The 72,089-nt window shown below is 41.6% G+C and overlaps 2 protein-coding genes across 4 annotated transcripts in view; one reads left to right on the top strand and one right to left on the bottom strand.

The window, feature by feature from the left end:
- The first annotated feature begins 18,467 nt into the window (after positions 1 to 18,467).
- ube2q1 (ubiquitin-conjugating enzyme E2Q family member 1) lies at positions 18,468 to 44,097 on the top strand. Of its 2 annotated transcripts, none has more exons than XM_080730628.1 (13): positions 18,468 to 19,272; positions 20,189 to 20,293; positions 23,856 to 23,978; positions 24,487 to 24,543; positions 31,360 to 31,500; positions 32,205 to 32,289; positions 32,959 to 33,019; positions 33,122 to 33,212; positions 33,349 to 33,407; positions 33,628 to 33,676; positions 33,882 to 33,977; positions 36,934 to 37,000; positions 40,747 to 44,097. In XM_080730628.1, the coding sequence occupies exons 1-13, from the start codon at positions 19,114 to 19,116 to the stop codon at positions 40,776 to 40,778; spliced, it is 1,125 nt and encodes a 374-aa protein (XP_080586754.1). In that variant the 5' UTR covers positions 18,468 to 19,113; the 3' UTR covers positions 40,779 to 44,097. The 2 variants fall into 2 exon arrangements, with proteins under 2 accessions (XP_080586754.1, XP_080586753.1); XM_080730627.1 differs by having other exon boundaries at positions 31,360 to 31,515.
- A 17,468-nt stretch (positions 44,098 to 61,565) lies between these two features.
- shf (Src homology 2 domain containing F) overlaps positions 61,566 to 72,089 on the bottom strand; it is a 202,089-nt gene continuing 191,565 nt past the window's right edge. For both annotated transcript variants that reach the window (XM_080729992.1, XM_080729993.1), the window contains exon 8: positions 61,566 to 63,351. In XM_080729992.1, coding sequence (XP_080586118.1) covers positions 63,165 to 63,351 — 187 coding nt within the window. In that variant the 3' untranslated portion in view covers positions 61,566 to 63,164. The remainder of the gene's footprint in view (positions 63,352 to 72,089) is intronic.

Here is a 72,089-nt window from a genome sequence, read left to right as displayed (position 1 = left end):
ATCAAGCATGTCATGCATGTCTTCTTCTTCTTTTTTAGTATTTTACTCTCAAAAAAGCCTCTGCAATGTAGTGCATTTGAAACTACATTGCAGTGCACATCATGGGGTGATCACTGCTTGCCTCCTGTGAATTGTTTTATTTTAATTTTTGTTTATTTATTTTTTATTTTGTTGCCGAGTGAGGTCAGCAGCCACAGTGACATGAGTGAGATGAAAAAACCTGAGTGAAATGTGCCAATGTGAACCAGAGACATCGGGTATGTTGAAGACATGTGCACTGTTGTGTACTGGAACATACTGGAATGTTCTGTAGTGTACTAGAGCTAGGATTTGTGTACATGTGGATACAGGTCCTTGTAGGTGTGTGCAAGATGTGTACAGTAATACACTACATTGTACTTTATGTGTTACTCCTTAGCTTCTGTAGACTACATACTGTATAAGGTTGTAACAAAGGGCATTTCTGTCACTTGGTTGTTGCAGAGATGATCCAGCAATGGCCCTCAGCTCAGCAGCATTACATTTGTACAATGCCATGTGGCCTCATGGATACAAGCACTCATGCTTTTCATCTCCGCCCGTATACTCACCGTATCCCCCAAACTGAAAATTGGATATTGCTCCTCCTTGTTGGGGGGAATGGCGCTGTCTCCTGTGACAAACTGCCCCACTGTATGTGGTGAGTCAGCATTGGAGGCCGTAGAAATGAAGACCGAGCACTGAGGAATGGCTTTAGCTTTCCAAAGCCAGACTTCTTCACTCTTCCAAACTCAGAGTGGGCTGGTAAGAAATCTTTACAGCACGATGGTTTACAACACTTTACTACACCGAGCTCAAGCACTTTTCATTGTAAACAATGATGAAGTTGGAACACTTGTCCTAACTATTTCTTTTGAAAAATAGGATTTTGGCTAGTCCTGCATGAGAGGTTCATATTATTAATTGTACCTTTCTTGCATTAGTCAGGCCCTTTATCAAGGAAAGTGCTTGGGTTTAGTTACAAACAACAATTTGATTAATCTAAGCAGTAAGTGCAACCATACCATAAGTCAGCAGTTGTGTATTTACCTCTTACGTCTGATTCATAATTCATCGTACAATGGTGTCAAGTGCCGAGGCATTCGAGGAGAGCACAGAAAGGCCAAGACAAGACTGAGGGCCTTCGAATTGTCTTTTTTCAAGACCAGCTCAGATCGTTGTCATAAAGAAATCATAACGGTTGTAAATGCCAAGGAATGATTTGCTCACCCCTTCTGGGTTGGAATGAAGAGACAAGACTAGGTTTTAATTCACTTCTCCATCCCAGATGGAGGAGAGAGGATATGGAATAAATCATAGAAGAACCGCAGTCTGGCTCTTTATTAGCGTGGTACACAACACATGCATGCTGTGACAACACGTCACCTATTCTAAACAAATCCTTCTCTTATAGTGCAGAAAACACTGAATATTCTGGTAAAGAGTTCCTGACATATACAGTAAACAATGACAGTACTAATAACATGTGACCGCCCTGTCCAATCTTTCGCTTATAATACGTGTGCAAAGCCACACAAATCACAATGTTGACTAATGTGATGGTTTCTTTCTCCTTTTTTGTCCAAAAGGAAATGGCGATCTTCATAAAGGTCTCTCTACTCCTATGTTAACCAATGTCGGACTCATTGAAAACACACATCCCTGTTTCTGTTCTGTTGATTAATATTGTCCTTAATTTATTTATTGTTAAATATTTAAAGAACACAACACGCTGTGAGCTTGTAGATCTGCTATTTTTCCCAGTGGTCATATCAGTACAGTACATATGGCTGAAGTAATCTGTAATCATATTAAACCTTATGTTATAAAGACCATTGTGTACAGATGCAGCAAGAAATGTATTGTTTCAAGCTGGAAAACTGCCTTCCTAAATATCTTAAGACACATGGCTCCTTTCAATCTCCGTTCGATGCGAGTAATTACACAGGGACAACTGGAAGTATTGATTTAACCTACAAGCAAAACGTCAGCTGGATAACCATAGGTCAGGCTAAGTAGCTTGGAATTTCACTTGAGAAGGAGATAAAGTGAGTGGGCAAGGTAAAATTGACAATTAAAGTAAATAAGAACATGATTAACTGAGCCATCTAGGCCGATGGAAATAAATGAGCTAGTCATCAACTTAGTGAGTGCTTGAGTAACTGTGCAAGCTGAGGAAATAAATGAACATGGCTCTACACATCCACACGACCAAAGAGCTGATTGTGGACTCCAGGAAGCCAAGCAGAGAGTACACCGCAGGACAAGGGTCAGCTGTTTCAAGTCCACATCACAAAGAAACTCACCTGGGATGTACACCGTACAAGTGGTGAGGAAGGCACAGCAACGCTTCTATTTTCTCAGACAAGTCGGCGACTAAAGACGTTTCTACAGTATGGGAACTGTACTGACCTGGACCAAGAAGCAATGCAGAAGGTCATGCGAACAGCTAAGCACATCAGTGAATGCAAGCGTTGCTCCATCCAGGTCATACCAAATAGTGTGGGGGGTGCCAAATATCAGGGCACGGGGGGAGTGAGGCCTTGTCTCTTTGGATGATGTCCAAAGTTATACAAAATCATTTTTCAAGATTTAAAAAAATTAAATAAAAAAATTGTAAAAATAGCAGATCTACAAGCAATGTAGAAAATAAATGAATAAAACTAATTGATTTAATCAGTTATTAAAAAAATAATAATAATGCAATTTTTTGCCATTTTTGGTGGGTGTTTAGAAATGTGTTTTTCTTTTTAGAGGAAATTGTTGTACGATCAAGTATAAAATAGGGCTCAAGAGGGTAATCATACTAGACTTTTCCGCATCGATTTGTTGATATATCAAAGATAAGACAAATTCTCAAAACTTCGTGCTCATTCGATTAATCAAAATCAAGTATTGAATAATCATCGCTAAGAATATAATTCATTAAAGATATGGACAAAGCGAAGCCATTGGTTTCTATGCAGCGCAAATGACACAATATGGGTCCTTGGAATGGGTGTTGCCATCATAGATTGTAAAGGCACCAGAGGATGCTATTGGCTGCCAACGGTCACGTGCAACCGCAGAGATACATGGGAGAATGTGGTCTGGTCGGAGCCTCCCGAAATACAGCACACGAAGAAGAACACAGCCAGCTGGTATTAGTTTAGTTGGCCATGCCCCCCGCAACTTTATCATCAATTTTAACATAAATGGATCTTTCACAAAACGCATATAATCGTGATTGAAAGGCAATTTTTAACTAGCGATAGGAACCATAAAGTATTTATGAAAATGTTAATTAAGGTTAGAAAACGAAAGGGGAAAATGAATGGGGTCCAATGGAGAACAATTCTTTTTGCGATCGGCCGGGGGGGAAAACAGCGCAACTAGCGGCCAATCATAGGAAGTTTTAGTTCCGTATTGGAGTCATTTTAAATCGGCGGAACTATGCCACTGGTTGCAACCCTAGAATGAGCCATGATGCCTTGATTCTGCATCCCTCTTCAGCGAGGAGACATGCCCTGATATTATGATTTGTGCGGATTTCTTTTTTCCTTCAGTGACCCCTTGAACTCTTGTCACTTTCTATGACCCGCGAATTAATACATATGATCCTGTTATGATAAGTCTGACCAACACCCTGACATGTTCACTTCTTTAATCATCACACGCGCACGCACGACCACGCACGCACGCACACACGCACGCACGCACACACGCACACGCACACGCACACGCACACGCACACGCACACACACACACACACACACACACACACACACACACACAAACAAACAGTCTGTCTTAGCCACTTCACTTTCCAGTACATTTCTATAATCAAGAAAGAACCCACCCCACTGCAACCCAAGCTGTCAGCAGCCACAAATAATTAATTACAATGTGCATTGGAGGAAAACCTTGGCCTTTCCTGCAGGAACCAATACATTAACCAAGACTGTGACCTGGCTGTGAGGTCAGTCTGTTCAGGTGGAATTGTAGAGCAGGGGTCTTCAACGTTTTCAGGCCAAGGACCCCTTAGCTGAGAGAGACATGAAGCAGGGACCCCCTCTACATATTGTGTGAAACAGATTTTCATCGATTTCAAAGATAGATTCATAAACTTGGAAGATTCGTGTTGATGAGCTTGTAGATCTGCTATTTTTGTCTAAAGTTCTCCTCAGAATTGGGATGCGAGGGTCCAAGTTGTTAATTTTAAAAGAATGAAGATTTGGAGGACCCCCTGTTGAAGACCCTTGTTGTAGAGCATAGAGCTGTGGTTCTCAAACGTAATATGTGTTTGTGCCAAAATATTTAGTGCCAGGCAGGAACCCCCATAAAAGATTTGTGTTGTTAAAATCTTAAATAAGTAAGTTCACAATGTGTCGCATCGTGATGGTGTGTTGTGAGCGGTTAAACTGATTTGGCTGGGGACCCCCTGCAACAGCTCAGGGACCACTGGGGGTCTGATTTAGAGAACACTGTTCCCATGTTACTGTCCAGGTATTTCATTACACCATACACAGTCAAATGTTAATTCATTATTTTGTACACATTCAGTGTTGAATGAACACTGAGGACTACAACCGCAATCCAGTATTCCTACCTCCACCGGCTGTCAGTCAGTCTGTCACACGTCACGTCACGTCACGTCACGTCACGTCACGTCACGTCACGCCACACCACACTTTTGCCCTACTCATATATCCGCCACCGTTGCCCCTATATCCATGCCAAACTTTGCACACACACTCACTTCTCACATGGCCCTCTTCTAGCGCCACCATGAGGCTGATTCTTGCAAAACACATTTTTGGACACTGCTCCTACAGATTTTGCCCTAAAATCACACAAAGCCATGTCATCAACATGCATCTGTCCCATTTCCCATATTCCCCCTGATTGGCTACCATTGCCTTCTAAAGTTTGTGTATGCGACCTGATGGTCGCTTATCTCCCGATTAGGGAGTCTTACTGGTTAATAAATATCTCAGACTATACACTGAGTGTTAATTTGCTATCATTTACAGGCAATTTGGTTACATTTGTACACTCTCTGAGTTACAAAGGGATAAATGAACACTAAGGATTCATTTATTTGGGTGGGTTCACACCCACCAAAATGATCTTTAGGATATGACTCTTCAGGGTATACGAAGCCTGTTACTGTAGGTATGTGTGTGCCAGGTGTCCATGCAGTTGAAAGGCTAACAGCGGTGTTAATTACAAAAGTCTGATGATCATTTTGAAAATTGCTGTTCCAATCAATGGCACTGGACCAAGGGGACCGGTAAGTAATGAGCTGTCAGAATGGGCCAAAGTTTGCCAACTGGTATGTGCATAATTCATGTTCTACCACAAATGTCAATTCCGGTAACATTCCCTCTGCAATACACTGAAGTGTAATTCACTTTGCCCTGTGATTGAGGAACTGATATTGGATGCAACTGATTGTTTCATTCTAGAAGGACAGTGAAGGGTATTTGAATGATGATTGCATGGGTCTAAACAAATGAGCTGTTACTGAGATATCGGGTGAAAGAGGGAACTTTTTATATGTTAAAAAAATAAGAAGAAATATGAAAAGCAAGGAAAAAAAGATTGGACAAATACATTTTAAGTTAGCAGCTCAAATACCAGCAACTCAAGTATGTTAATAGGTAAACATATTTGTCCTTTATCTGCTAATTATTACTTTGTTGTACTTCTGTAAGTTGCTAGATAAGCGTGTCTGCTAAATGCCTACATTTTAAGTGACTTGGGTCCACAATTATAGTTGCCCAATTTCAATACTTGCCACAAGAGAAGGTGGGGGACACACCCAGAGGAACAGTGGAAGAACATCAATGTTGTTCCTGTCCTTCTCGAGAAGGACAAGCACAGAGTTCTCACCTCATGCCAAACGATTATAGCAATTGACTCACAAAAAAAGAAAACAAGGAAAGAGAAAAATCTTTCCTCCACAGTTTCATAGATGCATACTGACCCATATACTGACAGCCTTTTCCTGATGGCTCAGGTAACATTCTGGCCAAAGAGCTCTAGCTCAAGGCATTAGCTAAAATATTCAGCACGCCTGTTTTAATGGACACCTTTGCATATTTGGACTCCTCAGTTCAATGATCTGAAGCTGCTCCTCTTCAGAGATGTTGTTCCAAAGGTTATTAACCACTTAAACCAACAATTCTTAGTAAAGCAGACCAGTGTTTGTAGATCTGCTATTTTTGGCGAATGTGCCCCCCCCCCCCCCCCCCCCCCAGAATAGGCACGCTGGGTTCAAGTGGTTAACTTCAACTCTGCAGCTATAGTGCCATGCTGTCAGTCAGTCAGTCAGTCAGTCAGTCAGTCAGTCAGTCAGTCAGTCCCCTAAACCGAAAGCTGGTTGCAGTTGATCACAGATTAAGTGCTTGTTCCAACATCTAATTCTGCATTTGTCACAGATTATGATCCTATTTTGATTCCATGAATGCTGCACATGGCCTATACCTGGACACATGGATGGATTTTTTCTTGGATTTTACCAACTTTAGAATCTACTACCATCTGGTGGACTCTGGTGTAAACAAAAACAGCATTTAAAAGCCAAAGGCCTCCTTGAAATTATATCTGTAATCTTATTTTTGTTTAATCCGGAGAGAGAAAAAAACACACCCTGACTTCGACTGAAGTAAAATGGACATTGTGAAGGGAAACATACTACTACTTTTATTCTTTTCTATCCAGAATAATCTCTTATCTTGTCTCTTATGTTGCCTATGTTGTATTGCTATTGTTAGCGCAGTCTTGGGAAACATACCACACCAACACTGCTTGTATGACAAATAAACCACTGATTCTTTTGATAATGTTAAAATGTAAATGTTCCAGTGAGTAGTAGGCGATGTCTTATCATTTGTCTGTCTAAACATTCTTGTTCTATCCTGGGTTTAAACCTTATTCTCCTTCACAAGTGCTGAAATGTTTGCCACTGAACTAATAGAGCCTGTCTGCTTGCTCACAGGAGAAATTGAAATGTGTGTCGAACCAGAAACAGAATCTAAATATCTCAATAAAAGCGCTGGGAGAGCAAATACAACCACCCTAATTGTATAAGTTATATTGCATTAACATACTCTACCATACATATTGGACAAAATAAAATGTTATTCACCAAAAACATTACTTAATACAGCTTTAATAAAGGGAGAAAGGTTTCCTTTGGACTTAACTGTGTGATTAGATGTTACAGGAAATAAAGGACAGAGAGGAGACAAATGCAAGACAAGACCGGAGTCGGATTTGAACTTGGGACCTTGTAGTTCACACGGTTCTCAGTAGTTTGTACACATAACTGTCTGTTTCACTGCAGACCATGCTTGTATGCTTATGAAGCCTGTTTAGGCTGTTTCTCACATTTATACTGTTTTAGGCTGTCAAATATTGTAATAGTCTTCCCCTAATATTAAGGTAACATTACCCCCTACTGGAGACCAGGCGATACTACATTATAAGGCTTTGGATAGGCATGTGTGCAGGCCAGAGCTGGTCCCAGACCCAGGCCCAGAGGACCAAATTACATTGTCAGGGGACCAAATGTGTGTGTAGCCCTGAGCTTACCTCTCTTTTCCTGGTATTTCGGCCAGGTGGACAGGGCTGTGAGGTTAGTTCGTACCATCAGAACAACAGCATGCTTATTCAGACAATATGCCTCTAGAGGACTTTCTTTTTGTAGCCTACTCAATGCTGCTCAACGGGCCATGGCTCAGTGGCTGCATGTTCCACTATCAAATGTTATGGACATTACATCTTACATTTGATTTGAATCAGCAAGCCTAAGCCCGGTGTGTGTGTGTGTGTGTGTGTGTGTGTGTGTGTGTGTGTGTGTGTGTGTGTGTGTGTGTGTGTGTGTGTCCTCCACTCACACGTATAGTGCCCATAGTGCCGCCTATAGCCAGGATGGAGGGATTACATGCGAGAATGGAGGGGTACAGTCGAGAGCTTTCACAGGAGGCCAAGTGTCCGAAGGACGCTTTTTTCTAGTTTTATCAAGTACCATTAACTGTTTTAAAGACATTTGAATTACATGCAGTATCAAGTGAGACATTTTTATCTTTTGTCCCATGAACATGGTGCTTTGCTATCTGATCGTATAATACCTATTTCATTGCAAATGCTTGGTAGCCTACTCGAGCAGCAGGTATCAAGGCTATTGCGACTATAAAGGGATACTTTCTGTAGAGACTATCGACTGACTTAGCAGCTTGTGTTGATCAGTACTCCTACGGTGTTCCTTTAATTGTCAGATATTTGTTATATTTTTATGAATTGAGTACAAAAGGACCCCAATGTAAACAAGCCATTGTGCTTTATTGTGGTTCCTTTTAGTAGACCTTGTATCTGAGCTGTACTGCCCTGTACAAACTTCTAATAAATATTCAATCGATCAACCAATATGTGTTAATCTATGGTGTATATCCATTTGTTGGTTTATCCTTGTATAATGCCCTCTAGTACTTAATATCTTTCACATGTTTCTGTTTTTCCCTCGGTGGCTGTACCGCCAATTTAATTAGGCCTACTTCTGGCATTGCGTTCAAGTGGGCGGGTTCAATCCCCGCTTCTGCGCGTCACTACATATGCTTTATTTCTTGGAGAGGACTGAAGAGACAGGAAACCAAGGGTAGCGAGAGAGGAGACACAAGACACTAGGCCGAGAATCAGATTCAAACTCTGCCTCACGAGAAGCACAATGGTTTGTGCACTGGCTTTTTCACCGGACCACACACCTTTAAAGGGGAAGACCACCCATTTTCAATATTGAACTATGTCATTAATATACCTTAGAGGAGTTGTGTGGAAATTAAAATGTTCCCCCCCTTCTGTGTTGCCTAGAACTGGAGGATTGATTTTGGGGTTTGTATTGTAAAGTACAATGTGTGATGATGTCATCAAGTTGTAATTTACAATACAAACCCCAAAATCAATCCTCCAGTTCTAGGCAACACAGAAGGGGGGGAACTTTTTTTTATTTCCACACAACTCCTCTAAGGTATATTAATGACATAGTTCAATATTGAATATACTTTTTGGTTACCACCGCGCTCTGACTCTGCTGGTGCGGTATCCCTTTAAATCAACATGTAGAAGGAGGAGGATGGATCGCACACAGTGGCAAGAGTTGTTTTTTTCTTTATTGTTGCATTTGCATGAGAAACAAACGTTTCGGCTGTAAGCCTTCTTCAGTGTATCTGATACTGCAGGGTGTCTGTGGTCTATTTATAGAAGCTATGACAAGTGCCCAGGTGGACTCTGGAATTATTTACCAAGCAAACTAAATTGAAGAAACCACATTCTGTGAATTATGTGCTCACGTATAACCCTCTGAGTGCAGTGATAAAAGACACAGTATCGAAACATTGGCACATACTGTCGTCGGACAAATCACTTAATAATGTTTTTCAACATCCTCCTATGTTTACTTTCAAAAGAGCAACCAGTCTGAGAGACCGGTTAGTGAAGGCTGACTGTTATTCTAACAGATCTAAACCTATAATTCTAGGTAACTTCCCTTGTAGGTCCTGCACTTCTTGTGCTAATATGGTGAAAACGAACACTTTCCATGATCCACGTTCCAATAGAGAGTTTAACATCAAGTCATTGATAACATGTAACACAACTCATGTAATCTATTTACTATACTGCCCATGTAATAAATATTACATAGGGCAAACATCCCGAAAGCTGAAAATAAGGCTGAATGAACACAGAAGCAACATTAAGAGAGCTGACGTCACATCACCCGTGGCGCGTCACTTCTGTGAACAGAATCACAAAGTTGATGATCTCAAGTGCATTGGTATCGAAAAGGTATGGCTTAACCGTAGAGGTGGTAATCATGAGAAACTACTCCTACAAAGGGAATGTTATTGGATTCACCATTTAAAAACACTATTTCCCCTGGGCATGAATGAAGAATGTAACATGTCTCCTTTTCTGTGATCGGCTTGGACATAATGACACCGCCCACGTTTTGATAGTAAAAGATAACGTGGCCTTTTAGCCATTGATACAATACTGTGTTTCAAGAAATGTGACACATTGGATATATACATTTCAGTCTCAAAAGAGAATTGGGCATCGTCATTGTCTCCGTTCCGCCGTTCACATGGGTATAGTTGCTGCTTATTGCAAGTGTATATATATTTGTTATCCTAATAGTTGAAGCTGATTTATGAAAGGCAATTTGTTGCCCGATGTCCTCAGCGACAAATATCAGTTTAATATGAGATGGTTTGATTATGTATTTGTGGATAATGTTAAAGAAAAATGCATGTATTTTTATTGTTTATGTAATGAAAAGCAGAGTTGACTTATTACGCATTAACCAGTGATAGCAATCACCATTCAGGTGCGAGGTGTCATCCTCCTCACAGGGTGATTGGCATTGATGTTGTCCACCTGGGCACTTGTCATAGCTTCTATAAATAGACCACAGACACCCTGCAGTATCAGATACACTGAAGAAGGCTTACAGCCGAAACGTTTGTTTCTCATGCAAATGCAACAATAAAGAAAAAAACAACTCTTGCCACTGTGTGCGATCCATCCTCCTCCTTCTACATAGTTCAATATTGAAAATGGGTGGTCTTCCCCTTTAAGCTTTATTATAAACCCCATTGTGGCTGTTTCTCACCTTTATCTACTTCAAATATGCATGTGGGACAAATTACTCTAAACTAGCCCTTACCCGTTCAAAGATATGAGCTCTGATATGTGCAGTGTGTGGGTTATGGGGTGTGCACTGTGCACACAGTATATGAGGGATGGAAAGTAACTTTAACTGGTGCTTACATGATAATATGTAGGAGCATCAATGTAAGAAATACCCGTTTCGTTTAATGGCTACAGAGATACTGTGTACCGATCTGCATGATTTTTGCACAACATCTGTAACAGGGCCAGACACCCGCTCCCCCCCCCCCCCCGCCCCCCCGCCTGCACGCACACACACACACACACACACACACACACACACACACACACACACACACACACACACACACACACACACATCAGCTGGTTAAACATGTTGCCTCATGCTAGATGCAGAATAGATAAGCCTCATGCTAGATGCAGAATAGATATAGATACACCATAAAAATGCTAATATACAGCATACGATTTGTGAAAGTGATAAACGGGCTTCACAGTTATGTTAGGTGTGTTCATATGCTAATGGTGATGCGATTTCAGATCAATTGCTCCAGCCACTGAGGAGAAACGCTGTTTCAGACAGACAGACAGACAGACACTCAGACATTTGGAAAATTATATGTTTGATGTTCCAACTAACAGTCACCTATGGCCTTCTTCCAACTTCCTAGTATGCAGGGATTTGCTTTTTCATTCCATTTCAAAGTAACATTACCCCCTACTGGACGCCAGGCGCTACTACAGTAATGTTTTGGATAGTCAAAGGTTTTAGGGTTAGGGTTAGTCACAGAATCTCAAACCTCCCATGAGCATGGCTTCAACTCAACCGGGTCTGTTTGGGTTGGGATGTAATTTTCAGACCTGTTGAAAACTCTAAAGCAATGGTTCAAACATGTTCATGTCAAGGACCCCCAAATTGACATGCAGACCCCCACCTATATCTAATATACCGGTAGTATTATATTAATACTTTATAGCAGGGGTCCCCAAACTAAGGGACAAGGCCCGCCTCCACATTTGACCCGGCCCCCCTGAACAATGACACAAAAAAAAGAAAAAAATGTTGCTACTACAACCTCACTTTGCCCCAGTCATAGAACGTGAACGTGAGCCCCCCAGAACGGAATAATGGCAAAAAGGTTGGGTAAGACTAAGAGAAAAATTGATTCAGAATGCAGGGTATTTAACCTGCAGTGGACACACGATTATTATTTTGTTCAATGCAAAGAAAAGGCTATTTGTCTCATCTGTCAAGACACGGTGGCGGTATTCAAAGAATACAATCTGCGCCGACATTATGAATCCCGTCACAAAGACAAGTATGATAGCTTGCAAGGCCAAATGCGAGCAGACAAACTCTCAAAGCTAAAAAGTGGACTGTTAGCTCAGCAGACTACATTTGTATGCCAAACTCAGCTGAACCAATCGTCAGTTCGGGCCAGTTTCCGTGTTGCTCAGCTGATCGCAAGCGGCGGTAAACCTTTCACTGAGGGAGAGTTTGTCAAGAAATGTTTGAATGTTGTTGTGGAGGAGGTGTGTCCCGAGAAGAAAGATGTCTTTAATGCCGTGAGTCTGTTGGCGAGTACAGTCACAAGACGCGTTGAACCCCTGCGATAGGCACCCCTGCGATAGGCACCCCTGTGATCGTCACACTTTTTCTGTTACAAACTGACCCTGGCCCCCCATCAGAGAAGGGAAAAGTTATGTGGCCCTCACTGGAAAAAGTTTGGGGACCCCTGCTTTATAGTGTATTATATCCACAGTTATAATCCATTGCAGTGCATTATAATTAGGATAGTTGTAATACAAATGTATATTGTATCACAGTTAAAAGGGTCAATTTGTTTCTTACCAATAGGGGTACTTTTGTGTAATGGAAAAAATATATATATTTTCATGTGGTGCGGTGTAGTGTAGAGGATGACACGGGAGTGGATTTTCACTCCCGTTCACATCCCGCTCCCGAAAAAATAATAATAAAATAAAATCGCGCAGATGTTTTTCTATTTTGATCCATATTATATTTGATATCATGTTTATTGTGGGCTCGCCAGTACCTGGCGAGCACACTTTAGATATTGTCATTATTTATTTATTTATTTATCTAGTAAGTAGACGGGATTTTCGGTTCCTTTCTACTCCTACATACTTAGTGAGAAAATGAAAATAAAAATATCAATGTGTTCAGCTTACAGTGGGGAAGTGTGCTATTACTTTTTACAGCAATCGGCCAAATGGTGGCGCTGTAGGAAGCCTTCGAAAGTACGATCTTTGAACAGGTATAGCTCATGCTGTGTTATACATACAGCCATGAAACCTGTATACACGTATGCGTCTCCTCATGCCGAACAACTTTTACCCTCTGACTTTTGACCTCTGACCTTTAGGTCTCCCACAATTTTGAATTATATGAAATACAGTAAAAATCTATCTCCTCCTGGGATTTTTGAGTTAAGCGCACAAAACTTTTTTCACATGGACTTTGGACCAATACCTATACAGTCTATGTGGTGAGAAGTTTGTACGTTAAACCATTAATTTTTAATAATTCAATTCATATTGCGGTTTTATGCAAATTATTATTCTGCCTCTAAATCAAACATGCAAAGTGTTACTTTCATGGCATTTGGCAAACATGTAGTGGGTTAGTCCAAATATCCCTGAAACCAATCTTATTCCAATTGGCCAAAGGGGGGCGCTATACGAAGCGTTTGAAAATTCAAACTTCAAACGGACATAAGTCTTGACTCGTTTCGTTTGAAGACATGCAACTTGTTACACGCGTGCTTTGACTCAAGCGGAAGACATCTGTGTCGTTGTTAAGTAAGCTCCGCCCTTTAATTTTCCGCCATTTTGAGCAGTTTGTAAAACGCGTAAACCCGCTTTTATTCTGGAATTTTCGCGTCACGTGCACAAAACTTTTTTTACGTGAACTTTGGACCGATATCTAAAGATCTGTCAGATCGGATTTCTTTAACATTGAAACATGCTTTTTTAAATAATTCAAACAATATTGCATTTTTATGCAAATTATTCTTCTGCCTCTAAAACATACATGCAAAGTCACATTTTCATGACAAAATAGTGTAGAGGGTTAGTTCAAATATCACTGAAACCAATCTTACCCCAAATGGCCAAAGGGGGGCGCTATATAATTTTGAGCAGTTTGTAAAACGCTTAAACCCGTTTTTATTCTAGGATTTTTTTTGCAATTTGCATGAAACATTCTACACGCAATCTAAGGACCTTTATCTAACATGCCTATGAAGTGCACACAAAAAAATTATAAAATAATAATAATAAATATAGCTGCAAGCAGCGATAAAGTGTCCAAAGCCAAAAACACCTCAAATCATGAACACAGCCTGGGATGTGCGTGAAATCTTGCAAGCACATTCCCAATAGGTCAAGGAACAGATACCAACCTTCTCACATTGGCCTGTTATAGCGCCACCAGCGGGTCAACCTTTGCACAACACATTTTTGGAACAAAATGGACCAATCTTTGACGTCAGTAACGTCAAAGAGAGCAATGCCTGCGATCTTGACATTTTGTGCTTTTATAGCCATTGTTTTCTGGCTTGAAGCGAGCCCACAATTGTTTCGAAGGAACAATATTTTTCTAGTTATTATATAATGTATAATTTTATAATGTTCGCAGTTCAAAGACCTCACTTTCCTGTGCAATTTATTTCTGCGATTTGATGAACTGGTCTGGGATGATTCCCACTCCTGCCCACTCCTGTTGATTTTCATTCCTGTCCCGTCCCGATCCTGGCATTAATACAAATTTGACTCCTGTCCTGCGGGAATCCCACGGGACCCACGGGAATTCCTGTAAAATGTCATCCTCTAGTGTAGTGTCGTGTAGTGTGGTGCTAAAGCTGCAGTCGAAAAGGGGCTTAAAGAGGTGGTGCCATGATTTCCCCCCCTATAAAACATGATTATCAGGTATTATGATTATACTAGGAGGAAGATTTTTTCCAAAAAAGTATTATTTGGCCACACCCCCAGTTCATTAAGTATGCATGGATGGCATGGTGGGTATAGCCACACCCCACAGTGTTGGGTGAATGGTAAATAGGGGAGGAGTTGATACTGTGACATACTTAGTATCTGTGTTTTTTAACTGACACTTTTCACCACAAGGTGGCAGCCTCCAAGAGAAAACAAACAAATACTAAGAGAATACATAATTTCTAAAAACACATAAGGGGGTTTAATGAAGTACTTTCAACCTCCTAGACACATGAAAAACAGAAAAAGTACAAAACTATGGCACCACCTCTTTAAGAGTGCTCTCCAGTGTGCATAGATTTTGTCCTAACATAAGAACAAATCACAGCTAAGAAAACATTGGCGTATGCCAAAATCTTCTTAAAACTTCTAAAGAGGGTCTAAAATGTCTTCGTAAGAACTGTTGGCGAATGAGGCCCATTGCGGATTACATTCACCCATTCCAATGGCAGAGGAAACCATGCAAGGCACCAACATGCTCACCGGGAGCAACTTAGTCTAGTAAATCTAGGGAAAAAATACACTCAGGTTGGACAACATTTTATTATTTAGTTTTTCAACTGATTCTGACAGGAAATTAGGTCTACTAGCCAGGATAAAAAATCTACCATAATCTGCTCACTGCAAATACCCACAGTGGCCAAATCAAGTTTGGCTCCCATCGACTTTCTATACATGGAGGAAAATACCCAGAAAAAAATCTGCTTTAAGTAGGATGTGAGGGGTCTAACTAGGGGTTTGTCATGATGCTGAATCCATTGCAAGCATTTGTTTTGCACAAAAAACATTCCTTGGGCTAAAAATGGCCCCAGAAAATGATGGTTTAGTGATGAAAAGTGATGAGTCATCACTTTTCATCAGTTTTGTGGGCGTTTTCTGAGGCCAATGAATGTTTTTTGTGCAAAACAAATGCTTGCAATGGATTCAGCATCACGACAAACCCCTAGTTAGACCCCTCACATCCTACTTAAAGCAGATTTTTTGGAGCTGTGTGAAACACAGGCTCCCTATACGTGGCTGTGTGGGTCTGTGTGTGTGTGTGTCTGTCTGTCTGTCTGTGTGTCTGTCTGTCTGTGTGTATGTAGCCTGAACTTCCTAAACTTCGGCACGCCACTAGTCCCACAGTTTTGCCACCAAACACTCGCGCCATATGTCAAATCGACCGGCTTACTCGGGAATCGTGGGCTATTACTTTTCTAAGAGAAAGGTTCTATAGTTTAATTGATATTAATTTATTAGTGAATTAATTTTCCCCATTGACTTAGAATGGGAATCGCAAAAACTCACATTCAATTATTTGTCTCTCGCAAACCACAGGGGCTACAGTTTCAAGACTTGGAGAGGAGGCTCATAATGATTTCAAGGATTAAATAAAAAATAATTGTGTCATTTGGCCTCATGGTGGCGCTATAACACCCCACTTTACGTTTTGGCCTGTAACTCTTGAACCGTAGGTCGGAAAATTAAAAATATTTTTTCCCTGGATTCCTTGGGTCATGACGCATCTCCCCATATAGGCCACGCCCATTTGCGCCATGATAGATTTTCCGCCATCTTGAATTTTCTCCAAAACACACTTTTTGCTCCTTTTCCTACATATTTTCTTCAAATGTCACAAAAATCGGTACACATGATCCACACACACACACACACACACACACACACACACACACACACACACACACAGCTCCACTTCACACGGGTGTGATTTTTTCTGGGTATTTTCCTCCTGTATAGAAAGTCGATGGGAGCCCAACTTGATTTGGCCACTGTGGGTATTTGCAGTGAGCAGATTGTGGTAGATTTTTTTATCCTGGCTAGTAGACCTAATTTCCTGTCAGAATCAGTTGAAAAACTAAATAATAAAATTGTGTCCAACCTCAGCCTTATTTTTACTGGACTAACTAGGGGTTCAGAAGGACTCTTCGATAATCGACACTACTACCTCCGGGGATCGAACTGGGAACCCTTTGTTCTAAGACGGCAACTCTATCCCTGAGCCACTGCCGCTCACAAGATCTGTAGTGCGGAGTAGATAAAACTTCTGGTGAAATATTTTATTTTCTGGACAAAAAGTGTATTTTAGACGTGAGGTGGTGGGCTCTACATGTTCCCGAAAAAAAACCTCCGTTGGTTTAACCCTTTCAGTTCATTGTCATAATCTTTTACTGCAGCGCTGGGCAGTGTTGCCAAAATTTGTGAGAGAAATAAGCCAAACAAGCCAACTCTTGCAATATAAATAAGCAAAAAAAACAAGATAGTTTAGGTAAATAAATTGACTTGGCAACACGTTTATATGCATGCCTGACAGAGAGAACCCGGAAGTTCCCTTTCGACTTGGGGGCGGGGCGTCCCTCCTGCAATCGGCCAGGAATGTTGTCTATAAAAGTAGGCTTTCAATATCATTAAAACCGTCTTTGTTTTGGTGAGTAACGAAAGTTTATATTTCATTTTTACTACAGACGAGAGGCTGAGCAGGCTGGGCTACCGCGGTTGTGAGGTCATGGGCTCATCGGCGACATAGCGTTATGGAGAACGCCTTCTAACACTATGGACCAGAGCTAGTGTACTCAAACAGTGGTTCAAACATTTAAATGTCAAGGACCCCCAATTTGGTGTACATTTAGGGCTTAATGTAGCCTATACCAAACTGGGAGTCCTTGAAATTGGATTAGGCCCACGAATATGTACAAATGGAAACAAATGGACTCTTGGGTCCATTTGTACACCCCCCCCCCGAGTTATAGAGGGTCCATTTGGTTCCAAAGTATCAATAATTTAGCTATGGACCCCCTGGCTGGAACCATCTCAAGGTCAAGGACCCCAGATACAGGCCAACTCTTTATTTTAATGTAGGGAGATCCATTTAGGTTAAACAAGTCTGATATCTAGCTAGCCTATTCATGGTGACTAATCTAAGTTTGTTGAGCGGTGCTACTGGAGGGAGCTAAGCTCCAACATCTGGCTTTGTCCGGCGGTTACCCAAAAATTGCACCTGCACTTTGCATAGTATCAAACATGCATATCTGCATGATACACGTGCATATCTCCTTGTATGGGCTGTTCGGGCCGTGATATCAGCTGTGGTGATGTCGGTCTCTGCGAACGTTAGTCTCCTGCATGTGACATTAGTTGTGCTTATGGTCTTGTGCTCATACGGACACTCATACGGAGAGTTTCCTGCTCATTCGGACACATATGGACATTTATACATATATACACACAAAGCAATACGTAGGAGCTGTTAGTTAGCACCACTCAAACATGTCCAGGCAGGCCCAAAATAAACTGAAGCGTGCGTGTGGCCTACATCTGGCCTAGATAGGGCACAAACTGCTCAAAGGCCCAGGGTCCCATTGGCCACGCGCTGTGATTGGCCAGCGGGAAGCGTGATGAAATTAACTTCACACTAGGTGTGATTTTTATTTTATCAACAACTTAACGTGGAGAATGTTGAATAAATTAATGAATACAAGTAATAAATACATATACTTATTGAAATGTTTCGTGTATTTAACTTTGGTATAAATAATTTCCCCCTAGATAAATACAGTCCATAGAGCCATGATACTTATATGGCACAATACAGTGCAGGCCTACGTACCATAGAGTTATAAAAGAAGGTACGTACCTACTATTCGAAAAATCTGCTTGTTCCGTTTTTTTTCTCTTCTCACTCCCCCGCCTTGCCGCGCTGCATGCTGGTATTCTGCGGGAAGGAGCGGAGCGGGCAGAGAATGCGCGACGCCATCTTTAAACCCCACAACACCAGCCTCACACAGCACAGCAGCAGCACCGGGATATGAACAACGACACGGCAGCGGTGGCTCCACGTACAGACGCAATAACTCGTGATTTCCGCGGGTGTTCGTTTTAGCGGGCGAGAGGCCACCGAGGAGCCGTCCATCGGGACCCGCAGCACGGCGCACCGCGGGGCCAGTGGACATGTTGTTGAGCATAACGGCCATAGCACAACAACAATAGACGGAAAGAACAACAACAAGGGACTGTGCTAGCGAGCTAGCATCTTAGCTCGGAGCTAATTCGAATGATAATTACGAGCTACGGCTAACCAGGCTACGTCAGCTAGCCACACATCGCAAGCTAATCTTGCTCTAAACATTATTTATTTACCAAGACAGTGCGTTTGTACCGAATAACTGTCCAGTGGCAATTAATAGAACCCTCCCCGTGTTTCACGACACGTCCCCCGCCTCGTCCATCTTCCTGCGTTGGGACTGGATTTTACTGGAATCGCGGCTTGTTGTTTGGCTGGTAAACTGTTAGCAGTTAGCTGGCTAGCGAGCTAAGCTAAGTCCCCGATTCGCCCCCACTCCCCCCGCCCCTGTTCCAGTACCTTCCCCTCTGAGGCAGACGGCCCGGCCGGCCGGAGATGCGTGGAAGATGTCGGTGTCGGGGCTGAAGGCCGAGCTGAAGTTTCTGGAATCTATTTTCGACACGAACCACGAGCGCTTCAGGATCATAGACTGGAAACCGGACGAGCTGAGCTGCCAGTTCAACGTTACCGGAGAGAAGCTGTTGATTATCCACTGCAACATAACGGTAAAAAAGAAAAGAAAAAAAGACTGCACTTAATGTGTGTGTGGGGGTGGGGATGACCATCCGGCCTTGTTTATTGTTAATTTAACCCCCTAGAGCAGTGGTTTTCAACATTTTTCATATCAAGGACCATTATTTATTTCAGCATTTGACCCACGGACCACCATTTGATGAGATTTAGCCTTTCAGACCTAAAACTTAAAATATATTGTCATCGATGGATAAGATTTTTCAGGTGTTTTAACAATAATGTAACTCCTGAGAGTGTAAAATGAAACCATTTGTACCCGTAAGGGTCCATTTGGTTTCATTTTATGCTCTCAAGAGTGAAAAACCTATATGGGTCCATTTGGTCACCAACTCTCGATCATTTAGCTGGGGACCACCTGAAATCCCTTCAAGGACCACTGGTGGTCCCCGGACCACTGGTTTAAAACCACTGCCCTAGAGTGTACAAACGGAACCAAATGGACCCGTTATGGTGCACTTGGTTCCATATGTACACTCGCAAGAGTACAAAATGGATACATCAACAACACGGGAGAATTTCTGTTTTACTGTGTGGCTAAAGTTAGCTAACATTTAGCCGATCTGCTAGCCCAGCCAGCATTTCGTGATGTGATGATGATGAAACTGGGCAGGCCTCTTTGCTTTGCGTAGTTTGTTACCTACGCAGTGTGAGGATCTATTTCTTTAAGTCGTCACACCTTGAAAACACCCCTAAAGGCCACAGTCAAATGCGGCTGGTGACGTTATTTTCTATCCCTCACCACAACGAGGTCTATACTGCTAGTCTGCTACTCACTCACTCACTGCAAGAGAGCGAGTGAGAGACACACGCAGTATGTTAATGTCTAAGCGACGTGATGGTGATCTGAACTGTGTGCGTTTGTTTCCCCCACAATATTTCCTCCTCTAGGAATCCTACCCTTCTACACCTCCCATATGGTTTGTGGACTCTGATGACCCGAGCCTTGCACAAGTTCTGGAGCGTTTGGAAGATGTGAGACGAGGCAATACCCTGGTAAGTGGTGTTGAGGTCTTGCATTGCATACACACCACCATTCTATATCCTTCCCCTCAGACGGCCGTTGAATTTGCTGTGGTCATCGTGGCAGCATTTGCAATGAGCAGAATTAAGCTTTTAATGTATTTAAGGATGCCAAACGTTCTCAGGGATGACATGTATATGATCTCACAGCCCAAGTCAGGAATGAACTTGAACAATTTCAAAACAACAATGAGGCAGGCTTTTCATTCTTTATAAACATTCCGTAGTGCGAGTTTTATCTAACATGCTAAAGCAATTTTAATTTTCCTATTCAGCAAAACTGACCCGTGTTGATGAATGGAAGGACAGAAATAGATGGGTAGAGAGCTGAGAGATTAGGGCTTATTTGATGAGAGTTGCCTGCCAGGTTAAAGAATTATTGCCCAGGTTGTTTCTCAGCGGGGGTGTTTGTCTGTGTGCATTATGGTGACATAATGACTGCATGCTGGGCTTCAAAAACATTGTGGTGCTAAATCATCTTTTGGCTCGTCTTTTCAATAACAGCCTTTTGACTTAACTTTTAGGGAACGCAATCAGTGAAAATGTGTTTGTTTGCAACTCTGTGCGTCAATATTTTGGAGGTATTTGCAATAGTTATGATGAATTGCAATACATTTCCTATATTTGTATCCCATTTTATACTTTTCAAATATATTTGAAAAAAGCTCACAATGCATCGCATCGCAACGCATTGTGAGCTATTTTCGTTACTATTAGAAAAAATCACCTACAATGTCATGACCAAAATAGGGACACCAGGTTTAAAGTGGTGGTGTTTTAGAAAGTGCATAAATTCCATACTGCTCATAGCCATGTTCATGTAGCTGGACATGAAGTGCACTGCTCACTTCCACTGGGCAGGTTCCTTGTAGCATTTAGCCATGTGAATTTGTTGCAGCTGGGGGTTTGCTGTTGGTTATCATATCGTTCAAACATTAGACAGACAGCTTTCGTTGTTGACGTGAATGCAGAGGTCGTCTGACAAAGCCGTACTACTTGCTGTCAGGGAACTGGAGGGGAGGGGTCTATTTGGCAGGGCTGACTAGGCTCAGAGGGGTGGCTTTTCATTAGGCCAAAGGGCCCCGTCATGTGAACACAGATGACATTTGAAGTCAGAAGAATATCGGTGACAAGTACTTCCTTGTATAAACTTACGTGGTGGCATCCTTCAGTTTAGATAGCCTACTTCTTCATGCCACGTGGCGCATGCTCTTCTTTATAGGCCACAAGATATGCTTTTTATGGAAGTGTTGTCATTTTTTGTGCTGGAGTTGTTTCTTTGCACCTTTGCACCAATACTGCTTTCAGTACACAGAGGCAAACTTTGCATTCCTCTGCACAGATACCATCTTTCTTTGCCAAAGTGTCTCTCTCTTGTGCAAACCTGAGGTATGTTTGTGTTGCACCAAATTTGAAGAGAGTAATACCAGCTAGCAATACTAGTAATACCAGCTTGTAGATGGTGAATATTTCCTTTCGTTGTAAATACGAAGTGTTAAAAAGCTCTACATTCTGATAGTAATCATTTATGTAGCTGGTACATTTAAGTTTGGGATACCAATTTGATTTAATCTGGAGATACATGATAAACAAGTGAAATTGGAAGTGAAAATGTTTTGTAGACAAATGTAGAACAGCTAAATTATCTTTGTGGGCTTCTCTCTCCTGATTGGATAAGATGAAAATTACTATCAGCTTAATTTTTATTGTGATCCAATTTTGTCCGCTCATTTCTTTGTCATCACTTACTATTTCACTTACAGTACTACTTGTTTAATCTGTATCATGTCTGAGTTCTCCTGACCTGAAAATACATGTTCTGTTTATTAAAGAGCTGGAGAGACATGAAGACTCCTGTTACTGCACAAACACTATAGCAATGGGGCTGTTAAGTATGACATCATTTTGTAGGCAGAGGAGAATTTCTGCCCCCAGTTTCCGTGAATCTTTTTACTATTTTTATTATTTACACATTTTTCTTCTCTTTGTTGTTGAAAGGAAAGTGTTAGAATTATACTTTAGTCGTTATTTTTGTCTCGGATCTGTTGAAATAGCGATGGACAGAAAATGCTCTGGGGGCAGAGTTCTCCTCTGCCTACAAAATGATGTCACGGATTAAAAGCCCCATGAGTACTATCAGAATATAGCGCTACACTTATTTTAACCAAAGAAATTCACTTATCCTACCCTAACTTTTTAACAAACCTTTTTTTCCCCTCGTCTTATTGCACCCTTTTTTATTTAATTAGCATTTGTTCTTTGTATTCCAGTAAGTGCTTGTCAGGTTTACATTCTATGCTTAGCTGTTTACTTCAGTGTGATTTCCAACAAATCCTAGGATCCCATTTCTAGGCATGTCAAAATAGGCGAACATTCTGCAAAAATTGCAAATCTACATGCTCATTGCTCACAGTGTGTGAGTGCGACACATTGTGATCTTGAAGATCGACTATCTTTGGTGAAGCAATTTGTTGTGGAGGGGAAAGGTGGGAGGAAAATAGCCCCTAGGCATTAACACAACGCATTCACTTACACTTTATTTTGAAGAGCCCCGGAAGCTTCGTGCGTGTGCACGTGACTGTACACTGACGATCCAGGAAGGAGATCAGTTTGTTTACAAACGGTGGCGAAACTAAAATCCTAACCGGGCCAACCATCACGGCATAGTGTCGCCGTGAAAGCAGTTCTCGGCCTCCTCAGCGTTATTTGCACCTTATTCAGAGATACAGCCGTTTTTATGTTTCAGCATAGAATAGGAGTCGAAAAAGAGAGGAGCAATCCGAGCACTCAAAAAGTTAAAAAAGGAGGGGAACGGACGTAAAAACTGTGTACTTAATTTCATTACCAAATAATAAAAGCCAACATGTTTTGACCAACGCAGGGTCTTCATCAGGGCATATATGGAATAGAATAGGAGTCAATGGAGAATGGCCGCTCCCCGTTGCTTCTGGCTGCGTTGCATCATGATGTATGCAGTTTTTTCTTTCACCAGCACCCATAGCAAGCGTCTGTTGCCTGGTTACCAAGTTAACCCTTAACTCGTCTGTGAACGAGTTTGGCTACCGTGGCAGCCGTTATAGGTTTTAACTTAAGTGTTTCATTAATTTACAATTGTTCACCAGTAACATGTGCTGCAACTTTTAGTGGACTTCTGATACAAATGGTTCCCATTTTATGCTTCTTAAATTAACTAGGCTATGTCAAAATATTCTTGTCACCAGTAGGCAGTTCACTAGATAACAGAACATATTTATAGTGCAGATCAATTGTAACCTCTGCTCTCGTGTTACGCTAACAGAAATGACACCCACACTGCACCCGACAAAAGCTAAACTTTGTGATGGCCAGAGTCATAATTGACTCATTAACAAGCCTACCTGGCACCCCAAAGCTAACTGAGGAAACCGTTTCAACTTTCATTGTTTATCTCCTGTGACCTTGTCTATGTCATATGTGTATCATGTGTCCACTGTTGTGCTTTCATTTTTTTTACCCTCTCAATCACCCTGACCCCGCTGTTGCCTCTGTTTTTCAGCTTTTGCAGCAGCTGAAGAAGCTCATCTGTGACCTTTGTCGGCTGTACAACCTTCCCCAGCACCCAGATGTGGAGATGTTGGACCAGCCTCTGCCTGCAGGCCCCGTAGCACAAGACCGAAAGGCAAGTCTGCCTAAAAGTGCTCTTGCCAAGTACTTTTCCTGTGGCTTAGCACAGCAACAGCACAGGCCTGTGTTTGATTTTGGGTGACACACTTTCTAGCGATGTGGGAGGAACATCCGTAGCAGGGTTTTCTGCACTTGCAAACCACTTATGTGCTCGCTCAGTGCTGAGATGGTAGCTTACAGAAAACCTGTAATGATGTGCTCTAAGCCTTCCACAGATCAATAGCCTCTTCCTGTGGTTTAGGGTCAGCGAAAGGTGCTCTCTTCTCTGACAAATTGTCTTGTCAACTTTGCATGTCTGCTTTTAACCACTTGAATCCCAGCGTCCCTATTCTGGGGGGACCATTCACCAAAAGTAGCTGATATACAAGCTCACAACATGTTGCAGTGCCTGCTGCTTGTAGCTTTTAGGTCTGCTGTTTTGAGCGAAAGATTTGTACAGAGGTTCTAAGAGATTAAACCACTAGCGTCAACTTACCTTATTGTGTTCTCTATTATGTTTATAGCATGGGACCACTGATGAAGTCACATCTGAGGAAGAGGAGGAGGAAGAGATGGGAGAGGTCTGTACACAATATTTTCTTATACAATTTCTATTGTTAGTCCACTACCATCTGTGTATCTTTGTTTATTGGGAAAAAGTACAAGAGCAGAGAACAAGACTGTGTTGGAGAGGCACAGCAGAGATGACTGGATCTGCTATTTAAAATAAATATTTGTATGAGATTGTACAAGGCTTTATCATGATAGAGGTGCAATACAAAAGTGTGTATGTTTTGTTTGTTTGTTTTGTTGATAGGGTTAGGTTCGGTCTTGTCTTAATGTTAGAACGTGTTTTGTTCTTGATGAGCTTTTCGTCTTGTGTTTGTTTTTATGGGGACATGATCCACACCGTTGAAATGATTGGCTACCACTGTGTCAGCCCCTGTTTTGTTTGTACTGCAAAAAGAAAAAAAGAAATAAAAACTATAAATAATAATTATTATTATTTTTTTAAGAAAAAGATATTTGGTCTCATATCACAATATTGATGAAATCTGCTACAGGCAAATCTTTTGTTCTCATTGTTTTATGTTCTCTGCTCGGTGATGATCACAGTTTCATAGAGCATTTTAGAGTTGCATGATCCTGTGGTGTGTGGTAACTGTGGTTTAGAACAGTGTTTGTGAAGCAAAGTAGAATTTGTGAGGCTAGGACCACAACTTGATTCAGATACTTTATTGAGGTAAGATAGAAATAAGCTGTGAAATGGATCATTATGTTTGGTGCAGGATTTGGTGTTTGTTCTGTTACTGACTGTGTGGAGTGTGGTGCGGGTTGTCACTGAATTCTTTGGCTTGGGAGGCCTGGTGGTCTCTCCATATATGTGGTTCTCCATGTTGGAGACCCACCTTTATGAGAAACCTAAGAAAGACTGGGAAGAGTGGTGATGGGGTGGAGGAAACTAGGAAAGATGCAAAATAGTGATGCACAAATGGAGTGTATTAATAGAAGTTGAAATAGTGGCTGGAAGGAGTTGAGATCAAGTGTGGTACTTCCTCCTGTACTTCAGCTATGGACTTCATCATAACAAAATGTTTTCAAAAATAGTAGATCTAAATGTGATGTGTTTTAAGCTTGTAGATCGGCTATGTTTGCTATTTATTGTGCAAAAACATATACCATCTACTGTACTCTTTGAAGTCAGAGCATACCCCAAAAATATTATTGACAATCACTAGTTTATAAAAAAAAAAGTAGCATTATCAGGTTTGTTTATTTCATGTTTATATCAGAATCTATCAATCTAATGAACGATGAATGAATGAGCAAGCATGGACAAAAACAGATTTCACCCACTTACTATACCTGTTAACCTGTGATGTGATAAAACAGATTCTGATTCTAATCTGAATCACAATGTTCACAATAAGGAATTGACTTGGTGCATTGCTCTCATATAAAAGACGGATAACAGATAAAACGAAATTAGAGTAAGGTGTAAAAAGTCAAGCTTGGAATATAAGCAGTGTAGGGTCAGACCAGGTATAACGGTTATGTGAATTGTGAACACATTGGACATGGACATTCAAGGATGGGGCCTGCGCAAAATCATTACACAGGCATTTCTGTCAGCGCCTGTAATATATGAATACACACACAGTTCTATCAGTATGCAGTTATACCACACACGTCTTTATTTATGAACATTTATAGCAATATAGTTGTTATTCTATACAAAGTGATCTGTCCCATATTCTAGTTCCTAAATTAGCCATTGATTTTGTTCTGGCCGCCATCTAATGGCTTAGATTGTTTTTGGCTGATAGCCAAACGTCTTTGCCGACCCCTGGTTGAACCACTTTAAACCCTTAACTTCGATGCCTGAGTACCCTAGGGGTATATACTTGCCGCCCTCCTTTTATCCCTCTACACCAAACAACATGGCTCAAAATCTACAAGCTCACAACGCATTGCTTTGCAACACGTTGTGAACTTATTTTCTGAAAAACAACTATTTTTTAAATGGCAAAAATAAGACTTCTACAAGCACACAATGTGTCAACATGCATTGAGCTTATAAATCAGCTATTTTCCAGTTTTTCTTTTAGATTACATATTAAATTAGTATTTAGTAGTTTTTATTTCCATGTGGAAATGACAAAAAACTGACTTAAATCATTAATAACAATGAATTGTATAGTCACAAATGTTATGATCGTGACAGCCCTACCTGGTAGGGGTGTAATGATATAGTAACTGCATCAAAAAGTCAATTTTAATTGCAACAATCTACTATATCGATATGCAAACAGCAAAATATTGTTTGGTTTTGTATCGCATCGTTTTACAATGCAGATAATCGGTATCGAATCATTTTGCAATGCAAATAATCGATTGTATGGAAACTAAGTATTTGTGCCTTGTATTTAGATTTTTTTTGAAGACGGGTCTTCAATGGAAATTACTTTTCCATTGCATATTAGGGCTGTCCCCAACTAAGGATTTGTATAGTCGACTATGATTTTAGTCATTGTGTTGATAGTCGAATGTTCTTTTTTTTTTTTTTTTTTTTTTTACTTTTTACCCCTTTCTTTTACAATGGCGTATAAACAACAGAGGTGAAACACTCATTTAAATAGCATGTCTTCTTGACTTTTGTTTTAACTCATTGAGTGCCAGCCTATCACCACTAGAGGGCGCCCAGTGACCAGAGAATAATAGAGATATGCTGGTAATGCATGCCCAAGCCCTGGAGCCATGACTTGCCTGAACACTTTCCTTTGTGCATGTACAGGAAGAGGATGAAGTTAGCTTGAAGTTAGCTATTGGCTACCAAGCATTTTAGAAGCCTTATTTTCGTCAACTTAGCCATGATTAAACCTTGCACACCTCATGCATGGGAAAAAAACAGAGAAGAATGAGCTCTAAAAAATCCAATGCAATCCTGGATTGCATTGGAGTGGATTTGTGCAGTTTGTTCACAGCTTTCAAACAAAAAAATCCGATTGGAAATCCGTTCAGGCATTCTTGAGATAATCGCCATTATGTTTTACATGTAATGTAAACAAAAATGGCTGCCCTGTATGTTAGATGGGGTTGTATGGGGGTGGAACATGCAAAATCGCGATTGAAATCATGTTCACCAGATTTGATGGGGTCCAAAAAAAAAAAAAAAAAAATCAAAAAAATTTTTCAAATTTTTTTTTTTTTTTTTTTTAAAGCCGAACTTGTTCGGGATCGGCACTCTACGATACGCTAATAAAGCCGAACTAGTTCGGGATTGGCACTCAAAGAGTTAATAGATAACTCATTCATTATTTAAGCCAAGGTTTATTATCATGGCCTTATAAAAATAGTAATCAGAATAATACAGCAATAACAACAAAATAATATCTCTAAAATAAATAAAGTAACTAAATAATATAAGGCGAATTAACATAACAAAATACTAAAATAAGTAGGCCTATAGCAGGTGTAAAGTTTATTCACTTAGAAGCTAAAGCCCGACTCCAATGTCTGTGTGTAACAGCCATGCAACTACTGTATAGGCGATGCGGTCGCCGGTCACACATTTCAGGCTCTGCCCGACACCAATATCTGTGTGGGGACTGCCAGTCTGAATTTAGTTAGGGTTACTGAGGTTAGGTATAGTATTCTTAACAGATTCGGACTAATGAACCTTCGGACCAATGCCATGGCACCATCTGTGTAACATCCTCCATGCATGCATCTATCCACGAGACGCTGCGCTGACAGAGAGACAGCGATTGGATTTTACAAAACAGACCCCGTCACTCGTCGGGGAGAAAGAGAAAAGAAGAGCTTAAAACACAACTCTAGTGCTGTTACATGTTGATGGCATAGGTTTATTGCCGTCCGATCTGCAAGCTCAAAACGTGAGCGTCCGCTTCACGTTGCTTTTGACTGTTTAATAAGAAAGGGAGTATGGACATTACATAAGGGACTTAAGCCAACTTACTTTTATCAAGTGATCTGACATGTTGCTCGTTGTGGAGTGGTAGGTCATAGCTAGATCCTGCATCTTACTAGTGACGGAGCCTGATTGAGTGTTAACACAGCATAGCTGTGCAGGTTCTGTGGAGTCTACGCAACGCACACACACAGACAGGGCTGTGCCTCATTGATTGATTGAAAGCAGCCAGTAAGCTATGCATGTTTTATTGCGAGAAACCAAAGTATATGTTAAATCATCGGACATTTTTTTATTCGACTAAGATATTGCCTTTCGCCTAGGTGCCGTTTCGATCGATTAGTCGACTATTCAACTATTCGGGGTCACCCCTATTGCATATAGCTACTCTTGGTCTATCGATACATGTGTGTAATCCCTGAGTTCATGTCAAGGTGTGGGTTTGTCCATATGTGTTGAAAATACAATGTCCATGTATTTGCCAGAGAATCACTGTTTACTTATTTATATCCATAATAATTTCTTCCCTAAACTGCACTATCGACACTTTTCACACGCATTACATTTCTTTGCTAAATAGTTACTATATCGATTTTTAATCATTGTATCGTATCTAGGGATATACCAAAAGGTCTAATTGCATATTTTTGGAGAAGTAACTTTCAGTTTAATTTTTTAGCCACATTTTAGCCACACACACACACACACACACACACACACACACACACACACACACACACACACACACACACTGCTGGTTGGCATAAGCTACAGGCTATTGCTAAAATAGAGCTAATGTTACACCCTCTGAAATGTGTGGATTCTAGTTTGGTTAACTCCAAATGACAACAGCAAAGCTGAATATTCGATCACATCACTAATCGTATCACCATGAATGAAGCAATATCGTCCATGTATCGTATCGTCAACCATGTATCGTGATGTGTATCGCTGTTAAAATGTTTTTGATGCTATAACACATTTTGTCAATTTATCTGTGTTTGTCTGAACATAACTTTAATATTCAACACATCACTGTACCTGGATGTTATTGTCTACAGCAGGGGTGCCCAACCTTTTTTGACCCAAGGTCTACTTTGAAAATGTGCCACCTAGCTGAGGGCTACCAGCCCAAAATGTACCGTAACACCCATTCAATATACATGTGAAAAACAGAAAATATTAATAGATATTATAACATTGTACTCACTGTACTGTACTGTAATCATACTGTATAGTAGGAATTGTAATTGAATGAAACGATTGCAACTTCTCACATTGGGCATACAGACAGCATGACCATTTATTGCACACTCTGCATACATGCACTGACAACACACTCACACAAAACCTGTGGATTTATGTCAAGTCACTGATAGTTCTCTTTTTTATATAGTTTTTTTTTTTCTTTTTCTTTTTTTATAGTTTTTTTATAGTTTTTTTTTTTGTCCTTTATTCCATGTCAGTCTCTCTGCCTTAGTGGGAAACCTGGCACTGGGAAGAGGAGGCTAGCCTGTCAAAGTCAGGGTTGTATGAGCTGGTTGCAAGTTTTAGGCTAAATTAGGCAGGCCACAAGGTGCTCATCTGTGGCTCTGTACTTTGACTTGATGAACTTCATGTGAGAAAAAGCAGACTCACACAGGTAGGTTGATCCAAATAAAGCAGTTATGTTCATGGCACATCTCCTGGAGCGAGGAATTTCCTCCGCTCCATTCCTCCGCTCCGCTCCGCTCCAAGCCGACCCTATTGGGGCCGCGCGCCGCATGTTTCCAACAAAACAGAGCCGTGCGCAGTAGCCTACTAGTGCAGTGAAGCCTTGTTGGCACCGCGGAGACGGAGAGGAGAACAGACAGAGAATTCCCTTTATCACGATTTCACTCATCCACACACGTAGGCTATGTTTATAATACATAGCCTACCTTGTGTCAGTTAAGTTATATATCACCAGCCAGTCAACGGATACGAATTCAAGTGAGACTGATTGAAAAACACACGCCACGAGTCGCCTCCGTCTCTCGGTTGTGGTGATTAATCAATAACCAGCTGGATTTAATATTGCCCGTCTTATTAAAAAATACAATGCCTTAGATTAGATGGCGTCTTTTGTAACAGTGAACGCAGGTCTCCATCAAGCCGAGGCTCACGTAACGTTACCGCAGGCATTTGTGTTGGGAACACTTGTTGTGCAAAGCAAAGGAGAAAGTGTTTCGCATATGGTAGCAAAATACTTTTTTTATTTTGGCTGGTGACTCTGATTGACGACCCTGAGCGGAGCGTGGAGCGAGCGCGGAGCGAGAAATGCGAAAATCAACGTGAGCGACGGAGCGGCGGGGAGCGGAGCGGTGCGGTGGCCGACCAGAGCGATGAGCGAGCGGGACAAGAGCCCTCTGGAGCGCGGAGCGGCTTTAGTTGCCGCTCCACTCCGCTCACATGCTCTGACTACTACACGTTGAGTTGAGTTCAGTCAACATCATCCACTCGCTCGGAGTCGTTTCACTGAAACGCCCGATGTATGTCCTTCCCCCCCCCGAATTAATAAATTATTTATTTGAAATCATCTCGCGGTCCACTGGTAACCAGCCCGCGATCTACCGGTCGACCGCGATCGACTGGTTGGGCACCCCTGGTCTACAGGAATACACTAGTTAACAGAGGATAAAGAAGAAATTACACTCCTATATTGTTGCAAGATACCATGACGATTAGAATATAATCAACAATCAACATGGATGTGCAAAATATTGTGCAGCCTCAGCCCCTCGATTGCTTTTCATGTGGGTGACCTTTCATGTGGGTGACCATCGTGGGACCTGAGAATCGTGCGACTCAACCCGCGATGCACTATCAGGCTACTTTAGAGCCTAGGTGCCTGGTCCGGGCCATGACGTTAGAATTTAAGCTATTTCTGACAGCTGCCCCTCATAAGTGTGAGATAAATGCCTAAAATGCCAATTTAACCCCACAGGACATAGAAGACCTGGACCACTATGAAATGAAAGAGGAGGAGCCAGTGGACGGGAAGAAGTCAGAGGATGATGGCATCGAAAAGGAGAACCTGGCGATCCTGGAGAAGATCCGTAAGAACCAGAGGCAGGACCACTTGAACGTAAGTGCTCATTCGGTAAGGTGACCTTTCATACATTTTTGGGGTTGGGGTTGCATGCGGTTGATATTGTTAAAGCTGATGTAGATCATAATCTAGTACAATCTCTGCATGCCCTTTTGGGGAGACAGTTAAATAGAAATTGTGCATGATCAGCTTACCATTAAACTGTTTATTACACCATCATATGTCTCTCAGATTATGATCTTCCTGGTTCACAGTTACTCATCAAATATTTGGAATGACATATTATGTAAGAATGATTTGATGAAATGCCGGCTTAAATACAAATAAAATAGTTTTGGGCAACATTTGCTTGACATTGGAGGTCCTGTTTCTTGATGTGCTTCTATATACTGTATGCATACAGCATCCTTCCTTTCAGGCTCCCTGAGATTCTGCCATTTGATGCAGCATTCTTGTGCAAACAATTGGTTGTTCAGGGGGACTTCCCCAGCCCAGCAGACGTTCAGCTGTCTGAATGTATTTGGGGTCTGAAATTGGTCAAAACATATATTATAGGTTAACCCAGTGGTGCAGACTTCCCATGCACTCCCAAAGCATTATCAAGTCAAGCATTATCTCACAGTGTGGGAGATATAAATATCAAATCAAAGTCATGTTCGCATTTGATGCTAGTCCATGCTTCGTATTATTGACAGGTTATTAAGCACGTGCTGTGCCTTGTTGTCTTATTTATTTTCTAGGGTGCCGTGTCTGGTTCAGTGCAAGCCTCTGACCGACTGATGAAGGAGCTTAGGGAGATCTACAGGTCCCAGAGTTACAAGACGGGTATGCAGTCCTTACAAGTCTCATAATTGGAATATTGGATCCAGTTGTTTGGTTTGGTTAGGTTAAAATAAAAAGTTAAATCTCTATATTCTGATGGTCATAATTGTTAAAGAGTGTTCAGTGATAGGGGGTCTGGGATTGGATAAAATTGGTATCCCACCCTGAAAATGTATTTTTTGTTTACTGAAGGGCCGGAGAGACACGTTATTGAACAAACGCTCTGATTACTGTCAGAATATAGAGCTATTTAGCTGACCTCCCCTTTTAACTTATGTGTATTACTATCTGCAAATACTTATTTTGTGTGCATTATAATCTGTTTGTGTACAGATATGTTATAATGTATGTCATAGTTGATAATGTATTTAACAGAAAGTTATTTATACTGTGAAGTAGTTTAAATTGGGGGATTTTTGTTTTTACCATGATGCGACATGTTTTGCGATTTGATGGGTGCGCTAATCTTGTCTATTATATTGTGGGAAATTAATAATCTGAATTGTAGTCTTATCTCGTTGTAGTCTTATCTAATTTAATTGAAATGTGCTCTTTCATTTGCAGTGAAATCCAATTATATGATCTTCAAGTAAATGGAAAGACGGGCAACATTTTAATTATTGTGTTAAGAATTCTTTCAATTAAGCCAAACCACCTTGTCTCTCCTAATAGGCATCTATTCTGTGGAGCTTGTCAATGACAGCCTTTATGAATGGCACGTCAAGCTGAGGACGTAAGTAGCCTCTGGATTTAATTTTAGTTTTAGACTGATACTGTTTATTTTCATAGACTGGTGATATGAATTCACTGATTACACAATTGTACAATTCAACAGGGTGGATCCAGACAGCCCTTTACACAGTGACCTGCAAGTCCTTAAGGAAAAAGAGGGAATGGATTACATTCTGCTAAACTTCTCATATAAGGTGAGTACAGAGATTAATTTCCTCAGATCGATTATTTTGCCTGATGAAGACCCTGTTGGGTTGAAACATTGGTAGTCAATATAAGTATTGAGAGATGTAGTCTAATGTGCAATCCTTCTGATTGATTTCTTCATAGGATAACTTTCCCTTTGATCCACCATTTGTGCGGGTAGTTTCACCTGTGCTTTCTGGAGGGTGAGTTCATTCCACATGATTTCCCATTTTGACTGCAGTTTTTTAATCGACACCTGGGTGTTTCTCTGCAGGTGGCTGCCACGTCCGCAGGTGGCTACCCAGTAGATGCCCCCGAGGAGCAATAAAGAGATGACAAAAGATGCTGTCAATTTGATTTGATAATGCTCCATTTTCATCATGTGTAGCTCATGTTCTTATTTTGACTTTCTTCTCGTTCAAGTTATGTTCTTGGAGGAGGTGCCCTGTGCATGGAGCTTCTCACAAAGCAGGTATATAGATGTTTTATTCTTTTTACACTTACCTGTACACATAAATTGAAAACTCATAATGTTGAACACTTGGCGATGCGTGTGGATCTAATATTTTTGAAATTCTTTGAAGTGGTTACATTTGGCAGCGAATACTGTATGTTGCTGTGAATTTTGTCTATTTTACACCTTTATATTTATTTGCACTACTTTGACTACGTTGCAGGGCTGGAGCAGTGCCTATTCCATAGAGTCTGTTATCATGCAGATCAATGCCACTTTAGTCAAAGGAAAAGCCAGAGTGCAGTTTGGAGCCAATAAGGTAAGCCTGGTTACAGACTTCACTGAAAGTAAAATGTCATGTGGTAACTTTAACCCACTTTACAGAATGAGTGACACAGACCATGGTCATGATGCTTGATTTAGGGCATTTCTGTGGCAAGGCTGAACGATTCTGAGAACGCCAATTATCTTTTCCAGTGGCATTTGCACGTGGTTTGACGTTGTAAACAATGCTCATTCCTGTATTGTTGGCACAGTTTGATAACCATGTTCAACAAGACTGAAGTATACCAGTGGGAGGGTTTAATGATGTCGGTATTCAATAATTGTTTTTTACGGCTTGGTGTCTAAGGGACTCCCAACTTGGGTCCACTGTGAGAATGTTGCAAGTGGGTCCCCAAGTAATTGGCAAAAGACCAAGGTCTTATTCATAGTATAGCCTAACCTTGAAAAATGCGTTTTCATTGTGACAGATGAACTACTATGTTAGTTCCATTGATCCAAGCCGGAACACAATCGATTGATTGATCACCCAGTGTTACAGTGTTATAGAGCTAGGATGGCAAATTTGAAAAGAACATATTTTGGGTGATTTGATTAGGACATCCGTACTTGTTGCTTGATGAAGAGGATGATTTTTTTACGTATTCAAGTGTTGACACTATTCACTGCACAGTTGCGAAAGATTTGGCCTTAGACATCTGAAATAGGAATTGCAATGGCTTTAAATTATGAGAATTTGATTGATAGTTTTATTAGGAAATTCTGATTTGTCTGCCTTATATTACTTGCCTCTTTGTGATTTTGTTTGTGCACTTGTCCACCTAACGTCTGCTAACTTATGTGACTCATTCGGTATGCTCGATAAAGTCAGCCGTACTGGAGGCGTCTGACCGTGTCCAGTGGATATGACCTTGATTGGTCCAGTTGAGGGCTAAACAGGGTGTAGCTTTATGTCAGCGGCCTCATTCGGCCTCAGAATTATTGTGGAAAGGCCCTTTTAACCTCTGCAAACTGGCCTCTTGTTTATTGTCTCCACCAGCCGAAGGCTTGGGGGAGAGTATGTTTTCGCCTCCGTCCGTCCGTTCGTCCGTCCGTTACCAGCTAATCTCCGGCACCGTTGGCCCGGTCGCTGCCAAACTGCACACACACTCGCTGGATACAAATTCAGAACCTCTGCCCCACATTTTTCACATGGGCCTGTTCTAGCAGGCCCTTGTGATCGACATGGATCTGTCCGATTTTCCATAATCTATCCTGATTGGCACATTTCCAATAGGTCGAGGAATAAATGCCACTTAGAAAATGTCAAGTCAGCCTCATGGTGGCGCTATAACAGGCTGATTCGTGTTTTTACCTATAACTCCACTGATCAGTGTACAGTGTACGGTGCCTTTTATAGCGCCACCAGGAGGTCCACTTATGTAAAACACACTTTTTCCAATTATTCCTTTAGATTTTATCCAAAAATCATGCCAATCAGTACACAGTATCTCTATCTTCATGTGATCAAGATGGATCTGTCTGATATTTCATATTCCATATTCCATCCTAATTGGCTAATAATGGCTTCCAAAGTTTGCAGGATTGGTCCATTTTGAACAAAATGACTTAAATCATGAACACAGCTTGTGATTACAGAGAAATTCTGTATGCACATTCCCACTAGGTCAAGGAACAAATTACACTCTTTTCATATTGGCCTGTTATAGCGCCACCAGCAGCAGGTCAACTTTTGCCAAACTCATTTTTGGATCAAAATCAAAATGCTTCAAATCATGCATGCGTGTCACGGTTAAAGGCCAAAGAAGACATGGCACCCTTTTCACATTTGTCGCCACCAGGAGGCCACAATAACTAATACCTGACCTGGTGGAGATCTGTGCTCGTAAGAGCACTGCTTCTAGTTGTATGATTGTTTTATAAGAAAATGTGTTACAATGTGTTACAACAACTATTTGGTTTCCTTCACAGTTCTACCTTAAGGCAGGCAGCCTTAAGGTAGAACTGTGAAGGAAACCAAATAGCTGTTGTTTTTATGCCGTATGTATAGCCAGAAAGGTGATTATCAAGCTTGCCTAGCTTTGGTTTGAGACCTCTCAAAGCATAGCTAGCCACAGCAAATGTATGCAACCTGGCTAAATACCCCAAAAAACACAGGGTTGTGTGTGGACAACTGCCTCCTATTGCCTGCCTGAGTGGTCATCAACAAGTGCCTAATCAATGTCACAGACCGTGGCCATAATGTTTGATCAGATGCATTGATGCAACAGAGTGACCGCTCAGAGCAGGCTGATGTAATTCTGTCTACACAGTCCTGAAAGCTTGAGGCTTGTCTTACGCAACATGGGGCTGTGCTTTGCAGCCTGTTGCGTCTTGGACAGCCAGGGAAGTGCTGAGCTCTTAATGCAGCAGCATCCTTCCAGTACACACTGTGCTGTCACTTTCCTTAGACTTTATCGTTCCTTTGGTGGCAACCAACCTGGCCCCAGGCTCCCGTTAGAGTTTGAAACGGACCCAAACAATCTAAGATAGCATTTTTAAGCCACCCTGGAAAGAAAGCGTGTTGTCCCAGTTTGGCCTTATCTCAGCTACTGAAAGAAATTGATGTTGGAAGCCCTGATGTTTTGATTTCCCTTTGGGAGTTCGTTTTTTTTTCTTGCCTGGTCTTGTTTTCTTATCTTTTAGCTTGTAAATATTTTCTACATGTATATTTTCTTTCTGTGTTGTTGAATATGTTGTTGGTAGCTGTCAAATCAACCAAAATCAATCAGAATTACTTTTTGCATCCCTCGAAATGAATAAAGATGGTTATGCAATGTTAACTTATTTTTAGGTTAATGTTTGAGTACCTGTGTCTAAAATGTATTGAGTTTCCACAGGCAATCACAACAAGAGGACTCCAAGTGCATGTGTTACTGGAACACCATTTTTTAGATCTGTCATTGTTAACATGGCACACTGTCATAGGTTGACTGTCTCATATCTTTGTGCAGAACCAGTACAATCTTGCCAGAGCACAGCAGTCCTACAAGTCCCTGGTCCAGATCCATGAAAAGAACGGTGAGTGTTATCGTATCCTGTTTCATACAGGGAACATTGCTGACCTTGTTTACTGAAACCCAATCCCGCCTTCTGTTCATCAAAGTGTTTGAAAATGACTGGTGGCTCAGTGATAGCGCAGTTCATATTATTTCTGCAGTAAACATGGACAGCATTTGCATGCACAGAGTAGTTATTGACCTTACGCTTGAGTCTGAAAGGTTAATTGTTACGTTTCACCAACATGAACCCTAATGTCCCTATTGTGGAGCAAACATTGTGCAATTATAGCAAATCTAAAACAAGCCCAGAAATTGTTGCCAGTGTGACATTCTTTCTGTAGATCGTCGTTTTGGTTGAAGACATTGGGCATTGAGGGGAAAAAATAAGCAGACTTATTAGTGAGCCCTTTGGAACCCTGGTCAACTAAGTATATATGGTTTATGTGGTTAAAGTAAATGGAATATCACATTCATTATAACTTGAATGGGCTTGTCGTTGGGATGGTCCGCTATTTTTGCACATCTTGGCAGATATTCAGATGAATATAATGCATAACAGACTGACTCTTCTTGACTAAAAAGTGAAATTACATCAGAGTTTGGCATTACAGGGCTCGGTATTGCAAACATTGTAGATGCATATGCTCCCAAAAATGTCATCTTAACCTCAAAATATAAATGAGAACATCTGTGCGAGTACAAGTAATAATTCTGGTGTGACTGACCATAATGGGACACTGCATGACAAAAACAAGCGATTTTCTCCAACCTGAATGTGCCGTCACTACTTTGTGAGCTGACAGTAGGCGCTCTGGTACTATGCAGTAGTGTGGAGTTTGCTCATTGGCATGACAGAGCAGACACGTCACTGTATTTTTAAGTTAAAACAGTTGATTGCTTGCTAGGCTGCTCGCCTTATGTGTGTGTGTGAGCTTGTGCTTGCGTGTTTAGATGAGTCAGGAGAACACACAGCTGGTATAATTGTATAAGACTGACTATACAAATATTCAGAATCAGTATGTAGCCTATTGAAATGTATTATGTAATTATGATGACAATACTCAACTTGATTATTGCACACATGAGAAGTGAGTCACTAAATGCAATGGCCAATGTGAATGCGTCACGTGTATAATACCCTCCGCTACACCGCTGGTTGCAGCCCAACGTTCATCTTTTCTCCTAAACATTCTACAGAGGCATTCTGTATATTCTTTATTTGCACAGAAGCTCAGCCTTTATCCTACCATTGCCTACATTTTATTCAATTTAATTTATTGTGGACATAGAACTATATTTACATCACAATTAACTCATACAGTGCCTATCCCGAACTAGTTCGGGATATTCGGGATCAAAAACAAATTTTTATTTGCTATTTTACTTACCCCGAGCTGCTTGGAGCAACGTGGGTGGTCCCGGCTCGCCCAGCGCTCACCAACGAGAGACGCTAGATGCTCCGACGATTTATTCCATTGAAAATGGTTTAAAATAAAGTTTAGACCCCCCCCCAATGTTCACCCAATGTTCATTGTAGGCGGCGCGACGTTATTCCAGGGTGCCTATCCCGAACTAGTCCGGGATATTTAATGAAATGGAATAAAATGATAAGAGGCCTTCTGAAGCCTGGCCTGATTTTTCTAGCTACTAGCCGAAAGCTAGCAACGTCCCGGCCGGACGTTATTTGCGAACGAAATCGCCAATCTCCGCCTAATCCAATGAAAGACCACATCTTTGAAGGCTTATATCTCTGGATTGTGTCTTTAGGGAAGCGGCGCGAGGTTTATTTACGGCGAAATCGCCCAAAAATGATCTTTTAGATGACAAAATGGGAATAGCCATTCTGTTAGCATTATCATCCGGGACATTTCCATGACGTGCATGAACGTGAGCACGTGAGGTCCTGGAAGGTGAGGTCCTGGAAGCTAAAGCGCTCGCCTATGAGAGATGCGCTGGCATTCTATGGCCCCTAGAGGGCGCTGGCACTCAATGAGTTAATGTTTAATTTAGAAATTCCAATTATATGAAACAAATTGCAATCAAATATGCTGTGTATAAACCACAGTATTTACAGGTTTCCGACAAACGAAAAACGTATTATTATAGCATAACATTCCAAATATTCGGGCAGAAATACATTTTATTCCCCTCTCAGGGCTTACCCTCAGGGCTCATTCACAAAAACTTTGAATAATTTGGAGCTAGGACAGATCCTCGCAGAGAGGCTTCCTTTCTAACTTTCTTCCATGTGCAGAAACTGGAATATATTTGCGCATCTGAATTGTAAAGGCATTAACATTTTCAAGATTTTTTACGTTTCTCTCTGGCACCTCACTTGCAAAAAAGGTGGATAAAGTTACCTAACTTTTGAATGCACTACATTATTATGTGGATGCTCACATACTTATTGTTACTGTATAGTTACAATCAAGTTGATTTTCTACTCTATTATCGACTCATGCTCATCGCGACTCAAGAAATATGAGTCGAAACATCCTTTTTCTTCTTTTCTTTTTTTTTTTACCTTTTCTCCCAAAAATGTTTTAATCGCTTGTTCAAAAACGTTATAAGCGTTAATATTTTCCAAATGTGAGAGTAACCGTGTGTGTGTCGGAGTGCATGTCTGTGTTAGTGCATGCATGCGCTAGTCAGGTCCGCGGTCTACTGTTTGAGGAACACTGCGCTGGTCTATCGTGTGCGCGTGTCATAGCGGTGCACGCCGACTGGATCTATTTACCTCCTGCCTTGTGCATGAAACTAAAGCTTGTTTGTTAATGGCAGCGTCGCCATCGTTTGCGATGATTTTGTCAAGATCGACAATAAAACAACACAAAGTATGCATATTACTCCTCAATGTCAGTGATGTCAAATCACATAATGCGAGACACCCGTGTGGACACGGGTCAGAGAGCGATCACTGACAGCCAAGATGATGGATGCTAAAGATATTATGCCTTGATACTATAGTGTTGTCCAGAGCAAAAGCTTCCGGGAGCCCACGTCGACTCGCAAATAATGAGTCTTTTGTTCGGTCCATTCCTTTTATGGGGAAAAACAAGACTTATATCAAATCTTAAATTCTTGCAATGGTCATTCAATTAGTTCATCATTTAATAAAACTACATAACACATGCTGCCTTGGGAGCCTGTCTCAACCGGTAACAGATCCTTTCGCCTGTTTTGCCGTTTGCCCAAATCTTTTCCGCCTGTCTCACGCTCACCGCGCTGACCGCTCGGTGGGACTGTAAAAGTACAATTTTGAGTTATTTTTCTTTTATTTACTTGAGTATTTCCAATTTGCAATACTTTCACTTCGACTCCACTAAATCTTGGATCCAAATATTGTACTTTTACTCCACTACATTTATTTAAAAACGTAGGTTTTAATGTTAACGTTTTAACTTTACGCCGGATAGATGCCCTGGGCGAACAGCCAATTCTCTCAACCAGTTTTGTTTCCATGTACCTCATAAACAGGCAGTTGCATCATTAGAGGCAGACTGACACAGAGCTAAAATCTTGGTGATATTCCTAAGCCTCATTTATACTTGGTTCCACACCAGTGGCAGTTGCCTGATTAGAGGCTGATTGACACAGCCACAGTCTTGGTGATATTCCTATGTCTGATTTATACTTAATTGTGTGCAGGCGCTCGACTGTTTTCGATGCGCAACACCCACACGCAACTAAGTATAACTCAGGCTTTGTAGTCCATGTTTGTGCCATTCGAGGATTGTGTATTCATCATTTTAATTGTCCTTCCAGGTTGGTACACACCACCAAAAGAGGATGGCTAGGAGAGAACCATCCACTTTTCCTGCACCGGGACCACATGTCGTAGGATCAACACCCCTTTCTTTTTCTTTTTTTTTCCCCTTTGTTTTTTTTACCAATTTTCTTTCTCATTTTTTCCCTGCCTGTTATTTCTGGAGTCAGTAGAGTTACTTTCATTCTGCAACCACCCAGTTACTTATACACACACATACACCCGCACACATGCATACGTGTCACAACATCATCCGGCTAATAGGGGATCTCGTCTCCTAGTCTCTAGATAGTTTGCTTCTTCACCTTTGTCGCCTACATTCACACTTTCTTTTTTTTTTTTTTCATTTGCACCCTCATCCCATACTCCTGAGGAAACAGTGGACTATGTATCGAACCCCCTCCTTTTGATTTGATATCTCTGCGTTGGGTATGCCAAGATGACTGCCTATGACTTTGGCCAAGGCCGAGGCATGGCAAAGCTTCCCAGTTGCGACGGCGTTAACGCTGCGTTGCTGGACAGTGCCTCTCCAGCCACAGACTGGAAATGAAGAAGGACAAGCGACGTTACCCCTCTTGTGATTGCAGTGATGGGCTGGGTGGGACATTTAAATGCTGGGTGGTGGTGGTCGGAGTCACCGCCTCGCTTTCCCTGGATGGCTTCTATAATATTTGTGCTTATAAAATATCTGTATAAATGCCAAGATTCCACTCCCGTGGAATAACACGCTCCTGAGGCTAGCTTGCTTTCAAACACCTTAACTGTTTGGGTTTCTTTTTTTTTTTTTGTTAAGAAAAAAAGCTTGAAGCCCTGAGATGGAATGGAAGTTAAGAGACTTCTGTGTCCTGGGTGGGACAACCCCCAATGAAGTATGATACACACTGTTGAGCTCCCAAGGCGGAGGACACTGTCGTCCAGAATCATCGCCACCGACCAGGCCGTTCCCCTACAGAGCTTCAGAGAGTATGGCTAAGATGGCAGCATCCTGCAACATGACCAGGTCAAGCCAGGGGCATGTTGGAATTCGATCACACTGTAATGTAGTCGATTTTAACACCTCATGTAAACTTGTAAATTTGTATTTCTGCAAATGGATTTAATTGTTTTTAATGTAACCATGTCTGGGTCTTGGGCTGGGCAGAGACTGTGTTACTATATTATACCCTTGACTATTAACAGCAGGGGAATCTGCAACTTCTCAAGACTTGATAGAACAAGGAAAAAAATGCTTCATGGATACTCTTGCAGAAGTAAAAAAAAAAAAAGGAAGAAAAAAAGAAGAAAAGAAAAACGTATAAAAAAACTGTCAACCATATTCTTATGTAAGCTTAATGACTACTGCTGTTTGTTTTCTGTTTTGTTATTGAGTTTTAATCCTTTAGATTTGTTATTGGCAACAATGACTATATCATTCCTCTTTCTTTGATGGCACCTCTTTATTATGATGGCTGTAACAATAATTGCATAGACACAGCTATTTATGGCATTCCAGAGATTTCAGCTTATTTGTTCCTAATGGCTCAAAACATGATGAACCTCAGTAAGGCTATGCAGAGACGAGATGGATACTGGAGGTTAGATGGACTGAAATGTCACCCGCTTCACATCCTGGCTGTCCTGCTAATCCTTTTCCTTCACAATATTAGAGAATAAGTGACCTTTTTTTTCCTGCTGTCTTCATGGCAGTTTTTTTTTTATACAGCCACAGTTTCAATAGTATTGGTTATGAATAACTACTGGCTTGACTCAGAAAATCTACTTTAAAGTCCATTCTATTATTGGTGTATTTCTGCAGGTTTTTATTCCATCTAAATAGACCACAGGAAGGACCCAGCTCTCCCCGTCTTCATAACCACTCTCAGTGCTGCCATATCCTTTAGCATGCTGAGTCGTAAATATAATGTGAATAATAGGCAGAAAACCGTGTGAAGCATTCTAGTCAGTGCTGTTACACATTTGTTGTGGGTGTTTGTTATGTGGGTATTCACATTGTTTTATGTCTGTTGTACTGGGGGAAGAAATGGCATTGCAAAGCAGTTGATTCCTAGCATTCCTCAGTTTCTGGGCTACGTTTTGGATTATCACAAAATACTTACCTTATTCACAATACAGACAGACTTGCCAAAAAGGTTATGACATAAATTTGAGTCCCAAGTCCTGAATATGTCTGGTATCGGTCATTCCACTTGCAAACACAGGTTGTCACGTTTTAACTCTTCTGAGACATTTAATATCCTACTTGGCGAGTCTCGTTCACAACACGCCCTCTCAACCTTACCGTGGATCATCAGCATGGATGTTTGGTGTCGTGCCACTGGTGTCGTACTGTTTCATTTTGGTTGCGTTCCGTCAAGCCCTTCCTCTGTTCTCTGGAGAAGCAAACTCAGGAATACATACTGCACACTTGACTTTGCAAGGGATTGGCGCAGAATATCATGATGCAAGATATAGATGTCTTTCTGTCTTGAAGTGGGCATGGTGAGGGGTTATAAATCAGCTCCTCTGTTTCACTGTAGAATTTGCAGTGCGTTTTGTTCTTGGCATTTAGGGCTTTAATTTGCTTTTCTGAATAACTTTACAATTGATACATTCACAGTTCATAAGCTTGTATTAAGAAGGTTTTGGAGTGATATTGTTTTGGGGCAGGTTTAAGCCCGTTGTCTCATCCCCTCAAATTGGCTTGCTCTTTAAGAGTGTGTTGGACTGGTAAACGGCCCCCTTTCCGTTGATATTGCTGTCTTCTGCATGTCAGTGTATCATTAAGTGGTTTCTCCCAAGTTGCTGAGAATGGTGGGCAGGTTTGCAGAGGTTGAGTGGGGTTTATAGCAAGACCGTTTTTCCTCTTGCTCATTTAGTTAATATTATGGTTTGCCTACGTTGTGCCACAGGGGTCAGTTCTCCTTGGTGCATTTAATAAGCCAAGTGTCAATATCAGAGACACTTGGACTTGAATAACTCATCCTTTTCTGGGTCACCTTTACAGATGCCAGGACTCAACACTGTAGCAGTTCAGATTGTTGTGCCATCAGATCTAGTTTAGGTCAACATATTTTGCCTGGCTCTAGGTATAAGACCATACAATGTAGTCTTGTGTTCAGTACTGCAGTGGATAAAAGCTTCTCTAATTAATACAGGTGGTCTGATTAACAAAACCTCCCAGTGCTCGACCAACATCATTTTGGCTCTGAGATCTGAACTAGCCTGAATCTGGGTTCCTTTATCTTGCTTCATTCTGCGGTGGCCGGGTTTTAAAGTTATGCACTGTTGGCATGCTTTGGTTTTGTTTTTTTCCATTGCAAGGGTGATTTTGACAATGTACAGTAATTTGTAAACTTGCATCAAGTTTATGAATAAAGAATTTTATGAAATAAATGTGTATTTGTATTCTTAATACAGTGTTACGTAAGACCTTACACATTAAGCACAACGGCAAACAATGGAGATTAGTTTCCAAAACACACAGAAGCTTAAACCAGACAAAACTCGAATCATTTACTTTTCAATTCAGCACAGCCCTAAATACATTATTCTTATGGCAAGCCAAAAGACACTGACAGTCAAATATTACAGACTTGCTGCTGTAAACTGAATATTTGTCTGTTATCCAGCAGATGGCGCCCCCTGCAAAGGATTTAGGTTAGTTTTGTCCCAGGCTGACTTTGCAGTACCCAAGTTCCTACTTGATTATTCACAGCAAAAACGTGTTGGAAGGGATCCTATCAGTTTCTCTATTGTAGAACAAACAAAATGATATGTAAATTATAAATATTCAGATGGTTCTTTGAATGGCTGGGAATATTATATTACTTGGCTAGCTGCTGTGCTATTCCTATTCCATTACAACATTAATACCATCTGCATGAGGCTTTGAGCAGTTGGCCACTAGATGGTATTGGATACTTACTGTTATTTCCTCACAGTAAGAATGAAGTGTATTGGGGACAATTTGGTGATATGCCCTTATATTTTCTTAACCCTATCCTCTGGCTTCTTTCATTCAGCATTACATGTTGCCAAGGTTACTCTTGTGTTTCAGTGGCAAGATGAAAATGTAGGATTTGAGATTGACAACCAGTGGACGTATATTTACATTTTTTTATACCTTAATTCCATTACATCTCAGAGGCAAATATTGTACATTTTAGAGTAACCGTCTACATTGTGGAATTGGTACTTTAACTTAATTCTCTGTGGAACTAATATCACATCATCAGCATGAGTCAGTCAGATTGCTCAGGCTCAGTGGGTCATGCCTGGGTTCTGTGATTAATATTAAATCAATCCCTTATTAATCAATCTTAGTTATTATTATTGACTGCAGAAGGAGCTACATCAGAAAACCTCATCACAATCATATACCAGTGATGACCTGGCTGTTATCAAATCCATGCTCCCTACCCTACTTTGCTCAATTAGGAATTGTTTGGACAGTCGTGGATGTTTTATTTCTCAGTATGATATTACTTATTAGTAGGGGTTTGGACAGTTATCTCCTGTCACTTCTGACGGTAAATTGCATAAGATATTTATTAATAAAACAATTTAATAAATAATTACCGGTTCTTAAAGTGTCAACTGGGAAGATTGCATTTTAGTGTTTGTAATCATGGCTTTAACTTTTTTATTGTGGTTTGGACCCAATGTTTAATACAATTGTCAGTCAACATTGATGGTCTGGCAAACCCATTGATTATGATTCATGGTATACTTGACTATTGCTGCCAAATGATTTTACCAAGCAGTTTGATTCCTTTAATTTCATTACAGTATGAAATCCAACTGGCAGAGACTTGACACGTGATTAAGATAGGTTATCCAAAACTACCTAAATATCATTGTACAGTTAATTTCTGTCAAAGTTATTGTTGCGTTTTAAAAAGTGCAGATTGTTTAAAAGCCTAGGCAAAACAAATGCCTGGAGAAAAGATTGGTTTGTGAATTACACATTGCAAACTATATGAACTAAGGCTGGGGAAAACCTTCGATATTTGATAACATTGTTGAATACCTCGATATCGATATTACTCACGGTATTAGTCAAAACAATTGCATTATATGGTTTTTAATGTTTTTTTTTCTGCTTTAGGTCCACTGCCTGCCTAACCCAGATAAGAAATGAAAATGCCTTATTTCCATTTTCCAACTATGGTTTTATTGAAATAACCACACCTGGTTACAGATGGACTGCTTTTTTGCATGTGCTACGTGCATGCATAGTGTGTTTATTAATGAATTATACACATACACACATATACACATCAATACCTAATTTCAAGCCATCTTTGTCGATATGTATACCTCGCATGTTGATACCTCGATCGATAATCTTTCGATATATTGCCAAGCCTTTTTTTGTTATCGATTCTTTTTTATTTTGTACAAGACATGAATGAAAAGTTTACACAAATACAACATGAATAAAATAAGACATTTTTAAATCACAAGATGAAATGATATATTGCCCAGCCTTAATATGAACCTAGTATAGTCCTTTAGACACATTTAACAAACATGTTGGCCACAAAGCAACAATGCACTAAAATAAAAAGCACGCATGCCATATGAGGTTTTCATGTTTTATTGTGTTTTATGTGCTTCTAATCACATTCCTGAAAAACTGACAACTCTGGAATCCTTAATACAGCCGATTGAACCCCAAAGCTCTGGTAATGATACAATGAAAAAAGGCCTACTGGAAAGTGGAAACACACATCAAATGACAACCACATTTCACTGTATGTATAGCAAAACACTGATAATTCTAATCAGGGGTGTCGCACCAAATTCTGGGCCCTGGGTACAAGGATTCACTGCGGGCCCCCCCATGAATGTTCTTCATAGGGGGAACTGGGAACGCATTATTACGCATTATGTTGTGCTTTAACTATTGAAAAATAGCAGATATACAAGCTCACAGCGCGGCACTGCTATTTTTGAAGAATCGTGAAATTTGTTAAATATTTAGTTCCAGGGACCCCCAGAAGCAAGATTTTAGTAACAAATGTTGGCTTAAAATATTTATATATATATATATATATATATATATATATATATATATATATATTATATTATATTATATTCAAAGATTTGCACACATTTTCACGACTTTTCAAAAATAGCAGATCTACAAGCTTGCAGCGCGGCACTACATTTTTCAATAGCTAAAGTATAAAATAATGAAGGCCCCGTCCACCTTGGGCCCTGGTCCCACCTTTCCACCCCTTGTGACGCCCCTGATTCTAATCATCTGCGTCACAATGTTTTCAACAAACGTGAATTAAAAGGACATACAATAGGCTAGCCTACTGGAGATGGGTTGGAGAGTGAGATGAGATGGAAAAGTGGAATTCCAAGAAGGTTCCCCACCAGAGGATAATTGCCTATTATTGAAGCTATTTGTATTTGTGTCAGTTCTGTTTATTTGGACGCTTCCTTCCTTGGCTGCCTGACCTCTTGGCTGGAGAGGACAGACCTCATTATCCAGCCTGAGACAGTCTCTGACTGTCTGTCTGGCCTGTCACTCCCTGGCTGAAGGCTGAACACTCTGGGATCCAGACCTGGAGGAAAGAGACTACGTTGCTTACTCCAGTGGCTCTCAAAGTGCAGGGTCCTTGAGGGCTGAGGGGGTTCAAGGGAGTCCCCAGTCAAATTATTTGTTAAAATCAGTTCAACCACTTTAACCCTATTTGAAAACAGCTGACACAACACAGCTGTCGCAATGCAACATGATGTTAGCTTGTACATCTGCTATTTCCAAAATGTTTAATAAAAAACTGAACAATTTTGAATAATTTGAGGGAAATAAATGTTCTCTCTGACCCCAAATATTTCAAATTGGGGTCCGCGGCCTAATACATATCAATTTTTGACATGAAAATGTTTGAGACCGCGTGCAAAAAATATCTACACTTTCACAATGTGTCACATGTATCGCACGTTTTGGCCTTGTAGAATAAAAAACTAGACCAGGTCAACCTGGTTGTGCCAGACCCCCTGTCTGTCATCATCATTTATGACATCATGCCTTTTGTAGGCATGTCATCATCATGTCATCATCATATATACCCTTTATATAGAAAACCCGGACCGACAGACATTTGCTTATGTAGGCCTACCCATTTCATGGGTCTGGCAATCAGGCTATAGGTGTATGTCTGTGGTTTACTTGGTAGTGCCCGCACGGAGACAGAGCGAGGTATAGCTGGTTTTTCTTCCCCCAATTGCAGGGCAGAGCAAACCTACATTCTGACATGAGCCAGAGTTGATTGATAGCCTGTGGCTTAAGTGTCCATCAGAGCTTGACTTTCCAAAGCTCTGCCTTCCATTTGTAGCACCTTCCCACTAGATCAGAGTAGCATGGTTGGAGCAGGGTCTCACAAATTAAAGGTAGTGTATGTAGTGTAAAAACATTTTTATTCTGTATCCTGTAAGAGTTCTCTCTCCTGATTGGATAATATTGGTATCCCAATGCAGTTTCTGTTTAGCCATCTATCTATATATTAGGGGTGCAACATATATATATATATATATATATATATATATATATATATATATAACAGAGAGGCAATTTTCCATATTTATAACTAGTTAAGTGGTTGACTGAATGCACTTTTGTGAAGGTAATTGTTCTCCTTAGTACAGGCAAGCCTGTAGACGTTCTTGTGACAGGGAGGTCTGAATGCAATCAGTCACAGATTTATGATGACCTGCTTAAACCACAAATTAATGTAATTAACTGCACTTAGTAGCACAATTTGATTACTCTCATTTTTGTGTTGCTGTATGTAGAAGATCCATACACAAAAGTTGGACAGACAATTCATTCTAATTTATGGGGAGCTATTTATTCTAATTGGTAGACATTAATTTAAATTTGGTTATGTACAGGCTGTGTAGCAGGGCACTGCTTTGATTCCCTCACCCGTAAACATTTCAACACTCGTAGTATCAGATATCCACAAAAATGGAACATTATTACATTATTAATAGCCTTGCACACTTTCCAGATGATCTTTGAGATTGGTTCTCTTATATTTTGTCAGAATTAAAAAAGATCCTACTTCAAACAGGTTTCTGGGTTTGCCAGAAAGCAATAACCTTTGTGTATACCGGTAATCTGAATAATTGACTATAATAATGAGATTGCAGTTGGCATCCTTTCTAACCAGATTACTATAATGCCATCACATGTAATCCGCTCTCGCTGGCCTTGCTTGTCCATATCTGAGTCTGTATAACTAGACAGATGTTGTTTACTGCATGGTGATCCCTGGTTATAATGGAAAAGAATAGAAAACCACTTTTGAGGTGGTCTGTCTGCCTGGTTAGAATACATTGTCACAGGCACATGGCTTTAGAGACATGACTCCTGGGCTGTAAAAGACCACCATTGTGACACTGAATGCCCTGGTGCTGCAGAGCAGCATCTGGGGAGCAATAAGGCAGGTGTAAGGCATCTGCAAACACAACTCATCCCATCACAATGACATAAAAGATGACATAAAACTGTTGTCTAACAGAAGGAAACACCAAGCATTTTACTGCTCTTCCACCAAAACGTTTGATGTCATACTGTACATTCTTTTCTTCAAGCATCAAGGGGATAATCTTTTCTTTTTTTCTCCTATATATATATCTCTAACTATTAATTTACCGAATGTATGTATGTATGTATACATATATATGTATTTATTTTTATTTTATTACAATTTAGCATTTTGAAAGTCAAAATGTTTTGGAAAAAAACTAAATATTTATACTATTTCTAGAGTGTCCATCTGGGAACTGGAAGTTCCCTGGTTAGATACCATCTCCTCTTGGCAGTGTCTTGAGCAACACACTGAACCTTAACTGCTCCCGATGAGTTTCCTCTGCCTTCTGAATGTGTGAATGTAGCACATTGAAAGCACCTGTGCTTAAACATGTTACAGAAACACAGACCATCTACCATTTATTTTCTACCACTGCATTTCTGCTTTATTTCTGATAGTGACAGCGAGAGAGGAAGAGACAGGAAAGGCAGTAAACAGTGAGGCGATGACATGCAGCAAACAGCCTTGGGTGGATTCTAGCCCCGACCTTATTTATGTGGTGGCTCAGCTCTTCTACCAGGTGAACCACTGGGGTGCCCCCATAAGGCCCCATTTACCATTTCCTTCCCACAACAGCTGTGCTATAAACCTGAAGTCCTCCTGATACATACAAACAGAATGGGTTGCTGAGAGGAGAGGAGATGCTCTGGCACGGCAAGCTATTATCATTTTTGCTGGCATGGCTCTGCTATGAATGGCTACTGAATAAAATATGGTGTGTGAAACTCTGTTTATCTTCTGAATATTTCAGTTGGAGGTTTGTCTGGATGGATTGAGGGATACATGTATATATTTAACCGCTTAAACCTTATATACTCCATTGGAGGGAGTACCCCGAGGGCCTGCGATCGGACCCCTCCTTTTCCCCCAAATGTTCACCTATTTGAGGCTATTTCCACCGAATGTTCACCCAGAATAGGGATGTTTGGATTACACATGGTCAAAATTCACTGATTTGTTGACTTGTGCGTTGCTTTTTAACATGGCCTGCCATCTTTGTTGCCTGAGCAGGCCCATTGTGTTTTCCTGTCATCAGGGTTGTCCTTGCAAGGGAATGTCTCAATGCACGTCATAGTGGTGACAGATCTACGCCTCAAGGACTTGTAAATAAATCCTAAGAGAGTATTGGACGGAAGCCTGAGATACAGTACAGAATTTTAATAGGAATCTTAAAGGCTGTTGGACAGACTCACTGACATGCAGACAGAGAGAGATGGAGGGGGGGTAAGAAGGGACAGATAGAGAACAGTGGAAACAGTAGAAGAGAGAGAGAGAGAGGATATAAGTGGAACGACATGTTATGCTCGTTCAATACCACTAGATGATCTAGATTAATTAATGTTTTAATTATAATACACTAGAAGCTCGGCGACCTGGCCAACTCGGGAACGATGTAAATAGGGAATGAATGCCCCACCCTTTAATGCAAACCCCATTATACCTTATGTCATACGACCTGTTTTGACCATCTGTTTGCCTGTGTCCATTTATGCCCATAAATGGTGATATCTGTCTGTCTGCGTCCATGTTATGCCCATATATGGAGATCTCTGTATCTGTCTGTTGTGTCCCTTTTATGCCCATATATGGAGATCTCTGGCCTTTGGACGGCCAAGCGCCTAGTCGGGTGCCGGTCTACTCGGGAACGATGCAAATAGGGAATGAATGCCCCACCCTTTAATGCAAACCTATTATAACTGTTGTTAGGACCCGTTTTGACCATCTGTTTGCCTGTGTCCATTTATGCCCATATATATATATGGAGATATCATGTCCCGGTTAGGGAATACCGCGTGTCGTGTCGTGTCGGGTCGAGGCCGGGCACGGCACTCCGAGTCGCGGCAGGGAACGCGCGTGCCGAATCTGAAGTCGGTGGGACGAATGGTTCTCGAGATATGCGGATTACATACATACATACATACATACATGCATACATACTCACAGAGATTTCTCGCATTTATTGTAAGATTATGCATATTACCCCGAAGCACAAATGCTGCATGACATTACAAATGGACACTTAAGCCCTATTTCAAATACCCGGCGAACCTCTAAGACATCACGCTCATGGCACCATGACTTAGCCATAACTATATAAGGAGTTCCCAATGCATCTACGCCAAAATATGGAGTGTGCTGTCTAACCTTTGTGTCCTGTTATGGCCTCAGGCGCAAACAAATCAGTCAGCTCCATATATGGGCACAACAGGGGACATTCCCAATATATGGGCCATACTGTACACTGATGACATCAGGGATCTCCATTTATGGGCATAAAATGGACAGATACAGAGATCTCCATATATGGACATAAAAGGGACTAAGACAGACAGATACAGAGATCTCGGTCTCCTTAAAGGGGCATATCAGTTTAGTTGTGAAAATAGCCGATCCGCAAGCGTTGCAATGTTCTCCTAGGCATCCTAACCATTGGATCAGTGCTCTTGGTTGTCCACTGTGATGCTGGAACTCTTGTTCCCTATAGGGATTTCAAGTTTTCAGGTGTCTCGTCTTTCAATGTTTGTCGCTTTTAGGTCTTGTTTACATATACCGTAGCTTTGTCTTTGTAGCAGAGCTGTGGCCATCCCTGAAGCAAGCTCTCCATGAAGGAGGTCTTTGGGGATTCTTCCATGCTATGCATGTATGTGGCCAAGCCAGCAAAGATATCTCTGGCGTATCAGGTGTGTATCTTGAGAACCGACAGACTTCAAACTGTGCCAACGAGGAACTGAGGGGCTGCGGTGCCCGGTGTGAATGGATTTGCGGTTGTCAGAACTGCGGGTCATTAGGATTCGACCGATATCCCCATCCAGGTGTCCATTAACACTGATCCGACCGATATGCCTTTATATGGGCATATAAAGATCCGGGTGTCCATTAACACAGATCCGACCGATATGCCCATATATGGATGGGCATATAGAGATTAAATCTATGTGTTTGCATGCGTGAGTGTATCAAGAACCATCGTCAAGGACCTGAGGTAGTGCGATGCCCGGTGTGACATTGGCCGGATTGACGGTTGGTTGTCCAGAACCGCTGACCCGGACGATATCCCCGTATATGGGCATATGGAGATCCCTGGTGTCATCAATCTGACATCATAGACTATATATATACATCATAGACATCTGCCTTCTAACCTCTAAGTACTACAGTATGCAGTGACCTCTAAAGGTCACAATGATTCGCAGATCTAGACTAAGTGTCCGGCCAAATCTCAGTGCAGCGCGTGGAACTGTACCTCTACCTGTGTCCCAGGATGCTACCCAGCTGAATGAAGAGGTTCAGTCTGTTAAGCCACAGCAGTCGGACATTAATAAACAAATAATTGGCACATCTAGGTTCAATGTCCAGCCAAGCATCAGTGCAGCACCGATAACTGTACCTCTTCCTGTGTCCCAGGATGCTACACAGGTTAGAACTGTACCTCTTCCTGTGTCTCAGGATGCTACACAGGTTCATTCTGTTAAGCCTCAGGCAGAAATTAACAAGGAAAATTCTGTTGCTGTTGTGACGGTTAAATCTAGCGTGTCTACTTTAAGGGAAAACACTGTCCCAAGGCATATCAGTGACACTAGTGGTGATGGCACCTCCTCCTCAACTTCAATCGAAAGGAGGAGGCGTTTTACTATCAAGCCCAATGTGGCTCCAGCCCTAAGCCGTGTCAGGACAGTCTTGACATCTGCAGAAGGACCACCCGATCCAGACAGAGAGGATCTGACTACATCCTGCCATACTGATGCAACGCTTTCACCGGAGCCAATGACCTCAAGCCAGCAGAAGCTCTCTGGAGAGAAGAAAGAGACCAGAACACAGATTGCAGTTCTCGCAGACAAGGATTCACTAGAACAGACGCAACTGTCCCTGGAAAAAAGCCAACAATTGGAACCTTTGCCAAGCAGCCATACCAAAGATGTTCCTCCCAAACCACCAGATACATTATCTCTGTCTCTACCAGAAAAAGGGTCCATAGACATATTAGAGAGTGCCACCAGGGCCAAGACTCTACCAGTAACATTCAGCTTATGTAGACTCCTGAATGATTCATCAGACCTACAGAGGTTGGAAAAGGCCCGTAAACTCAGAGAACTACTCAAACGGGAGATCCACAAGGATAAGAAAACCAAAGCATATGTAAAGGAATACACCCCATATCCTGCCAAGATTACCATGAGAGATCTTATCTATCATTTACCTGTCTCTAACCCCATGACCTCACCCAAGAGAGCCCGAAACTCAGAGTCAACTCAGCAGGTGGACGAGGGAGTACATAACGAGCAGGATGATGAGGATGAGCAGCTGACGGTTCCCATGGTGAAAGTGTCAGAGGACGGCTCCCTGATTATTGACGAGGAGAGCTTGACAGTGACGGTCCAGAGAGCAAAAGGACCAAACCCAGCAGGCAATAAAGACCCCATCTTCGAACATGGCTCCACTACCACTTACTCAAGCTTCAGTAAACGGACCTACTCTAAACCCTGGTCCAAGGAAGAGATAGAAATGTTCTTCCTGGCTATCAGCATGTTGGGGACAGACTTTTCCATAATCTGTCAGTTGTTTCCTCACAGAGCTCGATCAGAGATCAAGAACAAGTTCAAGAGGGAGCAGCGAGACAATTCCTGGAGGATTGACAAGGCTTTAAGAGAGAGGTGCAAACTGGATATTGAGTTGTTCTCTAAGCTGCTGGACAAGATCCTTATCAAGTCCAGAAAGAAAAAGCAGAGAAAAGGAAAAGAAACAAAGGTACACTCTTAGATCTTGAGTGATATAGAAGAAGAGGAGGAGGAATGGGACAATGTGTTAAATGGATCGGGGGTAAGTCCTTGTGACATACTAGTAGCATCATGATGTCAAGGGCATGTACTTGTAAGGGAAGTTTCACACCTCATTTTATCATTGTATGAAATAAATCCATATCATATATATTCTTATATGCACGAAATGTGCAAAAAAAGTGTTCCCCACCCATCTCCCGCATATCTTGAGAGCGTTTGACCGATTGGCTTCAAACTTGGCATTCAAAAGACACAAGCGATTGATGCCAATCGGGAAATCGGTCAGATCGTCGGTTGTCCAAAAACGATAAATATGTAAATCCCCAATTGAGAACCCTGATGTCACCGATATGATGACATAGTATTGATGTCATGGCCTGGATTCCTTATTTGGCCATGCATGGCTGACACAGAACTCCATGTGGCATCTGCCCAGTCTAATATAAATATGCGAGGCAGAGGAAGGGCTAAATGACAACATTTCAAATCAGTAATCTTATATTCATAAATGATTTACCAAGAAAATAAATCTTATATTTTTATAATCTACAATTTTGTCAACCTTTTGAATGCCTTGCTATCTAAAGCAGTGTTTTGCAAATAATGTATATAATAAATAATGTATTTTACTTACATATTTAATGATGAAACAGTGTTAGGATCAGTGAAAAAATGGTATGATGACAAAAATGTTTTATTTAAAAGACATGTACAGCATCATAACCATGATACTGACAGGATAGTGTGTATACAGTATATGTACGTATAATGTGACAAAAACACCCCAAGTAGTGGGGACTATTCTATTCTACTATACTGACCATTATACTACCATGATACGGACATGATACCGGTCATCATTATACTGATCATTATACTGACATGATACGGACATGATACTGACCATGATTACTACGATCGTCACATCATCCAGTATACATTTGCCTTTCTTTCCTTATTACTTGCGTACTGTGTTTGGTGTCGTATGTTTCTAGCTGTCTGTTTCCGGCCGACAGTACAAAGGCAAGGCCTCTAGCCAATGAGAGGGAGCAGCATTCTCTGTGACGTCACAACCAACAAGTGCGACCTGATATAAATAATCCTCACTCTAGATGTGAGGTCACCGTGACGTCACCACAAACCAACAAGTGTCGTCACATACCCAGTACCAATCGAAGTACTTGCGTGCTCTGCTGGCGCACAAGTAGGCCATATATGGCCATGAGTGCACAAGGCGCAAGTTGGCACCTCGACAGAGTGCAGTCTAGTCTGTTGTCTGCATCTCTTGTATGAATAGTTCAGTGCACTATTAGGTGTAAATGCAGTTGAAGTGCCCTTGCGCTACAGTGAACCTTGACCTTGATCTAATGCTGGTAGACAAAAGACCTTCAATGTGTTCAAATGAACGCAACTTTTATTTAGTTAGAACCTTGATGCCTCTATGTCCCCAAACAATACATTCAGTATATACATTTGGCCATGAGGGACTGTACAGAGATATGTTATAGTAGTGCACTGCACACATACATACATGCATACATACATACATGGCAAGGAAATGTACACAAAGAACTCAAACAACCATTTTACCACATTCAGTGGTAAGAGAACACGCAGGACAAGTCGATGGCTGATCACGCATGACACACACATGCATACACCACATACAGTAGGCTATACGTACATGAACGCACGCACGCACACACACGCACGCACACACACACACACACACACACACTTTAAGACACTTCTCTGTGAGAGGAGAAGGGCTCACACAGGTTCTCACAATAGAGTTATATGAACAGTGGTTCTCAAAGTGGGGTCTGGGGACCCCCAGGGGTCCTTGAGGGGACTTAGTACACTCTCTGGAGTTAATAAGGGGGTCTGTGGCCTATATGCATATTAAACTGGGGGTCCTTGAAATTAAAAGAAATTGAGAACCACTGTATTAGAATTTGCTATTATTTGGGCAGCTGAATGGAAGACAGCCGTCCCTGTGCCAGAATGAACAGCCAGCCTCGACCCCTCCCTCCTGCACGCCGTCTCTCTCTAGCCATACATAAGGCCTCTCTCCAGGCAGTGTAGCCCAGGGTCTCTCAAACCTTTTCCGGACCCCCAAATCGATGTAATTGGCCCATCTGAAAACATTTTGTGCCAGGGACCCCCAGAAGAGAAGATTTATGTTTATGTGGTTTTCAACGTCGGTGTCCGGGTACCACCCGCGGCCCAAATGGACTCTTATGTGTCTGGGGTTCCAAAACTTTTCAGGATTCAAATTACAAGCTCAAAACGAGCTTGTGGATCTGCTACTTTTGTATGTATGCTGTAGTATGATCAAGTAGGGCATTCATTTACGAAAGAACACTGCCTGACAGCAACAATATGAAACTAGGGGTCATTGAAACTAAAAGGTTGAGAATCACTGAACTAAACCATATACTGGAATCCCTATATCCACTGTAAAATCCTCAATGCTTATTTAACTATCAGAGTTACAGACCTGCAGACTCAACGGTGAGAAACAGTGGTCTTGTCAACAATAAAGTAACACTTGTTCAGCAGCAATAATTGAACGAAGACTCTCCTCTTCTGTCCACACTTGATCTCTATTACAGGGGCACATTTTAAGACATAATATGATACTGTACATTACACATACAATTTCATTTATTTCATCTGCAAAAAAAACACCATTATAGCATACATTTCTCTCAAGGAATTACATAGGTCCACTTCAGTGACATACTGTTACTTTATAAAGCTGTAGGGCTGTCTCCTCACTCTTAAAGGAGCAGTTCACCAAAATCACCAAATCCCCAACCCCTTATAAATTACTCTTCCCATGAAGTAGTTTGGTGTTTATTCTATGTGGTTTTCCTGTTGTTAATCTTGCGGCTCTATTTTACTTTCATTCATCAAATATTGGATTATTGGATCAGGAATGCAACAAAAACAAACAATTCTACATGAATTCAAGGCTTCATGGTGTAATTGTGGCAACTTAACCTGACTCCGCCAGATGGTGGCAGTAGTGCGAACCTGCTCAGGGAGTGTTGTCACTCGTAAAGTCCCGGGCCGGACCAATCAGCGGCAGCTACGGGCGGGCTCTGAGCCAATTGAGTCTGACTGCAGACCACGTGGAAACCCAGGAGGCGGATTCTGGGTGTAACGTCATGCAGACAGGCCAATATGAGTGGTTGGAGTTGGCACACGCAGACTGTGATAGACAGACGGCCCCATCCAATCACCTGCTAAAGAACTTGAAAAAATGGCCCGCCCCTTACATCGGGTCTGTCCGAGAAAGCCCAGATGGTAAAAGCAGTGTGGTATATGAAGTATACGCACTACTGCCTGCCACCTTCTGGCGGAGTCAGGTTAGTGGTAACTGATAGGAAAGAAACTATTGATTGGAAAGAAAGTGATTTTGGGGGTGAACTATTCCTTTAATCCCTTTTAACAGACACCCGTATTTCCCCACCCACAATAAGCTCCATCTCATCCACCCTCACTTTCTTTACCATCACATCACAGTACACGTTGTATACGCCTCAATCCCTGCTGCTCATAAACATTTTTAAGTAAATCAGGAAATTAACCTGATTAAATATTCTTTAGGTGGATCATTTGTACCATCGAATCTGTCAATTAGCCTACTTCAGTGGTTCTCAAAGTGCGGTCTGGGGACCCCAGGGGTCTTTGCAGGGGTTTCAGCGGGGTCCCCTGCAAAGTTAGTTAATGATCTTGAAAGGTTTTGAAAAATGTAATATTTTTTTGAAACGTTTTAACAGCACAAATATTCAATGGTGGACTGGGTGTCCCAGTCATACTCATAAAATATTTCAGATGGGGGTCCATTCATTTATGGGGGATCCTTTACATGAAAAGGCTTGAGAACCACTGAATTACTTTATCGAAGGGGCACTTTCAACTTGGATCATCCCTTCCAAAGCCTATGGGGGTTGCATAGCACACAGCTGATACACAAACATCAAGTTCCACCAACCTGGGTTCTCTGCTCATAGTCTCAACTCGTCTCTCTTAGCATCGATTGCACCTCATTTTCATTGTCACTCTTACGTTTTCATCGTATATGAGACTCATTGATTATCAAGGAGAAAAGAAAATAAAGAAAAAAGAAAACAGCTATAACACTGCCAGTGAAAAAGAAAATATCGTCTCTGTCAGGTGGAAACCTCATAATATGTCCAAAACATACTTTTCAGGATTCATATTCAAAAATAGCAAAAGTAGCAGATTGACAGATTGAGCTTGTAGATCTGCTACTTTTGAGTGACGCTGTACTAGGATCTGTACTATGATCAAAGTAAGACATTCATTTACAAAAAAATAAATAAAAAAATTGAATATGGAGATAACTGGTTTCTGCCCGACAGCAACGATATTCTGGGGGGAACACCACTAAAAATAGCAGATCTATGCATGTCAATCATGCCATTTTTGGTGACGAGATTTGGTGTATAGGGGAAAAACAGTTAGCCAACTCAGGTGGGTTTCACTAAGACTAGAAGGTTTCAGTGGTTAGGTGTGGTGATACTGAGCACGCTTCTGGTGGTGGACAGTAACTAAGTACATCTACACTCTACACAGCAAGAGAACACAGGGCAAGTCTATGGCTGATGGACGGTCTCACACACACACACACACACACACACACACGCACACACACGCAACACACACACACACACACACGCACGCACACGATAACAGACTGGAGGTCAGGACTTGATCCAGTTGAAACATTTCTAAATAAAATGGCGTACTTGTGATTGGTCCAGTTGGAAACATTTTAAAATAAACCGGTGTACTGCGATTGGTCCGCAACTAGTCATTTCGGAACAAAGCTCAACAATCCCATTGGTCAGGAGGAGAGACACCGCCCGCCAACTCAACAATCCCATTGTCAGGAGAGACACCCGCCACTCCATGGTGTCTCTGGTCAGGCCACCGAGGCAGATGAACGTTAATCACTTAAACCCCATATGGTTGAGTGGATGCTAGAGTATTTTCTGTTTCCTGTTGTTGTAGGAAAAGCTTTTGCTGAAAACAGCTAATTGACAAGCTTACGATGCATAATGCGTTGTAAGCTTGTCAATCTGCTATTTTCAGCAAAAGCTTTCCCCACAATACGGATGCTGGGGTTTAAGTGGTTAAAGACACTGGTTCTCAACGTCTGGTCCGTGGACCACCAGTTGCGGGTTCTGTAACTCGGGAGGATTTTGCGTTGTAGACTTGATTGATTGAATACTTTATTAACATGCTTATTAACAGTAGATGTAGTAAAGTCAAAGGTTATGTTAAAAAGGATAACACAAAAAAGCCCCCAGGGCATACAAATGGAACCAAATTTGGTTCTATTTGTACTCTCTCAGAGTTACAGACGCAACGTGTTTAGACCGCTGGGTAGTTCCCGGATCCGGTGATGAGAACCGGTGCACTAAACAGAATAAGAAATAAAAGGCAAAAAGCACCACAGTAGAAGAGGCTGGGGGGGAGGAGGGTTACCCTCCCCCCCAAATAAAACACGATCACATCGGCACAGAACAATGATGGGCCCATCATCATCACAGAGGAGTAACATGTCAGTAATAATTATTACCCCAGAATAAATTACAGTCACAGAACAATCCTTTTCAGAAACAAAAACAAAAAGCAGAAACTCTTGAAATCAGCTCATCTAACAAACTGATTTTCTTTTTTTGACCCATGCATTTTTATAAGGCATTAACCAAATATTTAGTTTTTCTGACATCACACAATATCATAGTAGTGACTACATACAGACGCTGATCTGGAAAAAAACCAAAATAATGACTTACTCTTTTTCTTAGAAAAACAAAAAGGGAAGGAAGGTCTCTTGGACTAATCGGCTTATGGAAAATAAAAAGAATACATATTATTTTAGACCAATGATGCAATTTGAAGGGAATTGGAAATGGGGGGTTAGGAGAGAGGCAGAGATCGATCCCCAGCAATCCCATTGTACCTATTGATCTGCAGATGGGCGAATGAAATAGATTTTTTTCTGAGGTAGACAATGCAGGCATATTTCATTCTCCCGATGCAAAGCCGCCCTATGCTGGGGGATGGGGAGGAAAGTGAGGCTAATTTGGTCCATTTGGACAGGCTGTGGTCTCCTGGCCTCAGCCAGTGGTGGACAGTAACACTTACTTTGAAGTACATTTACTTGAGTACTGCTACATAAGTACATTCTTTGAGGATTATTATTTAATTAGATTTTGTAAGCACATGACTCACTCCACTAGATTTCAAATCCACTCAATTATTTCCAGAAATAGACAAACTTAACAAAAACATATTATGAATTAACCACTAATACAGCAAATATAGCTGATCTACAAGTTTTTACATTTCTATACAGCAATGCATTGATATAGATTTGCACTTTGTACTATTAAATACTTGAGTATTTACTCAAGTATACCGACTCTGTCGGGCGGAAACCTCATATGTCTAAAACTGATACTTTTCAGGACTGAAATAAAAGAGAAAACAAGCAAAAGTAGCAGATCTACAAGGTCCTACGAGCTTGTATATCTGATAATTTTGACGCTTTTGTGTGACGCTGTAGTGGCGTAATATTTTACGACAAAACACAAAAGGTTTAAATACGGAAGTAAGAGGTGTTCTGCCCCGACAGCGAGGATATACTTGGTCCACCACTGGGTTGGGAGTGGGGGGCTGATGAGGACCCATCCATCCATCAGGCTCCAGTGAGTGGCTCAGCGCTGCTCGGTGCTTACAGCGTCATTGGTGCCATCCACCCACTCAGGTGATGGATGGCCAGACAGCATGCCTTATGACAAGATAGAGATGTCAGCGTGCAGCGCTCCACAGCCCTGGTGTTGGGCAGCGCTACACAGGGGTGTCGCACCAAATTCTGGGCCCTGGGTACAAGGATTCACTGTGGGCCCCCCGTGAATGTTCTTCATGGGAACGCATTATTACGCATTATTTTGTGCTTTAACTATTGAAAAATAGCAGATATACTAGATCTGCTATTTTTGAAAAATCATGAAAACTTGTGCAAGTCTTTGAATATTTCAAATCCTTCTGAGGTTTTTTGAAAAACCTATGTTTCTGTGTCAGTGGTGCTCAAACTTTTTCACGTGAAGGACCACCAAAATGATATGTATTTGGCCACGGACCCCCATCTCAAAATATTTAGTTCCAGGGACCCCCCAGAAGCAAATTTTGAGTTAGAAATGTTCGCTTACATATATTCAAAAATGTGCACACATTTTCACGACTTTTCAAAAATAGCAGATCTACAAGCTCACAGCTCGGTGCCGCGCTGTGAGCTTGTATATCTGCTATTTTTCAATAGCCAAAGTATAAAATAATTAAGGCCCCTCCACCTTGGGCCCTAGTAACTCATTCCCACTTCCCCCCCCCTTGTGACGCCCCTGGCAGCGCTACAGTACAGACACACAGCATTCACGCTAGGCCAGCTTTATTTCACATTGTGGCCCCTGAACGAACAAGGCCCATATGAACAATGTTGCTGTAATAGGCCTCATAAATGTTCCTTCCCCCCTCCGGACACTAAAGTTACAGGGCTGCTTACAATCTTCCGGTCCCTTTGATAAACAATTACCACACATGGTCACGGTCGGGCGGGAAAACGTTGTATGTCCAACACTGTTACTTTTCAGGGAATGAAAAACCATATGTTCCAAATGTAGTTATTATTTAGCCACAAGCTCCTTGTTAATACTTTTCATCGGTTCAATATTTTTAACATTTAAAAAATAGCCCAATCTACAAGTTTGTAGATCTGCAATTCTTAGCTACTTTGGCATGACGCTATCGTACGGCGAAGTAGATCCTTAATTTACGAAAGACGTTGAAATATGGAGATACATGTTTTCTGCCCGACAGCAACGACGTGTTATGAACAGAGCCTAACCAAATCAGACAATGAAAGGAGCATGGTGCAACACTCTCTGGAGGAAAAAGAAAAAAGGAAAATAAAAAGGTACAGCACTTTATAACAGGAAAGGTACGTCCTCTGGGACAAAATGCATAATGTTGTACCTTTTTAAGTGTCAAGAGTGTAAAGTGCCAAGGAGATGGGGGAACGGTTGATAAAACAATGGAAAGATACTGATCAGATATGTCAGTCTTTGATGTTATGAAGTGGATGTCTTTCTGTCATAAATAGCAAATGAAAATTTTAAAATAAAATCTTGACAGTTCTGTGATAATCACAGTAAAATCCAGAGTGTTAATTTAACTCAGCAAGTGTCAAAATAGACCTTTTTTTATATACTTCGTCCTATGACAAATAGCTAATTTATTTTGTATTTTTTTTTTTTATGTTTTACCATTTTATGAACAATATCACCTACAAAGACTGGGCTTAACGTGGGTTAAATTAACACTGCATTTTACTGTGCAAGCAAGTCCGGCAATGCATGGCTATGGGTGTAGTAGGCAAACGGCAAAAAGCAAGGGGTTTGTGGAATCAGTGGGGGGTCATTGAGGTGGGTGGGATTCAGCAGGTTGGGGTACTGTCCAGCTCCTTTGTGGGGTTGGGCCTCAAAGTTCCCCCCGTTTCCTGGTGAAAGAACGTGGAGCTGCAGGCGGGGCAGGGCGGGGCAGGGTGGGGCCCCCTGGTGGGTGAGTGCAGCAGGGGGCCCAGGGTTTAGGTCTGACCCCGTTTACTGACCTTACATGGCACTATAGCACCCATTCTTTACGCCAGGTCCGGAGACCACCAGGTGGGTCCAACTGGACCTTAATGGGTCTGTAACTCTAAGAGCGTACAAACTGAACCACAAGGACCATTACGGTGTCCATCCACTCTTAGAGTGTAAAGAACCAAATGGACCCCCTTACATTCTGTACGCTCTCAGAGATAAATGAACACTTCTCAAGTGTGCAAAAGATGAAAACAATGATTCCATCAGTGCACACTCGGAATTACAGACCCGTTAACGGTCCTTGTGCAGCCCCCCTGGTGGTCCCCGGACCCACCGTTGAGAAGCAGTGCCCAGTACCATGGCACTATAGTGTCCTGATGGCCACGGGGTACAGCAGGGACATGTGTTCGGCCCCCTTGATGGGCAGCTTGCGGCTGGAGTAGAAGTGGATGATCTCTGGCACGCTGTCGAAGGGGCAGCTGTTCTGACCCAGGATGTACTTGTTGTCCTTGGTACGACACAGCTTCATGTGCATGAAGCCCTGACTGCTCCTGTGTGGAGGGAGGGAGGGAGGGAGGGAGAGAGAGAGGGAGAGAGGGAGGGAGGGAGGGAGGGGGAGAGAGAGAGAGAGATCGTGTAAGTCAGTGGTTCTCAAACTTTTTCGTGCCAAGGACCCCCCAGATTGATATGTATCTGATCGCGGACCCCCATCTGAAAGTGTTTTGTGCCAGGGACCCCCAGAAGAGAAGATTTACGTTGAAGCAATTCAAAATTATTCAAAGGTTTTCCAAAACATTATTGATATTCTTCAAAAATCTTTTAGAATAGCTGATGTACAACAGGGTGTGAGCTTGTAGATCTGCTATTTTTGAATAGCCAACGTATAAATGGATAAAGTGGTTAAAATCATTGTGTCTAGTTTGGTGTTTTTTCTTGACGCTCTAGTAGTCTATATGCATGAATAGACGAAATGGTTAAACCAGAAATGGTTAAACCAGTGGTTTTAAACAAAAAATACTGTAACTTCTTTAAACATAATTTATTTTTAAATATTAATGTTATCATCATTAAAATATTTGTGTTTTGCCAATTACTTGAGGGGCCACTTGCAGTCTCCTCATAGCCCACAGCCCCAGCTGGCCCACAGGTAGAGAATCACAACACTTGGTAGTTTTGTAGCTCGCATTGTAGCAGCGGTTGAAGCCAAGCTCAATTTAGATTGTAGCTTTGTACATTTTGTAGCCGCTACAAACGTCGGGCGTCGCTTTGTATCTTCAATGCCACTGCCTTCATTGAAAACGAATGGCAGCCCATTTAGCTTTGTACCGGCCAGTGTGAGGCTGAGCGCAGCATTAGATAACGAGACTTCAAAGCATAGACACGAAGCCTAGAATCTCACAGTCCCGCACGCCTTCCAACTGAGATCCATTTTTCCAACTGAGTTTCTCCTAATCAGCCATTTTGTGGGCTGGGTGTTAAGCCGGCAGGGTTACTTGAGGTGCGTTATAGTTTCCCATGCAGAGCATGAGCAGGAGGCTAATGAACACCCAGGCAGAACCACTTAAGGCTACAGCACTTAATAAATGCGTGGCAAATTAAACGCTCCCAGTCTCCCACTGCACTTCCAGGAGCATCGGATCAATGTGTTTTACTACTTTCCAGTAATATTCTGCTTCAGTGGTGTAAGCCTGTAAGATAACTAACTTTCAATTTCCTGACACTTCCACTCCACTACATCTCAGAGACAATGTTGTAATTTTTACTCCACTGCATTTATTTGACAAGCTGTAGTTACTAGTTTAGATTATTTAAATAATTAATAATTAATCTGATTATTACAGTAATCAAAAATCTCTAGAATTGTTCAAAAATAGTCGATCAACAAGCGCTCGGCGCGCCACGATGCAACGCATTGTACAAAGTACAATGTAGGGGAGGCTATTTCTTCCACCATCGTTCTGATTGGAATATGCCTTCACAAGGACCTCATACTAACCAGAAGCAAAAGCAAATAAAAGAAGACAGAGTGATTCCCAAAATGCCTTATATTCCGTTGCTACATCTACCACAGATGAATATAGAAATGTATGTTCTGTTACCACAGATTAGCAGGAAATCTATTTCAATTCTAACAGCCTCCCCAGCAAGATAGAAATTGAAAATATAAATTGAAATGCACCTATACTGTATGCGACCCCCAGGGGCACTGGAATGGTGCTGAGCACAGAATCAATAAGAAAACTAATAACAAAAGAGATAAATGAAAAAAGAAAAAGGAAGAATAAAAAAAGAAAATTACTCAAATGGGATTCTTCCCCAGCACTTCAACTCCCAATGTGTTCACCTATATTTTATTTTTAGTGCTGTGGCCCGAAATAAGCTCTGGCTTTTGCTTTAGTTCTGGCGATGTAATCCATCATTGTCAAAATGTGAATAAAGAAAACAGAAAGACAACTTTATAACATCTAGAAAGACAATTTGACAACATCTAGAAAGACAACTTTATAACATCTGAAAAGACAAATATTGCATTGCAATAAAGCAGACATGCTGTACTGTACTGTAGTATCACTCATCATATTCATATTATGCATATAAGAAAAGCAGGCGTGTTGTTGATGTGCATTTAATTTCATTGCTGATGCTTATCATACTCTATTAAAATGACAATATTGACAATTACAATCCAGAACCCAGGTCTTAATGGGTAAGTAAATATCTTGGGTTTTTGTTTGTTTGTTTGTTCTGTTATTTTTGTTTTCCAAAAAAAAAAAAGGGGGGAGGGGAAAGAATGAATATGTGGAGTGACACTGCTCCGACATCACAGAAGTCTACTTTATCGCAGTATACTTTAAGCCTTAAAGCCTTTAATCCGTAAAGTATACTGCTTTAAAGTAGCCTAAGTGTATTGGCACAGAAATTCATGCTTCCAAGCAGGATGATACCACCAAGAAATAAAGTACTGGGGGGTAAAATAGTCTTTGATCACAGACAAGAGAGCAGGAGAGGGAGAAAGAATCCCAAGATAACACAGCTGCATGCCCTCCTGTGTCCTATGGTGGAAGAAGTCCCCAGATGTTTTACTTAAGTAAAAGTAGCAGCAACACAATTAGAAAATACTCTGTTTACAAGTAAAGTCCTGTATTCAAAATCTGACTGGAGTGAAAGTACAAAAGTGCAGCATTTTTTCATTTTTGGAGCGGTGAAGCCGCCTCCCACCGTTGGACTTAGTGTGTCCTCCTGTCTTATCTCTGGGGTTCTCATGAGGATTGTAGATCACTGGCACAAGAGTGTACAAGATATTTAGCAGATTAGATATCGTTATTTCTTTGTGCAAAAGTAGGATTATGGTATAACATCCTGACACCAAGTAGCAAGTACATATTCTGTATTTGATAAGAAAGTGCTTACACAAGCCGTCCTGCTGGCTGAGTGGACTAGAGGTCTTCGGACCTGCCCGAGATCCGAAATTACCCGCGATCCGAACCGAACCGAGCCGGGTAACGGGGCCGTTTTCTAGCTTTTACCGCGGGGCGGGCCGGGGCCGGGGCCGTCTGCCCCGGTTCCCCGGGTATCTCCTGTTACCCGAGTGGAGCCGAGACAGGCCGAGATTGAAGTGAAAGTGAACGCAACAACTGCACCAAATAGATAACGCCACACGATGGCACTAAAGATGCAGCATGTAATATGTTGCATTGGTTGTGAGAACTGAGAAGTAGAACTCACTCAGTCACAACAACACTGACTGTATCAGTTGGATTGTTATTATTATCAAAGATATTAACGTAACGTTTTGGTTAACGGTTTACAATGGAGTTGTCATTGCGTGTTGTCATGCTCTGCAGAGCAAAATGGACACTCAAAGCAGAAAGATATAATGAACAACACATGCGACAGAAAACGATAGCATTAGCATTGGCTATAGCCAAAGAAGAAGGAATAAAAACATGGATTTATTTGTATTTACAAACTGTCCGCATTGACTTACTGGTCTGGGAAAAGATCATCTTTTGGCGAGAGGCACAGCGCCGCTGACAACAACAGCAGCACCGTGGCGACGTTAGGTAAGAAATATGTCTGATACAACTCTTAATATAATAACGTTGGCATTCTTTCATTTCGGGGCGACAGGTTCGGGTCTCGGATCTCTCGTTCTGCTCGGGTATCGGATCCAATTTTTCTAATAACAGGCGGGGCCGTTCGGATCGGATCCATCACGTCTCGGGGCTGATCGGGTAACGGTTCTCAAATTCCAAATGATAGACGGGGCCATATGGGTCCGGGTCCGTTTCCCCCGGGTCCTTTTGGGTTCGGGTAGTTCAAATTGGACCCGTGAAGACCTCTAGAGTGGACCAAGGAAATGTGTATGCTGCTCATTCTCAAAATGCTGGGGTTTGAATATGCTACTGATCACATAGCCCCAAGCTCCGGTATTTTGTAACGTGGTTTCGAAAGGCACTACGCAAATAATGCGTTATGATGATGATGGTTATTATTCCCCACTGAATACTGTCTAATAAATCATACCTAAGACATACCTTCACCATATTAATAAAGATGTATTTTCAAGGTCATTGTGTACATGAGTAGTATGTATGTATGTATGTATGTATGTGTAGCCTATACAAATGTTTGTGTGCGTGTGCATGCGTGCGTATGTGTGCATGGCCATTATTTGTGAACAAGACACAGGCTTTTCTCCATCTTCAGCGTGAGGCAGGCCCATCCTTTACTTATCTCCTAATTGCATGTGTATACCCTCCGGCTGTGTTGTCTCACCAAGCCACAGACACATAGAGACAGAGAGAGTGAAGGAGACACACAGAAACAGGCACACAGATAACCCTGAAGTGGAGACAAGCTAAGAATGTACAGGTTCAATTAGGGGACATCCATCAATAAATCCACCATAATAAAGGGATAATTATACAACGTGAGATTACTCTGTACTTCTGCAGATGAGACCAATTCCTCTTGTGTTCACATGCGCCAAGACAGGCAGACAGAATCATTAAAAAAACATGACAGGATAGAATGAACGAACGATGTACCAAAATGGAAGTATCACATGAAGTGTAAAGTGCAAGGATGAAGGTGAAAATAAGGTAATTAGTACTTTGAGAGAGAAGGCGAGGGAGAGCGGGGGCGGACAGATTGACAAAGAGAGAATGTTATGTCTCATGAGGTGCTATGATTGTGATGTTTCTCTAAAGAGAGCTGAGGGAGAGACACGCATCAGGCTTGCTGGGCTATAAAAGCATTAAGCACAGCTGTGAGCCTCCTTACTTCACGCCTCGCTAGCTCTCTACGTCTTTAACAGTACACTCATTATCAGCGCAGGGCACATTTCTACAGGTCTATGCAGCTTTCTGTGGGTGTTCTACAGCCGTTCTTTTGAAAATGTTCTTTAGCCACTCCCTGAAGAACCGGTCGCCGTTGGTTGGCGTCCCTTTGGTGGTTACATTCCCAGAGACATTAAAGGCATTTTAAATGTTGCCCCTAGTGTGCACATCAGGCTTTCTTTTATTTGCTTCAATTGCTTGTTTGATGATTAATTAAAGTTGAAGGTTCTTTTCATACATTGAAGTTTGATATACTGTTTACTTAATTTGACTTTTTATCGACCTAAGAATCTGGCATCGGGTGGGCTCTAATACATACATACAGAACATGCTGCTAAGAGACAGGCCTTATGTTACATGGAGCCACACTTAAAAAGGCAAACACATCGATACGCACGTTTTTTAGATGCCCGGCTGATTTCCCGGCCAGCGTTTAGCTCCGCTTATCGTGTTTCAGCCCCACAGAGACAGAAACCAAGACAACGGGGCAACAGAGCACAGCTGCTGATAACACCAATATGGGGGCTATTTTTGAGTGGTTGAGCCCTTTGTGTTGTTATCACATCCCTCTGATCGCGGGCTTTTTACTGTCTAATCAGGATTCATTTCAGTGGGACTGGGAGGTCTTGTGTCCTGTTTATTGAGGTGGATGTTATGATTAGAAACCTGTAGCCCACACAGCAGGGAACCGAACACAACTTATCTCCCTCTGCCCCCATCCTATTGAATTGTCATATTAATCATGCTCTGGAAGCTATAAATATATATGGCACTGGACAAGCTCAAACTCACCGATTGAAAGACAATGATCCTGAGTTAATGGCCTCAAAATATTTTGTGCAATCTATTGTCTGTGTTTATGCCCCTAGCCAATCACGGGCTACAGGCCGGGTATGGCTGTAGCTAATCAGAGAGGGACAAAGGGTGACATCATAATATCAAGGCGTATAAGGTTGCATACGGATATCTATCCAGTTTATAAATAGTCGATCTCTAGATCTCTCCAGTGTGGTTTAGAAGAGAGTGGCGTCACGCTTTGATCTCGCCTCAGATGACCACCTGAGGGTCACGGACCCTGTGTTGAAGACCCATGCTTCATAGGTTTCTTCTCCCGTTCTCCAAGTAAAGGAAAATGAGAAGAATAACTCTTCATCCATTCTCCATTAGCTATGGCTGCCGATTGGCACCTGATGTCCTTCTCAGTTAAGGCTGCCAGTTTCCACCTTACGTCATCTCCCGTCATGCCTGCCAGTTCCCAAATGATGTCATGTGGTAGTTCCCACTGCTCCAGACCGTACTGAATAACTGCTAGCTTGCATAATGTCTTAAGACTAGGACTCAAGTCTAAGATGAACAGGTCACTGGGTTTGTCTCTGTATCCTCTGAAGAGGATGATACGATCTCCCACCATGCAACAGGACATAAAACTCATCCCAAATGGGCGTTTCCCCTTGGGCTCAACTTTCTTCCAGGAGGAGGTCTCTGGATTAAATTTCCACAGATCGTTTAATTTCTGCTTCAAATGATCAGAGTAACCTCCAAATATGTACAGCTCTCCATTGTATATAAAGGCTGAATGACCCCTGCGTCTTTCTGGAAGAAGCTGTGCAGAAGTCGTGCTCATCCAGCAGTTGGCCTCTGTGTCAAACACTCTGATGTTGTTGTCATAGTCCAGATAGCCCCCGAATACAAACATCTTTGTCCCGATGATGGTGGCAGAGTGATGTGATGAAAGGGTGCCTGTGGTGTTAATTAAAGACCAGACCATGATGGTGGTGTCCAATTTGTAGATGTCATTAGTGTGTCCAGTCAGCTGGTTGCATCCTCCATAGACATACATGACCTTCTCCAAGACACAGGCTGAGTGGTCGCTCCTCGCCCATGGAACTGTCCCAGAAACACGGGGCCTTGACCATCTGTGGGTGTCGACATCAAATGCATAAAGCATGTTGGAGTCGGGCCCCTGAATATAAAGTAAGTCGGCAACCTTCCTTATCTGAAAATTCACTACACCCCCCCAGATGTAGACAGTACCTTCTATGAGCACAGCTGTGTGGTCCACACAGTTGGAGGGAACCTCCGGTGTACATTCTCCTCCTCCAGTTGTCACAGGAGGCAACTGAATCCAACGCAAAGACACTGTGTTGAAGACATGCACTGCAATCTGGTCCCCGTCATTCAAGTCACAGTACCCTCCAAAGGAGTACAGCTTGTGTTCCACTGCTACAGCAGCGTCGAAGAATCTCTTAGTTCCTCTTTTCAGATGTAAGGTCCAGCACAACATTTCAAAAAGAACTTTCAAGTCTCTGTGAAACAATGCAGTGCTATTCAACACACCAACGTTTATATTGGTACAGTGACACAAACACTACTCCATTTTTTGGCAAAACTGACATCATATTGATGACATCAGTGTGGAACTCCTTATTTGGGCAAGACAGGGATCAAACTTAGTCTGATTTGATCTCATATCCTGGACAGAAGCAGGGTCTGAGGTTATAAATTCACCAAAACAACAATAACAACAACTAGAAAGATGCAATTGGAAATTACAAGTGTGGTTGCCTATTTATTCGCTGGATAGCCAGATTGTCATGGGAAGCTTGACCAATCCTCAAGCTTGCACCACTCCCCCATTGAACTCAATTGATTTACTCTGTAAAAACCCATTCACAAAAAAGGTTTATCTACAATGTGTTGGGACACACAAAGCCACTCCTTGGAAGCAGCTTCAAAAAAGGAAAATCTCACTGTCCATGTTTGTTGACATTTCAGACCAGAGTACCTCATGGAGTCCAGTCAGGAGCTGTGTGGAACTCCATATTTGGATAAACATGACATCATATTTGATGAGATGAGATTCTATGCAGCTTGACAGCTTAACTCATTGAGTGCCAATCCCGAACTAGTTCGGCTTTATTAGCGTATCGCAGAGTGCCGATCCCGAACTAGTTCGGCTTTAAAAAAAAAAAAAAAAAAAAAAAAAATTGAAATTTTTTTTTTTGAATTTTTTTTTTTGGACCCCATCAAATCTGGTGAACATGATTTCAATCGCGATTTTGCATGTTCCACCCCCATACAACCCCATCTAACATACAGGGCAGCCATTTTTGTTTACATAACATGTAAAACATAATGGCTATTATCTCAAGAATGCCTGAACGGATTTCCAATCGGATTTTTTTGTTTGAAAGCTGTGAACAAACTGCACAAATCCACTCCAATGCAATCCAGGATTGCATTGGATTTTTTAGAGCTCATTCTTCTCTGTTTTTTTCCCATGCATGAGGTGTGCAAGGTTTAATCGAGGCTAAATTGCAGAAAATAGATCTTCTAAAATGCTTGGTAGCCAATAGCTAACTTCAAGCTAATTTCATCCTCTTCCTGTACGTGCACAAAGGAAAGTGTTCAGGCATGTCATGGCTGCAGGGCTTGTGCATATACCAGCACTGTCTAAGTAGAATTCTCTGGTCATTGGGGCCCTCTAGTGGTGAAAAAGGGGGCACTCAAAGAGTTAAAAGGGTGAGGGGCAGCTTGAGAGGGAGAAACCAAACCCAGTAAAAAGATGGAGAAACTGTGTGATCCTTGAGTTTGGGACCATTCAGCAATACACTGTGTATGTAACTCTGGACCCTGAAACAGCAAATCCCTGAGGATGGAAACAAAGAAGAATCTGCCAACAAAGAGAGATTCTCTGATTACCGGTATGTCTTTTCTTAGGAAAACAAAGCTTCTCCTCAGGAAGGTTTTACTATGAGGTTCGGGTTAGAGGGAAGACTGGTTGGACAATCTTCTTCTTTCGTGTATCATTGTCATTGATGATTGGTTGATTGGTTGGTTGGACAATAGGAGTGGCCAGAGAGTCCATCAAGAGGAAGGGATACATCTATCTGAGACCCAACAATGGTAACTGGACTATAGTGGGGAATGGAAATGCGTACAAGGCT

The sequence above is a fragment of the Nannobrachium achirus genome (assembly GCF_963921795.1).
Source record: "Nannobrachium achirus genome assembly, chromosome: 7".
Classification (NCBI taxonomy): domain Eukaryota; kingdom Metazoa; phylum Chordata; class Actinopteri; order Myctophiformes; family Myctophidae; genus Nannobrachium; species Nannobrachium achirus.
Note: the sequence above shows the minus strand (reverse complement) of the source record. Positions and strands in the feature narration are given on the sequence as shown.

Excerpts from the sequence above, each read along its gene's own strand:
- ube2q1 (XM_080730627.1), top strand. The coding sequence starts at position 19,114 with ATGTCGGTGTCGGGGCTGAAGGCCGAGCTGAAGTTTCTGGAATCTATT. Across the intron at positions 20,294-23,855 it reads TGAGACGAGGCAATACCCTG|CTTTTGCAGCAGCTGAAGAA; the intron begins GTAAGTGGTGTT and ends TCTGTTTTTCAG. Across the intron at positions 33,213-33,348 it reads TGCTAAACTTCTCATATAAG|GATAACTTTCCCTTTGATCC; the intron begins GTGAGTACAGAG and ends ATTTCTTCATAG.